Source organism: Arachis ipaensis, chromosome B5 (genome assembly GCF_059453495.1).
Source record: "Arachis ipaensis isolate K30076 ecotype BB chromosome B5, ASM5945349v1, whole genome shotgun sequence".
Lineage (NCBI taxonomy): Eukaryota > Viridiplantae > Streptophyta > Magnoliopsida > Fabales > Fabaceae > Arachis > Arachis ipaensis.
In genome coordinates, this window is record NC_142440.1 from 148,118,708 (window position 1) to 148,174,755 (window position 56,048).

Sequence of the window (56,048 nt, forward strand, 5' to 3'; positions counted from 1 at the left end):
CACATCTTTGCCATCATCATCCTTTTCAAGTTTTGTGTTTGGATGCATTGGTGTACCCATTGGTTTGAAACTTTCTAGGCCAAACTTTTTGATAAGTTCTTTTGCATGCTTTTCTTGGTGAATAAAGATACTACTAGGAGTTTGTTTAATTTGGAGGCCAAGAAAGAAAGTTAGCTCTCCCATTAAACTCATCTCAAACTCACTAGTCATGAGTTTTCCAAACTCTTCACACAAGGACTCATTAGCCGAACCAAATACAATGTCATCCACATAAACTTGAACTAGGAGAATATCATCATTAGATGCTTTAATGAATAAAGTTGTGTCAGTGGTTCTCCTTTGAAAGTGATTTTCCAATAGAAAGGCACTAAGCCTTTCATACCAAGCTCTTGGAGCTTGCCTAAGGCTATAAAGGGCCTTTGAGAGTTTAAAAACGTGATTTGAAAAATCTTTATGTTCAAAGTCGGGCGGTTGAGCAACATACACTTCTCTATCAATAAAGCCATTAAGAAAAGCACATTTAACATCCATTTGAAACATTTTGAAACCCTTATGGGCAGCATAGGCAAGAAGCAACCTAATTGCTTCCATTCTAGCTACCGGTGCAAAAGACTCATCAAAATATATACCCTCTTCTTGATCGTAACCTTGGGCCGCTAATCTAGCCTTGTTACGAACAACTTGTCCATCCTCACCAAGTTTATTTTTAAAGACCCACTTAATACCCGTAACTTTCTTACCATCCGGATGTGGTACTAGTGTCCAAACCTCATTCTTGTCGAATTGAGCAAGCTCTTCTTACATGGCTTTGACCCATGATGGATCTTCAAGAGCTTGTTTTACATTTTTGGGCTCCATTTGTGACAAGAGAGCAAAGTTGCTTGGTTCGGATTGTCTTTTGGTTGAGGATCTTGTTGTAACACCTTGAGAGGGATCACCAATGATGAAGTCATGAGGATAACCCCTCATGAACTTCCATTCTCTAGGCTTCCGGAGTGGTGTTGAGCTTTGATGAGCTTCTGGTGGTCTCACTGTTTCAGTTTCTCGTGCTGGCTCAGGAGACAAAATGGAAATGTCTCCTCCAATCTGACAAGACAAAACTGGACTGGCAGATTCTTCATTTTGAGCAGATTTGGAATTTTCTTCACTGGTTCCTTTATTCACAACTTCTTCACAATCTGTATCATCTTCTATCACAGTACTGGGAATTGAGTTAGAATCACAAAAAGTAACATGTATGGATTTCTCTATGGTCCTATGTTCTTTGAGATAAATCCTATAGGCCTTGCTAGTGGTGGAGTATCCAACAAACATCCCTTTATAGGATTTTGGATCAAATTTGCCAAGGTTTTCTTTATTGTTAAGTACAAAGCATTTGCATCCAAAAACATGAAAATACTTAAGATTTGGAGGGGTTCCTTTCCATAGCTCATAGGGGGTTTTCTTCAACCCTTTTCTAATAATTGTCCTATTTAAAATATAACAAGCTGTATTTACAGCTTCTGCCCATAAAAATTTTGGAATATCATTCTCACAAAGCATGGCCCTAGTCATTTCTTGAAGGCTTCTATTCCTTCTCTCAACCACCCCATTTTGTTGAGGTGTTCTAGGGCATGAAAAGTTATGAGCAATTCCAAAGTCATCACAGAATTTTTCAAAGTCTTGGTTTTCAAATTCTCTTCTGTGATCACTTCTCAAATGGGAAATTTTTAAATCTTTTTCATTTTGAATTTTCTTGCAAAGGGTTGAGAAAGCATGAAAAGCATCATTTTTATGAGCAAGAAAAAGTACCCAACCAAATCTAGAGTAATCATCTACCACAACAAGACCATAGTGTTTACCTTCTAAACTTTGGGTTCTTGTTGGACCAAAAAGATCAATGTGTAACATCTCTAATGGCCTTTTGGTTGAGATTCCATCTTTTGGTTTAAAAGAGGATTTTACTTGTTTGCCCAATTGGCAAGCATCACAAGTAAGATCCTTATCAAATTTGATATTTGAAATTCCTCTAACCAGATTTTTCTTAACTAGCTTAGAAATTTGGTACATGCTTGCATGACCCAACTTTCTATGCCATAGCCATTTTTCAGATTCAAGAGAAGTAAAACATGTTACATTTTGTTCTTTCAAGTCCTCAAGAGTCAATCCATATACATTATTGCACCTTTTAGCTTCAAATAAAATATCCCCAGATTTTTCACACACAACTAAACACACAAATTTTCTAAATATAACTTCAAAACCTAGATCACACAATTGGCTTACACTTAGTAAATTATGTTTCAAACCATTTACAAGAAGAACATCATTTATACAAGATGAAAAGCTTTTACCAACTTTCCCAACAGCCACTGTCTTTCCTTTAGCGTCATCACCAAAAGTGACAAATCCTCCATCATATTTATCAAGTTTTATGAAGAAGGTTGTCTTTCCGGTCATATGCCTAGAATATCCGCTGTCCATATACCACATATTTTCCTTCCATTTGGATGCTAGGCATACCTACAAAACAAGCTCAACTGACCTTAGGTATCCAAATTTTCTTGGATCCTTTTACGTTAAACCATCTCTTATGTCCTAAGCCATTATAATCAAAAACAACTTTGTAAACTTTATCACCTATCATCCTTTCACCAAAAAAGCATTGAATGAGAAAGTGTCCATTTCTGTTACATAGTCTACAAAACCTTGGAGTTGCTGTTTTGTTAAAGCCTTTTGGGTTTTGAAATCTTGTATCATTTGAAGATGAGGCAATGTTTTCAAAATGAGGTTTCTCAATAGATTTATAGAACCCTAAGCCAGCTTTATCATAAAGAGGTTTTTGACTAGCCAAGATTTGATTCAGATTTTCAGAACTTTGAATGAACTTGGCTAAGTCTTCTTTAAGTCTTTTGACCTCTTTAAGCAACTCTTCATTTTCTTTAAAACAATTTACATATGCAACAACTGAATGATCACTTTCACAGCTTCTAAGTTGGGCTTTTAACTGCTTATTTTCTTCAACAAGATCACAAGTAGTTTCGGCCTCCCTTAGTTTTTCTTTGAGAAATCCATTTTCTGCTTTAAGAATGATGATTTGTTGTTCAAGTTCTTGATTATCCAGCAAAAAGCATCTTATTTTTTCAGAAAGATGATCTATCATAAGATGAAGAGATTCAGTGTTAGGGTTAGGAATGATTACCTGTTCAACATGGTCAGCCATAAGACATGGTTGAGACAAGGTTTCGGATTCCTCATCATCTTCTGAATCATTTTCCAGATCTTCCCATGATGCCATCAGACCCTTTTTCTTTCCTTTCTTTGGCCTTTCTTCCTTCTTCAACTTAGGGCAGTCGGACTTGAAGTGCCCCATTTCCTTACAGTTGTAGCAAGTCACCTTGCTGAGATCTTTCTTCTGTTTTCTTGAGCTGCCTCCTTTGCCTCTCTCCTTGAACTTCACCATTTTCCTGAATTTTTTGGCAAACAACACAAATTCATTTTCAGAATCACTGGATTCATCATCCAGGGGGTTAGTCACAGATGTAAAAGCAATTCCTTTTTTTAATCCTTTTTCAAATAAGTGTTTTCAAAAGCAAGTAAATTTCCTCTCAAATCATCATATGTCATGGAGTCAAGACCACTACTCTCAGAAATAATTAATGCTTTTGTTTCCCACTCTTTTGTGAGACATCTCAACACTCTTCTCACTAGCACATATTCAGGATACTTGATTCCCATAGCATCCAAGCCGACAATGATGGTGTTGAAGCGTTCAAACAACTCATCAATGGATTCTCCTTCCTTCATTGCAAACTCATACTCTCTGTTTAACATATCTATCCTGGTCTTTTTTACAATGGTGGTTCCTTCATGAGTAACTAGGAGTTTGTCCCAGATTTTCTTTGCTGTTGTGCATCGTGATACCCGTCGGTACTCCTCGAAGCTGATAGCACAGTTGAGCAAGTTGATATCCTTGGCGTTGAGCTCCACCTTCTTTCTATCTTCTTCGGTCCAGCTTGCTTCTGGTTTAAGAGTGACAATTCCTTCAGCACTTGTGATTGTTGGATATTGGGGACCTTCCAGGATAATCTTCCAAAGTCTGTAATCCACTGCTTACACAAAGATCTTCATTCTCTCCTTCCAATAGGTGTAGTTTTTCCCATTGAAAAGAGGAGGTCTGTTGCTTGATTGTCCTTCAGTAAGGTTGTAGGACACCAGATTTGAGCCACTATTTTCTGCCATCTGGATCTTTTCTCCAAGCTGCAAAGCTTGATCTTTTTGAGACCAAGCTCTAATACCAATTGATGGTTTTCAGTGGCTAAGAGAAGGGAGGGTTGAATCTTAGCCCCTTTTTGAATCAATAATACTTGCTGGTCTTTGAAACAGCTCCTGGAGACTTTTTGTCTTTTTGTCTCGTACCTAGCCACGAGACTTTTTCTTTTGTCTCGTACCCAGCCACGAGACTTTTCTTTTTGTCTCGTCGATCAACACGAGATATTTTTAGTTTTATCTCCTGGGCAGTAGAAATGGAGTAGAAAAGAAAGAGAATTACACCAAGATATATCCTGATTCAGCTGCTAAGTGCAAGACAGCCTACATCCAGTCTCCATCACAAAGATGATGGAATTTCACTATAATCATTCTTGATTACAAATACCAATTCTCCCTAGGAACTACCTTTCCTATCTGGGATAAGTCCAGAAACTAAATCCAATCCTGAACTTGACTTGGTCACTGCCAAGCTTTCAACTGCTAAGTGCTAACCCAACTTGCAAGGGGATTCCCACAGAATCATGAAACACAACATAGATGTACAAAGGACCTCTAAGGACATCTATGGCTTTTTCTTTTAATTTTGCACTCTCTGCCTTTTTCCGCTCTATGGCTTTTTCATTACAAACCTCACTGTTTGCCTTTTTCCATGAGACTCAAGACATGACAAAATTAAACAGAAAAATAAAAAATGAAAACATTGAAGGAGAAGAACTTCTGTAAGCTTGGAAAGCTATAGGAACTCTATGCTCACTCTTTTCTTTGAATCAAACCCTGACTGTTCACCCTTACTTATAGGGAGAATCCTCCAAGGTTGAAACCAAACAAACCAAGCCAATCTTCTTCTTCTTCTTCAACCAGAACCGGTTCGGCCAGAGATAGAGAAGAGATAACTCATGCAAAACCCAACATGCAATTACCTCTAGTTCTTCCTTGGTCACCAATCTTCATCAATCCGAGCCCTCCATCCTTGCCTTGCTCTCTAAGATGAACTCCTGGCCCTTGATGCTTCATGATGATGATAGCTTCATCTGCTCCAATCTCTGCCTCTTCCATCACGTAGCCACTGTAGCTACCTCCTGTGGTGGTTGAGCAGAATCAGAGTCAAGCCATCCCTCCAAGGATCTTCTTCTTCTGACCGAGATCTTCTCTTCCATTTTTGGTATGGAGAAGCCAAGATCTCTTCACTAAATCTTACCACAAGTGATGAGAATCTTAGCCACAGCATACTTTTAGTTTGCTTTTTCTTGCCATCATGGTGATGGTCTTGTTACTAGCTTTTTCTTCTTCTTCTTGTTGGTAGCTTCTGATGGCTTCCATAATTTCTGTGAAATGACCGAAAGCTTGAAAAAGAGTAGAGAGAGAAGAGAGAAAATATTCAATGGATTTGAGCAATAATTAATGTAACAAAGAGAGAGAACAAAAGTAAACTCAAGTTTCCCACTTCCCTTTGCTGAGTAGCGTGTAGAGTCATTAAAGCTGTCAAATCAATTTCTCTCTCTCATTTATGTTTCCAATGCTAGCAAATTAAATTTTGAAATCCATCCCAAAGTAAGAAATGGGATCCGTTGGAAGCATTGAAATTTTGCTTTCTTTGCTTAAAAGTTTCGGACCAAGCATGCTTGCCTTCAAGCAATTTTAATTTTGGGCTTGTAACAACAAAATTCAATCTAGCCCAATTAATCACAAATTGCTTCAGCCACTTAATATAACACACTTTGAACCAAGCTAAATGCTTAAAAGCACATTGGGCTTGCAGTAATAGATCAAACTGACCCAATAAAATAATTCAGCCATCATAATCATATTTAACATCAAGGCTGAAGGAAGATGCATATATGGGCTTGTAACATTTTTTTTTCGGCCCAATAGCAGAATCTGCACCAACAAAATTATTAATTAAATAAGTGTGAATTAAAATCAAATTAATGATTTTGTAAATAATTATATTAATAATGTTTAGTAATCATAAAGATTAATTTAAAGTTTTCCAAACTCATCATTTAAAGGTGGAACTACGGGCCCTACCAATATCCTGAAACGGAACGAACTCTACCGATTCCAAATTTTTAACTTGCTCCACATTATTAGAACTAGATGAGCTTCCACCAATATCTTGAAGATTCACACAAAGTTCCAACGAATAGGTGCTTCTAATGCTACGATGATAAGAAAACATCATCGAAGCATGCTAGTAAGATTTAATCCGCATTTTCTGATACGCAAACGAGTTGGCTACTGCAACTGGCATCCTATAAGTCAAGTAGTCAACTTCGTGATTTTCTTTTTCCTAAACATATCGGTATTCATGAGAATCAAATTCTTCAGCTCTTGCAACGATGTTTGTGGCGGAATCATTATCCAAAGTGGATCATCACAAACGAATGTAATACCTTCTGCCGTATGATAAACGTTCCCATTCGGATATATGATCACATAAATATTTTTGGAAGCCATACACACAGCAAAATTAGCAACCACGGTATTTAAAAGAGAAAGAAAGTAAAGAGGTGGAAGAGAGATTTTGGAGTTGGAAGAGATTGCAGGAGAATAGTTCTTCCGTTAATGGTAACACACTGATAGGCACAAGCGTTTATATAGGAAAATTAGGAACCAATTTCACATGCAGTACACCTTAAGTGTACCATTTCGTTTGTAGTACAGATGATATGGACTCTATTTTGTGGATGTCCCACCAGATATACCCATTTCGTGGGCACCAGTCACAAAATGGCCTCCCTATACCCATTTCATTGGCGCCAAGAGCATGAGAAGTGGTTCTGCAACTATCAAATCCAATTCACGGGTACCTTCCTTAAAATGAAGGGTTAACCTATTTCACCGATGCTTCCTCTAAAGTGGCCTTATATATTTTTGTCAAGCTTTTTATGCATCCGTATTATGAGAAATAATGTATTTCTTTTATTTATTTATATAAAAAAAAATCCCATATATACTTTATATCTGCGAAAATTCAAAATAACTAACGAGAAAGGTGGTCAGAACAAAATTGTCTTTTCTTAATAAACGAAAACAAAGCTAAAGCCATTAAAAAACTTGTTAGCTTGAAATATGAAAACAAAATCCATTGATTACATTTTAAAAATGAAAAACTAATTAAGTGGTGGATCGGGGGACTAAATACTGGTTGATAAACTTACATATAAATCTATAAATAATGTTATACATTAAAATTTTAATAAAAATTAATTATGACTTATATTATTTTAAATTTGACTTGATTCATTAAAATTTATAATATATCTTGATTCGTCCGTTATAACTTAAACTAGTACTAAAAAATGGTCTTATAGCGTAATTTATTTTTCATAACATCGGTTACGAAATAAAACGTTATATGCCATTTAAACCGAATTATGATATAATAACCACATATCTAAACACAGAGTCAAAATCAGACGAATGTCACGGCACAAATTTATGAGAAATGTAGGAAGAAAAATAGTATAATAATTGTTAGTTTGATACCCCCATGTGATGAGATGAATATGCTTCGCTAAGCACAAGCTTAAAAAGGAAAAAAACAATGGCATATGAATCTGGCGCCCACACCCACCTTAGATTTGCTTTAGGGAGGGGTTCAAAACAGCAAAGCAGAAAGAGACACACAAATAACAACATTTGCCTAGCTAGTTATATATCTTACTGTATTTTTTATTTTATATATATACTTTATTTTTAGGGTTGGCTGCATATGTTTGGCTGCACTTTGTTTCATTTAACAAATTAAAACATGCAAATGACTAACGGGGAGGGTTCATTCCCAACCTATCGGAGACAAATGCAATGTAATTCTGATTATTATTATTAGGTTTAATTTAGTCTGTTAATTAGTTCTTATACTTCCAATAATTTTTTGATTAAGTCTTTATAGTTTATAAATTTATAATTAATTTTTTTATTATATAAAAATTTATAATTAAATTTTTATTAGTTGTTATTTTTCAAAAAATAATTAGAATATTTATTTTTAAAATATTTTATATTTTATTTAAAATCAAATAAAAAAGAATATTTCAAAAGAATAATTATATTTTTTCAAAAATAGTTAACTAGAAAGAATGTAAATGAAAGTTTCAATCTAATATAATTTATTATAAATGTTTAAACTAGGAGGATTTAACTAAAATTTTGATAAGATTATAAAGATTTAATAGAATAATAAAATCTTATTATTATTATTGAAGAGTAGTTTAATCTTGGAGTGTTCAACATCCAATCCTACTCAGATTCAAGACATATTTTTATGGGGTTTGAGTTTGTCATGTTTATACGATATTATTTTGGATTAAGTTCGTGTTATGTTTTGGGTCATTCAGTCAAAGTTGTCTTTTATAATAAAAATATATATTTTTTAATAAAATTAGTAATGTTATACTATATTTTTATATTTCAAGTAATATTTTTATATTATACAGTATTATTTTTTACGCTAACATAATTTATTTTGGTATAAATATGATATAATATTTATTAAATTTAATTTTTAAAAGTAAAATTTTATTGTTTTAATATATAAAATTAAAAAATTATATATACTACTTTATATATGAGATCGACCGAGTGTAATCCAATTTATTTTTTATTACTTTGTGGTCGGATCAAAGTAAATCTAGTGATCTTTTAGGACCGAATCCAAATCTAATTAAACCCAATCCATGCACACTCTCTTAGTTTAGCCTCATAATAATAATCAAATTGTCATATTTTGGATTTAAATCTTAACAATAAAAAATACTTTATGGTATTTTAATATATAATAAAAAGGATATTTAAAAAAAATATTAAAAATCAACCTTTTTTATTCCTTATATATTAATATATATAGTAAATTATTTATTTATTTTATTTAAAGAATAATGTTAGGGGATCAGTAACTTTTGTGATTAGTAGCCATCAATAATAATTTAATAGTGTGAAATTAGTGTGAGATTTTATCTAATGACTCACATTTTTCTGCTAGTTACATACTGGCCAAAATTCAATAAAATTGCTGGTCATAAACTTTTTCTTATTTAAAATCATTATATGCATGTAATAACTTTATTCTTTTAAAAATCTGCAAACTGCTGAAATTGGTGGGGTGTGCCACCTTCTCAACTTTATACTAGATTTTTTGTTTTTCCTTTTTAAATTATAGATAGATAATCATTGATATGAATAAAGTTACAAACTTACAACTAATATCATTTGAGCTAAAATAATAGCAGGAATGGAATTCCTAAACAAAACTAGATACAATTAACAAAAAACACCATAATTCTGAGAAAAAAAATTAAGAATTTCTAGAAAAGAAAATAATACTAACGAAAAATGTTAAAGTTTCCAATGACTCCAAATAAGTCTAAAGCTGCCTAAAGTATTCCAATAATAGAAAATATTTTATTTACAAAGAAAAAGGATAAACAACGTAACCAACCTTTATAGTTTATAACTTTATACTAAAAAATGTAACTAAATTATGAATTTATTCTGATAAATTTGACTTAGTAATAAGTTAAATGATACATGAATTAGAATTAATTTCTGCTGGGCTGTAGACCTGTAGTAACATGTACAAGTTAATTACACAGTAGTTTCTAATATTTTCTCTTCTCAATAAATATATCGTTATATTTTAAAAAAATATTATTTGTATATTAAAATAAATTAAACCATTAATATATTTATATATAACTATATATAGTTTAATTTATTTTTAACATATATTTTATACTAATAATTAATTTTAATAACTGATTTTTAGTATATACGTAACATAATTATTTAATATTTAATTACCTTTAATTTCTACTCAATCTGCAAAATTAATAAAAAAAATAAAACTTAAACTGTAATTTTTGTTGTATTTATATATTTTTATAACAAAATACATAAAATATATTAATTCAATATCTTTAAAGCTTTAGGGATCTCCGATCAACCAGTGGATTTGATGAATTGGTTCTTATATAATAGCAAACAGCGCCCTTTTAGATTCTTTTCTGGTCTCTGGTGGATTTGGTGTTCGAGAAATAACGAGATCTTTCATCCTCACGAGCATTGGACCACAGACAAGGTGATTGGTATGGCTTTGTCCTTAGAAAAGGAGCTCCGAAATATTTTTGAGTTGCAACGACTATCTATCCCCTCAACCATTAGTGGCTCTTGGATTCCCCCTCAGTGGGTACCTTTAAGATTAATTGTGATGCTAGCTATCCTGGCAGTGGTGCTCGAGTTAGTTTTGCTTGTGTTAGCAGAGATTGGAAGGGAAGGTGGCAACGAGGCTGTCTGGGAACAATTGAGAATCGTAGCATTTTGCAAGAAGAGTTGTTTGCTATTTGGAGAGGCTTTCTTTTAGCATGGGACTCGGGACAAAGAGACATTATATGTGAGACAGACTGTGTGGAGGCATTTACTATTGTCAATAATTTACAAGATTGCTCTGGGTTTATTAATCATTTGGTGTTAAAAATCCGAGATATCATGTCTTGGAAATGGCGTGCTGATTTTCGGTTGATCTTGAGAGATGCAAATACAGTAGCAGACATCATGGCAAAGACTGCAATGAGGACTATTTCTCCCCAAGTGGAGCTTCCATTGCTTTGGAAGGAGTTTGAGAGTAGTATTCAGCGGGACTGCCTTTCTTAAGCAGTTTCTTATTTTTTTTTTTTTCTTAGTTTTTGTTTATTTTCTTTTAAGTCACCAAAAAAAAATATAATAATTTTATTTATATCTTATTCATTAAATATAATTTTTTATTAAAAAAATATAGGTAGACAATAAAAATATTAAATAATATGAACAATAGATATATCGAATATTCAATTTATTAAATATATAGATTATTTATTCTAATATTAAGATTTAGGTAAATAATTTAGAATTAGTCTATTTTACTTAAATTGAACTAATTTTAAGACCCATTATTTATATTGTTCAAGAAAATAATTGGTTAATTAAAATAACCTTTATATTCTTATTCGAGTTTCTTAAACAATCGCAGGCTAATGGCTGAAACGACGACGGTCAGTTTTACGCGGTCCCCACTTCTAGAAATTAAAGTTAATACGTTTAATTATATTGGTGGTCAACATGGAAGCAGCACTAAAAAGAAAATTTCAAAGTCAATAATCCCAACAGTCCTTTGAAGCCAGCAACAGCTGCCACACAAAATTGAGTTGGTTTAGACGGCGAAGACGATGGAGCATTGGAGCATTCTTATTGCTTTCTTCCACAATTAAAGCCAGTCCTTATCAATTTCACTAGTTAAGGTCAATCTTAATTAAGGCTTTAACCCTCATTTTTCATTTTAATTTGTATAGAATTCTGTTTGAGGTGCATTTCAGAATTCGTTGGGACCAATTTCTCTTTGGTAAGAGGATTATTCAAGGGTTTTCAGATAACATTTTTAATTTAAAAAATAAAAGTAAATTCGCACCCTTATATAATTTTATTTTTAAAAAATGAAAAATAAATAAAAAAGACAATTCATTATTTTTTAAAAACAAAATTCAAATTCACCTCATCGAATTGTTAATTTTAAAAATGGCTCTAGCTATTTCTATTTGTCTTCTCATATTTTTTAAAATCACCAATAATTTCTATTCATGTGGATTTCACTTCTCAACAAATTATATTAAAATTTTTTAACCACTATTATTTGATTCACTTATTCTTTTATTTTAAATTTTAAAAAACTTAACTATTTAGCACCAATATTTTACTTTTTCTTATTTGAATTTTCATGTGAATGAAAATATTATGTTGAGAGTGTTTAGTTTAATTTCTATATACTCTAATATTGATGATAATTTTGAGGATAATATTAGAGAAACAAATTAAATAACTCATATTTAATCAATATGAGAAATGCTAGATGAATATATGTTTTAATTTGTATAGAATTTCAACAAAGTCACTGAAAAAATATTATTTTTTAATAATAAAAACACAAGAGATCAAAATAGAAAGTTTTTATATTGAACACATAAATTAAAAAAATAAAAAATTTTGAAGAAAAATATAGAAAGTTTTGGATAAAACACATATATTTTATATAAATAACACAACATGAAAAATAAGAGAAGAAAAACAAAAACGTGATTATAGAAAAAATATGATAAAAAATCTCATAATAAAAGAAAAGATGAAAAAAAAAAAAAAGAAAAGGAAAATAAACAAGAAAGAAAAAGAACAAGAATTTGGATTATATTAGAGAAAGAAAAATGAAAAAAAAAGCTATTTTTTTGGGTGTGTGACTAATTATCTCAATTTTACATAATCAATATAAAATGCATGTTGAGATTTAGTCACTAAGGTATGATTTCTTTTACTACAAGAAAATCGAAATTTAATTAGTAACAATTTTTTAAAAATTGTGACAGTTTTAAATGATTGCTAAATAGATCCTTGATGATTGGCAAACTATTATCTTTTTTTAAGGTCTTGATGACAAACGGATCCAGTCGTTTTCAGTATTAAAAATTTATGGAATATATTAAAAATTTTATTTGGTAGCTCTTAAAGAAAAAAAAAATCAACTGCATTATATATTAAACCAAAGGTTTTTTGGTTTTTGTTTTCGTTTCAAATCTTGAATTACCAATAGTTTCATTCACAGGCTGGATTAGCTGCTTAGCTTAATTAGACACGGTTGCAGCCTGTACATACCCTTTCTTTAAAGTAGTTTGAACCATCAACGACCAGTTAATACTTAAGAATATATGTCAATTTGTTTTTTAATTGTTTAATTTGTGTCGTTGGCATTTTGTTATAAAATATTTTAATTTAAATATGTAAGTGCAAATACACAGTGTCCATTTGTCATTACACTCCACAATCAGTATTCATGACTCTTGAGGTGTATGTTGTCTATGTATCTAAGAATTAAATAAATAATGTGAGCTTAGGAACTGAAAAAAAAGGTGCCTTTAAGAATTTATCTGAACTTAGGAATAAAAAAGGTGCCAAAAGGCACTTGGTAAAAGTTCACTTGCGAGTTGCGATAATAATGATATCCTTTTGAAAAGTTTTTAAATATATCTAAAATATCAGTAATTTTAACAGTTATTTTTAATTAATATATATTATATATATTTTATAATTTAAATGAACGCTTAAAATGATAGAAATACTGATGCACTAAAAATACATGAATTTTTCTTATCCTTTTAATACCAATTATATACATATATATCGATCAAAATTTGTGAAAAACCTAAATCCTAAAAAAAGATTATTAAATATTACGGAAGAGTATTTTGATTTAATTTTGACATAGCATATATACTTATATAGAGAAATGAGAAATCATTTATTTTATAACTATCTTACTTTAAATATCATATAGGAAAACAGATAATATTAATATTATATATATATAATATAAAAAAATATTTTCTGTTTTTTTCTAAAAAAAAATATTTTAGCATGAGATTATTGTTTTTTAATTCTAAAATGATAAACACAAATAAGAGAAATGATTTTTATATTCAGGGAATTATTAACAACCTGCCAATAGTAATTTATTAGGGCAATTTACATAAATAAATTGTTTGTCCCTCAAATTTACGCAATTGTATTGTTTCAAAAATGAAGATGCAAATACATTGTTTCATATATCTATAGAAATCGCTACTACCAGTAGCGGTTTATCAAAACACGTAATCCGCTATAGCCAGCAGCGGTTTACACGCGAATGGGGGAACACAGAAACCGCTAGAGGCTGTCGCAGTTTCTGTTTGTTGATGCTTGGCCATAAACCGCTACTGACAGTAGCGGTTTATGTGTATTGGGACATGTGCATAAACCGCTAGAGGCAGCAGCGGTTTACGTTGATTATAAAAAATGTTTGTTTATGCTAAATTAAGTTACAAAAAGATTGAGAGAAAGAAAACAGAGTATATATTTTTTTGCAATCATATGATTTATATGGATAAAAAATGAAGTAATTTTTAAAGAAAAAGTGTATGCTTTAGTGAATTTTTTACTAAAAATAAATTATTTTATCATTCATGAGTTTTAGAAGGGATGAAGATAAAAAAAAAATTTAGTCTTAGTTTATATATTTTAGTACTCTGTGAGTACTCACTATTTGATTTGCTATTTAATCTCATTTCAATAATAAATACAAATAAAAAATTATTACATGCATATTTATATTTTTTATTTTATTCATCAAAATTATGATGCTATCACTATTATTTATCCAATTAATCAACTGTAAAATACAAATAATTTTTATTTTTTGGTATAAGACAACAAAGTTGCACAAATAAAAAAAATTATTTAGCTATAACCTCAAATGCAAATCAGCAGCAAAGAACACAATCTATTTTCCAAACTCTCCAACCTCCTTTGTATGGTTGATATAAATAAAAGAGAATGAAGTGGTTTTTAAAGAGAAAAATATATGATTTAGTAAATTTTTGGCTAAAAATAAATTATTTTATTATTTATAAATTTTAAAAGAGGCGAGAATAAAAATAATTAGTCTTGGTTTATATAATTCAATACTTTGAAGACTGTATTTTTTTATTTGTAATTTGGTCTCCCTTCTAATAATAAATACAAATAAAAAATTTATTACATGCATATTTATATTTTTTAAATTATATTTTTTATTTATAATATTATTTAAATAGTATATACCATTAATTAAATTTTTTATTTATAATATTATTTAAATAGTATATACCATTAATTGTGAAATGATAATTATTTGTATTTAAATAGTATATACCATTATTTGTATTTTACAGTTGATTAATTGGATAAATAATAGTGATAGCATCATAATTTTGATGAATAAAATAAAAAATATAAATATGCATGTAATAATATTTTATTTGTATTTATTATTAAAATGAGATTAAATAGCAAATCAAAGAGTGAGTACTCACAGAGTACTAAAATATATAAACTAAGACTAAATTTTTTTTTTATCTTCATCCCTTCTAAAATTCATGAATGATAAAATAATTTATTTTTAGTAAAAAATTCACTAAAAGCATACACTTTTTCTTTAAAAATTACTTCATTTTTTATCCATATAAATCATATGATTGCAAAAAATATATACTCCATTTTCTTTCTCTCAATCTTTTTGTAACTTAATTTAGCATAAACAAATATTTTTTTCTAATCAACGGAAACCGCTCTAGCGGTTTACGCACATGTCCCAATACACATAAACCGCTACTGCCAGTAGCGGTTTATAGCCAAACATCAACAAACAGAAACCGCGACAGCCTCTAGCGGTTTCTGTGTTCTCCCATTCGCATATAAATCGCTGCTGGTTATAGCGGATTACGTGTTTTGATAAACCGCTACCGGCAGTAGCGATTTCTATAGATATATGAAACAATGTATTTGCGTCTTCATTTTTAAAACAATGCAATTGCGTAAATTTGAGGGAGAAACAATTTATTTATGTAAATTGCCCAATTTATTATGATTATGAATATCATTTTATTTAGTATTTAGTCTTCTATTCTCATAAAAAATCACAAGGAAAAATAAAACTATAAAGAATATATATTAATTTAATATAATGTTGGGTGTAAATGTTGTCAAGATTTATTTTATAAGATTTAGCTAATATGTACTTAAAAAAGCTTTTAAATTTTTTATTTTAATTAATAAATATATTAAAAGTTTGAATTGTATATTTTTATACAAATTTTCCTAATTCATAATAAGTAATATATATGTATTGTTAGAAGAAATATTAGCTAAACTCCTATTTTATACGGTAAATTTGACTAAATTCAAACAATGTTTTTTTCGCAAATTGGCATAGATCACATTTTATATAATATTCATGAATAATGACGTCCACGTTTTGTTTCGTAGTTAGCTATTGCATATTGGTGGTATCCAGCTGGGGTCTTTAACTCTTAACTTAGAGTAACAGCTACTGTTTTTAATTTTAAATGTCTTTTTTATTTAAATGACTTCAATTTTTGTTGGCAAAAATACATAAAAAGTTAAAAACCGGTTACCTACGATTGACTCACTCACAATTATCCAATTGTACATACTACATACTTAATTAGGGAATTACCTGTCATGTATATTATTATGAAAAAATCTAGATCGCTAGTATTTTTATTAAAATTTAGTTAGTATTTAATCAGTAAAAAAATAAGTAATTTTATATTATTAAATATAATTTTATACTATTAAAAATATTAATAATAATTAATTAATGACTATAAATCATAAAATCTACTGATCTTTAACATTTTTTTATTATTATTATGAAATGTGTGTATAGTATATATACAACTAGCTTTCACATTCAAAATGATTTCTTTCACACGCCACATGCTTCTGGATAAAACTAACTACAAAGGATTAACAGTTTTTTTTGTTGTTTTTTAAATTTTTATTTTGATTTGAAGGAAAGACTAGTTTTCTTTAGGATAATTAATCTTAGATAATAACAAACAATTTCTTTTTACTATTATATCTAAAAAAATTACCAATTTGAATGAAATGATATGCATTAATTTAATATAAATATATAGTACAGTTTAGATCTTTAGTTATAAAAATTTTGATATTATATTTTTAATTACTTATTTTTAAAATTTTAAATTGTTAGGTATAAATAGATAAATGATTATGTATAATATCTTGTCTAACTTTATTTGACTTTTATATACTTGTTTAGTAACTATGAAGTTCAAAAAATAAACTATTTATATCCATAAACTTCATAAATATAAACAAAAGTATTGTCAAAGAAGAAAATTGATGTTGTACCATCAATAAGAAGGGTTCCATACAACAAAAATACCCAAACACTAAATTTTTGTTGATTTTTTAATAAAATTTATAAATTACTCTCACCTTTTATTTTCTACCTCAACTCCACTCTTCCTCCTCTGATTCTCAATCTCCACATTCACCCCATCAAACACCCATTCCGACAAGACGCTATCTTTCTTCAACCCCATCTCCAACGAAGTTCCTGCCGCCATCGGAGACGCATTTGAATCCAAAACCCTCCCGCCGCAAAATTCTCCAACAACCTCCAAATCAAATCCAGCAGTAGTCTCAGTCACCATACTCTCCACCACCGAACCACAATCACACTCTTCATTACCATCGCCGCCACCACCACAACTACCACTATTAATTTCCTCCTTCACCACCACAATCCCAACCTTCTCCTTCACCCTACCAAGCCCAAAATTTCCAATTTTAACCCTAAACTCATAATCCAACAAAATATTACTCGATTTGATGTCACTGTAAATCACCGAAGGGTCACAACAATGGTGCAAGTTGTAACAGCCCAGACCACCTGCTAGTACGATATTGTCCGTTTTGGCACACAAGGCCTCACGATTATGCCTTTGACGATAGGGATGATAGCCTAAGCCCCCACACTCACTCGTCAAAACGCGTCATGCTAGGAGAGGTATCCACACCCTTATAAGGCATGCTTTGTTCCCCTCCCCAACTGATGTGGGACCTTACAATCCACCCCCTGAGGGAGCCCAGCGCCCTCGCTGGCACATCGATCCGGACTCTGGCTCTGATACCATCTGTAACAGCCCAGACCACCCGCTAGCACGATATTGTCCGCTTTGGCACACAAGGCCTCACGGTTTTGCCTTTGACGATAGGGATGATAGCCTAAGCCCCCCACACTCACTCGTCAAAACGCGTCATGCTAGGGAGAGGTATCCACACCCTTATAAGGCATGCTTCGTTCCCCTCCCCAACCGATGTGAGACCTTACACAAGTACTCCAACCCTTTGGCCATTGAAATGACGACGTCGAAGTGCATTTTTCAGTTCATAAGCTCAGGACACTTGCGATTCAAAAGAGCGTCTTGGAGGCTTTGAAGAGAGAGAGAGAGAGAGAGAGAGAGAGAGAGAGAGAGAGAGAGAGAGAGAGAGAGAGAGAGTTGTGGAACTCGCGTTTTTCTTGGAAGGAGCCCGACAAGTTCATGAGCTTGAGTGCCACGGTTTCGCCGGAAGTGAGGGTAGCTTTGTGGACAATGTAACACCCTACCACACAAAACTTTATGCTTAAGTTTGTAAATCAGAGATGGTGAGGTATTACGACTTCTAAAAATAAAATGCGTACATAGACATATATGAAAAGAAATTTAACTAGGAGTCTTGAAGAAAAGTTAAGCAAAAGAGAACTCGAAAGTTGCATCACACTTGAAATGGTTAAGCGTAGAAGGGATAGATAACAACGCACGGAAAAGATAATATACATACTAACATAGAGGTCCAAAGATACAGATAGCAAGCTCCAGACTCGACCTGTGAAGCAAAGGCCGACCAGAGTATATACACCAAAAGATAAAATATAAATCCTATTTCTCCAAGTCAACCTCTACGAGGGACAAAATACAAATATATACAAAGTGGAGAACATATATACATATATATAAACTAGATACATAATAAAAGTCCCCAAAATTCGTAGATCTTCTCCTGTATTTGAAAAATAACAAAATATATATGAAATGAGAATCGGGGGTTCTCAGTATGGTAAATGTGCTCATATTGATAATAAATAATGTCCTGGAAAGCAAGAGGCATTCCAAAACTCCAACAACCCATATTCATATTCTAAAATTTTCACTAAACCAGAAATATGGTGACTATGTCTAAGGATCTTAATCTAACTCTTCATTTTCATTCTTTGCAAACCTCCAATTCACCAAGTGATACAACCCTCAACGCCTCCTTCACCTGCCAGGGGGATCTCTCATAAGCAAACACAAGCAATATAGACAAGAAAAAACATAAATATGGAGACAGATACAACAATTAGGTCAAGTAGTAGTTAATTACAGTTAAGCAAATAGGCAAGCCAAAATAATTGCATACTCAAACAAAACATACAAGTGCATATGATGCATGTCTGTCCTATGCCCAATGAGTCTCATCTGTCGGTTATCCAGCCAAACCCGACATGCCTAGTAGCGAACTCTGAACAGTCCCTGTATGCGCACATCCGAAGAGTCTATGCATGTATATAATCAATAATTTATCATCTCATTGGGAAAATCTGAAAAGTTAAAGTACTCAGTCACATCTTGTGATGGAGGGTCAACAAAGTATTAAGTCTCAACTTGGAGCAAGTGATAGCAAGCCACTGCATCCACCCAGAGAAACTCGTGTCTCAGATAATTTTAAATGCATATGCCACATGGATCTTTCAGCCATAATTCATAAATATCATCATCACTCTTATTCATATCTCATACAATCACAAGTCATTATTATCATCATCATTTTTATTCATATCTCATATACTTTTACACACGCCTCAATAATTCAATTTTTCACTTCACCAATCTCCCTCAATGTCAACTTAACCCCCTCAATAGATTCGCTCTCTTTTCTAAGTATGACACTAGCTACCGGACCTCAAAAAGAGGTTACAAATATTTGGAAAGCTAGAAAAATGATTAAAAACTCAAAAATTACAATTTTCAGCAAAACAGAGGTCATGCGTATGCGAGCCACTACCACGTATGCAATAATTTGTAAAAAGACAGTGCCGCGTACGCATCCACTGCCCGCGTACGCGAGAATACTAGGCAGAGAAGGGGTTTTGCATATGCATGCTACATGTCGCGTACGCATGAGTGTAAAAGTGAAAATGTCGCTTATGCAGCCATCTTCCGCATACATGAGTGTGTGACAGAGCCTAAAACTCGCGTTGCGTGACACTATCGCGTACACAAACATATAAGTTTTGCCAAAAAGCTGTTAAGTTCAGAAAAATCAGTTTTTCACACCAATATTCCAACGCGCATAACTTTTTTGTTAAAAACTATTTTCAGTCTCTTCTTTGGATATTATAAACTTCACAGACCCAATTGTTATTCAAAATAAGTTTCACAATATTTGAAGTCTGGAAGCTAATTTATGTCCCGGCGAAATTAGTCAAAAATTCAGTTTTTACCAAAAGTTCAAATCCTCTAGTTTTTCCAAAATTTTTAATCCAAAACCAACCAAACCACAACCAAATTAATACCAATTACTCTTACACACTATCGCATACTCTTTATTCAATTCTCAATCATTCCAACACCTAAATATATCAATTTATTCAAACAATTTCTGCACATATTTCTACCAATTTCACCAATTATTATTAACATCACAGTTATACATATTTAATCTACTAAATCCAATAATTCAAAGTATTTAAGCCTATCTTATAACAACTGGCCTAAGTTTTCATATTACATTATATATTAACTATAGGAAACCAAAACCATACATTAGCCGATTTCCTCCCAAGCCCAAAGACCTCAAAAACCTTCCTCTTCACAAGCTTTCAAGCCAAACCCTACAAGTTTTCATCCTCCAGAGTTCCAATTCAAGTATTCCACTTCACCAATTTAACTTCAATTCACATGAATTCAATCTAATTCCAAATAATTTCATACATAACAATAATTTCAATACCTAAACTTCATAAAATTAGAGAATTCAAAGGGAATAAGAGTTTCTCACTTTATCCACGGATAATTAGGGTGAAACCCAACAATTTTTCACTGCTAAATCAAACATAAAGCATCAAAAACCTGAAAATTCTCAATACCTAAAAACCAAAATGGCAAAATTGAAGAGACGTAAGGGCTGGGTAAGAAATTTTGAGTTTCTTACACTTTATTTGGGCCCAAAATGGGCCATGTTCAACTGATTCTGTTCGTTGGCATAATTTCGGGTCAAAATCTTTAAAATTAGTGTTTTAATTCATATTTTAAATATTTTTACTTTTTTAAATTATAAATTTTAATTTTCTAATTTTTTTCATAATTAATTTATTAGTTATTATTTATTAATTTACAGGGTTTTACAGACGAAACCGAAGCCGCCGTGGCCGAGAATAGAGAAGATGGAGGTGGTTTGTGGAGTAACAAAGAATGGAAGTTTGGGTTATTGGTGTTGCAGCTGTGGTTAAGGAGAGGGAAATGGTGGTTGTGTTGGGGGAATGAGGGGTGAACGCGGCGGAAAAAAGTGGGTGGTGGAGGAGGTGGCGTTGATGAGCAACAAAGAAAGAAGAGAAGAGGAGTGATAAGAAGCAAAAGAGGAAGGTGGATATAGTGTGGGACATGATGCAAAAGAAAAATGGAGAAGAAGGTTTGGGAGTTAAGAGTAATGAGTAAATAATATAGAATAAACAAAACAGAATGCCATAATCCTATTTAGAGTTTTCACTAGTCATTCAATGAATTGTTGCATGGTTCTTTTAACTATAGAATAGAGAATTAGAGATTGTTAATGGTTGGCGTTGAAATGTTGAAAGGTTGTTAAGGTGGTTAAGGTGGTGGTGACAAAAGGATGTGAAAGTTTGAGATTTGGAGAAGAAGAGATAGTGAAGTTGAGGTTGAAAATAAATCGTGAGGATATTTTAGAAATTTTATTAAAAAGTCAACAAAAATTTTAGAGTTTAGATACTTTTATTGTACGAAACCCATATTTAATGAGTACAACGTTAGTTTCTTTCTTTGACGGATATTTTTGTCAATATTCATAAAATTTATAGGTAAAACTTATTGCTTTTTCTACAAAATTTTTCAAACATATTAAAAGAAGATATATTTTTTGTTGTTGTTTAAAAGAAGATATATATAATGCACGATTGAATTATTATATACACTTTCACAATAGAAAATTAATATGAAATTACTTATTTAAAAAGTTTAAGTGGATAATTAGAGGTATATGAATAATTATATTAAGGGTTAAGTACAATTTTGGTCCCTAAGGTAGGGGCTGAAAATTTTTTTTCATCCCCAACTTTTTTTTTTATAAAATCGTCCCTAAAGTTTAACTTAATTTTAAAATCGTCTTTTTTATCAAAATTTTAATTTTTATTATCAAATTATCCCTAACTAAAAAAATATAAAAAAAAAAGGATAAGGGAAAGGGAGAAGGGGGAAGGGAATCATGCTGGGGGAGGGGGGTTTCTAGAGAAGAAGAAGGGGAAGGGAAGGTGGGGAAGGGAATCCGCCGCCGCTGATCTTCGCCGCCATCGCTGCTGCTGCTCTTCGTTCGGTCCTCGCCGTCGCCGCTGCTCCTCATCGTTCGGTCCTCGCCACCAGATCTCGCCACTCCTCTTCCTCGCTGTCGCATCATCTGCCCAGTCCGCGTCAACCTCAACAAGCGTCATCCACGTCGCCACTGCCCAGTCCCTCAACAAGCGTCGCATTATCGCCGAAGTCACCATCGACCGCACTCTTGCCCTCCTTGTTGCTGCCACCGCAATGACGGCGTCCTCCGCCAGGTCTTCTCCATCACCACCACCAGCCATTTCTAATTTTGCTTCTGTTTTTGGTTTTGTTAATCAAAATTCTTTGTTATTTTAATTTTGATTCTTCTGTTACTTCTGTTTCTGCTTCTATTTCTATTTTTAATTTTGCTTCAACTTTTATTTCCAATTCTACTTATGTTTCTGCTTCATTGTTGTTGCTGAAGATGAAAAAAAAGAAGAGATTGCTTCACTGTTTTAGCTTTTGATTCATTGTTCTTGTGCTTCTGATTTGGATTTGGAGTGATTGTTCTTGTGCCTCATTGTTTTTTCTTTTGATTCATTGTTGCTGATTTTATTATTGTTGTTGCTGGTGATTTTATTGTTGTTGCTGTTGATGGAGAAGAACGAAAAAGAAGAATAAAAATTGGGTATTTTGATGAAGAAGGAGAAGGGTATTTTGGTTCGAATAACGATTTTAAAAATAAGTTAAACCTTAAAAACGATTTTGTAAAAAAAAAGTTTGGGACGAAAAAAATTTTCAGTTACTACCTTAAAGACCAAAATCGTACTAAACCCTTATATTAATTATGCTTTTTCAAACTTTAACTTTTTGTTATGTCTTATGTTGATTTTTGTTATAATAAAAATTAAATTTTAGATTTTTTTATAAAAATTCTAATATTATATTATAAAATTATTTATCCAAAAAACTTAAATTGAGAAATGGAAATTAAATATCAAATATATAATGATTATATCAATAAAAGTAATTAACCATCAAAGGTGATATTTCTTATTTTTCTCAAATAATTTCATGATTTCAAGGCCTCAAATAATCCCGGGATTTATATATCAACGGACATATTATCTATTTTAACATGTTACTCCTCTCATTTATTCGTTCTCTTGCTGTTTTAACCCTGCTTTTGAAGGAAATGAACAAGGATTTTGAACATGTTCCACCTCGTAAAGCACATGCATGCTGCAGTGAACACAACAATCCATGAAATAATGAAACCACTTATAATTTTTTGATTTTTACAGAAACTTATATGGTCTTTTCTCCATGTTATTGTTTCTTAAAATATATTATTCTATGTAGTGTGTGTGTGTTAGTTTAGCTTTTTCATAGTAAAGTGTGTGTGCCTAACGGTTGAATTCCAGTTCGTCTTATACCTTAATTAATCTCTTTTCTTTATTAAGCGTGATTATATTAGTTTTAAAATTATGTTTAGTCCTCAATTCTCATCTACAGTCTAGAGGCCGGTTTGTCTGATTTACTTACGCGTATAAGAAGGAACATCAATTTGGTAAGTTCTAAAATAATCCATTTTTCTTGACAAAACTTGACTCTGTTAACATAAACCACAAAGTCAAGAATCCATCATTTTAATGTACACTTCCTCAATTAACGCTTAGACAATCAAATCAAATAATTTCCATACATATTATGATATTCATCATTTATTCATTTCTTTATTTGCAAGGTCAAATCATAGTTTTTTTAAAATTTATTTTTAATGCTTTAATTATATTACTTCATATAATAATCATCAAGTTTTTTCTAATTATTTTATTGTAATAATCAAACTTAGAAATACAAACATTCAGTGGTAATTGATTTTAGTATTTATGAAAATTTTAATTATTCAACAATAAAAATATTGAGTATATTTTTTATTATTCATCTCCATAATGAAATTTTATTACATTGAAAGAAAAATATTTACATTTGCAATCTTGTAGGAGACTTTTTCCTTAAAATAAAATTTTGATATGGAAACATATATGCATTTTATTTTATTTTGAATAATAAATTAAGACTGAAATCTTTGCCAGCCTGCCAAGACATAAAAAAATAAAGAAGAAAAAACAAAATATTAAAGAGAATTTTTGTTAACAAATATCTAAAAGAAGTAGTATTATTTAGGATGCAAAATAAAGTAAAATATCTTTAAGAAGTGATTAAAAATGCAAAGAGATAAACAAGAATAAATAGAAATTTAAATTTTTAAAATTTTAAATTTTATTTAAAAAATAAAATACAATTTTTTATTATTTATTTTATAAGTGAGACTAAAAAAAATATTTAAAAATAAAAAATTATATTTTATTTTTTTAAATAAAAATTTAAAATTTAAAAGATTTAAATTTAATTTAATAAGAAGAGTAGAGCAATAATTGGAGTAAATAAAGAAAGAAAAGAAAAACAAAAACACAGTAATGATGGTCCAGTAATATCCATATTCAATTATTCATAGCATAACACAACAAAATTGAAGGGGAAAAGGAAGAGCAAAAAAGTGTGAGAAAAGAGCAACGGTTGCAATGGACCAATGACCAAAGAGAGAGAAGAGAAAACGGGCAATGACAATTGGCTAAATTTCAAAATATCCAAATATCTATCCAAAACGAGTAATAAGGGTTTTTAATGATCTAAATGTAATCTAATTATGAATTCAGGATTAAGTATGTAAGAAGGGGGCCGCGTAATAGTCGTGTGGGTCCCACGCTAGTGGCTGCCTCACTTAATCCTACTATAATACTATTTAACATTTTAACTCCAAAACCCAAAAGCAAACAAAAAAACTGAAGAAAAAGTAAAATTAATTTTATTTTAAAATTTGAAGAACATAGATATGGTTTCACATTCACATTTTACATTCTGAGAGAAGAGAGAGAAAGAGTGGAAGGAAAGAAGTACAGAGCGACATGTTCTGTTCTCTTCAGCTTCAAAGCTTACCCAACCAAACTCTCAAGAAACACATTCACACATCAAATATCCGTTTTCTCTGAGACTCCAGACTCTCTCTCTCTCTCTCTCTCTCTCCCTCTCAAACACCATCTTCTTCAATTAGGATTCTCTGTTCAATCTTCATTTCCGAGTTTCAGTTTTTCCTTTCTTTTGGATCTGTTATTATATTTTGTTAAGAGATTTTTTTCCGTTTTAATTGATGTCAACCGCACCCGCCCCTTCTTCGCCGCCGGCGGGTAACTCCACCGCACCGCCGCCCTCCACTCCTGCCACGCCCTCTGCTCCAGCGCCAGCTACTCCCTCATCTCCGCCGCCGGCTACTCCCTCCTCCCCGCCACCTGCCACTCCATCCTCCCCGCCGCCGGCAACACCTTCGTCGCCACCTCCGGCAACACCCTCAGCTCCACCTCCGGCCACTCCATCTGCCTCCCCGCCTCCGGCAACTCCTTCAACGCCGTCTACCTCTCCTCCGAAATCATCTCCCGCCACTCCATCGACCTCTCCGCCGTCGCCGCCGGCTCCATCCTCTGGCGGGAACACCACTCCCAGTCCGCCGTCTCGTAGCTCTCCTTCTCCCCCATCTTCCGGCGGCAAAACAACACCTTCGTCCAAGTCACCGTCGTCGTCGTCGTCCCCATCTCCACCGTCGTCGTCTTCTTCTTCAGGCATTTCCACGGGAGTTGTGGTCGGAATCGCCGTTGGTGCTGTGGCAGTTCTTGTGGTACTGAGCGTTCTTTGCATATGCTGTAGGAAGAAGAAGAGAAGACGCGACGAGGAGCAATATTACGGTTACCCACCACCCCAGCCGCCACCACGTGGACCCAAAGGTGAGAGCTTTAGCTCACAAACAACACGTTTTTGCTCATTTCTCTTGATGGATCTATGTTCATTCTAAACGATTGAAGTTTCACTTTTTGTGTTTGATGAATTTTCAGAACTGGTGTCAACATCTTGTGTGAATTCTATTGTTTAGTGTGTTTAGGGTTTTGACATTTTGACTCTAATGATTATGATGAATCCTTTGATGCTGATTTCCTCACAATTTTGCCAGATGACTATGGTGGTCCCCCACGCCAGTGGCAGCACAATGCTCCACCTCCTTCAGATCACGTGGTCTCAGTCCAGCCACCTAAGCCATCGCCTCCGCCTCCGCCTGCGTACCAAGCTCCACCACCACCTCCACCTTTCATGAGCAGCAGTGGCGGTTCTGGATCAAACTATTCAGGTGGTGAGCCACTTCCACCTCCTTCTCCAGGCATAGCATTAGGCTTCTCAAAGAGCACTTTCACATATGAGGAGCTGGCGCGAGCAACCGATGGCTTCTCGGACGCCAACCTCCTCGGATCAGGTGGATTCGGGTATGTGCACAGAGGAATTCTTCCCAACGGCAAGGAAGTGGCGGTGAAGCAGCTAAAGGCTGGAAGCGGGCAAGGAGAGCGTGAATTCCAAGCTGAAGTAGAGATAATTAGTCGTGTTCATCACAAACACCTTGTTTCTTTGGTTGGATACTGCATCACCGGGACCCAGAGGCTGCTTGTTTATGAATTTGTTCCCAACAACACGTTGGAATTCCATTTACACGGTACATACATGCCATCTAGTTTTAGCTTTTCTGGTTGAAAAGTCTTTTTCAAACATGCCGTCTAGGTGGCCTGTTCTTTATTGCTGAAAGTGGGCACCAACTAGTGCTGTGTGGTTTGGCATAAATGCTTTTGGTAGAAGGGAGGATCTTATGGTTGTTTGTACTGTGCAGGGAGAGGGCGACCTACGATGGATTGGCCCACAAGACTACGAATTGCCTTAGGATCTGCTAAAGGGCTGTCATATCTTCATGAAGATTGTATGTTTCGTACACCTGAATTTGGTTTATTGAATCATAACTAGTTTGTTTCATCAAATGCTCATGGTCATTGTCTTTTTCGGTGTGTCCATCCAGGTCATCCTAAGATCATTCATCGCGATATCAAATCTGCTAACATTCTTCTCGATTTTAAGTTTGAAGCTAAGGTATGTTATGTGTGCTATTAGCTGTTGGGATTCTAAGTTATTACTTTCACTTGTTAAAGATGATCTAGCAATTTCCTATTGTTTAGTATCACATGCAAAACTTGATTATTTTTGTCCCAATTGTTTTCTGTTGGCAGGTTGCTGATTTCGGGCTTGCAAAGTTCTCTTCTGATGTCAACACTCATGTTTCCACTCGAGTGATGGGGACTTTTGGGTAGGAACAAACTTGTTCTATCTTAAATTTATGGAATGGGCATTAACTGTGCTATATGCTAGTTGAGCCCTTTTTCTGTTCATTATGTTATTGTTTTTACCTTCCAATGATTTTATCTTGTGTACAACAGTTTATGAGCAATGCTGGAACATATCAATAGTTTGTTATTTTACATATAACTTCCTTTCCATCTCAAGGCTCATGTGTATCAATTACTGGTTATAGGTATCTGGCTCCGGAATATGCTTCCAGTGGAAAACTCACAGACAAATCAGATGTTTTCTCCTATGGAGTCATGCTTCTCGAGTTAATTACTGGAAGAAGGCCAGTTGATAAAACCCAAACTTTCATGGAGGATAGTTTGGTAGACTGGGTAAGTATTCTGGTGCTTTCTTTTTTGGACTTTCTTTAATTCGGCGTTTAATATATATTCATAAATAGAGAGGATTCAGTGTTTGCTTTGCTTTTATTGTGGCAGCTTCATAACGATATCCATGTTTATCTTCACAGGCTAGGCCTTTGCTCAACCGAGCATTGGATGAAGATGATTATGACTCTCTAGTTGACCCAAGGCTCCAGAATGAATATGATCCCAATGAGATGGCTCGCATGGTGGCATGTGCCGCTGCTTGCACGCGTCATTCAGCAAAGCGTCGACCAAGGATGAGCCAGGTAAAGTAAAGGAGATTGTTGTTTTCCTCAAGTATTACTTGGTTGAAGAATAATATTTGCATAACTTAGAATGCCGCAATTTTAAAAGCATAATTGGTTCTTGATTTCGACGTTTTTTTTTTCAGTTCATACTTTTGCCTACTATATGTGCATGAATCTTTCTGTTGACTCTCTTCATGGGATCTTGTAGGTTGTTCGTGCTCTTGAAGGAGACGTGTCTCTGGCGGATCTTAATGAAGGAATTAAACCTGGACACAGCACCATGTACAGTTCACATGAAAGCTCGGATTATGACACTGCACAGTACAAGGAAGACATGAGAAGGTTCAGGAAAATGGCATTGGGAACCCAGGAGTACGCCAGCAGCGAGTATAGCGCGCCTACAAGCGAGTACGGCCTGTATCCATCCGGCTCAAGCAGTGAAGCGCAGAGCCGCCAGACCACCCGCGAAATGGAAATGCGGAAGATGAAGAACAGTCAAGGTTTCAGCGGAACTTCTTGATCCTTGACAAGTTGTTTTGCTTATCTTTGTATAAATTTATATATCCTTGATTTTTGCACCTATGTCACCTTTGATTCATTAACTGACATGTTTGGAGTGACTTACAGATTATTTTTTCCCCATCATAATTGATCATATTTTAAACTGTATTTATAAGGGTATACAGCAAAGTAACACAATTCAATTCTTTCATTTTTTTTGTTCAGCCTTATGCCTTGGATGTCAAACTTTGTTTTCAATTGTTGCTCATGTGTCAATTGAAGGTTGTTGTAATTACTAATTAGGTTGGTTTTGTTATTGTGTTAATATCATAAAATCTTCTCTAAGGTCTTTGCTAGATTGTGTTTGAACAAAATTGTGATTTTTTACCCAACTGATTTGTTAGTGAAAGATGTGTTGTCATATTTTGGAGAGGTCCACTAGTGTTTGTAGCTTGCATGTGATGGGAATATTTTCTCACTGGCAAGTGTATGCAAAGCAATTAAAGTTGGTTCATACATGATACATTCCACCTCCATGCGACATGTGACATTTTATTAAAAAAATGTTTTGTTTGTTTTGTACATTGAGCTTGGAGCATTGAATTAGGTAAGAGTTTAATATGAGTACCATTAACTATTTCCTCTTGTTTAAGAAAGAAAGATGGACCCTTTTACATAGTCACACAAAGTGTTCTTGTCACATGCACTGAATCATGAAAAAGGGATATCACTGGTTGAACATTCCGTTTGGAAAAAGTAGAGGTTAGTCATCGTTAAAGGAGAGCTTCTTGGTGTGACCTTGCAGCCTTAGTAAAAAAACCCCACACGGCTTTTTGTGTAGTCAGGTTGCGCGTTCATAGCAAAAAATATTTTCTTAAAAATTTAAATTCAAAGAAAAAGTCAGAGTGCACATGGTCATCTATCATGAGCTCCACTTTGAAGAAAAATGAAAAAGATTCTTCAATTTTTTATGTGCATGATTACAGATGAGACTAAGACATTCCCTAATCACTCATATCAGATTGGGTTCAATTCAATTCAATATGATAGCGAATTTGAATCAAATGATTGCAAGTGTCAAATTCAATATATATATATATATATATAATGATTTTTTTTTGTTAAACTCATAATTTTTTGTATACACATAGTACTTTTTTAAAACTCTAATTTTTTCTTGTCTATTTTTGTTATATATATAATGATTTTTTTTTTTGTATATGCATAGTATTTTTAGAAAAGTTTGTGTTACGGACTGCCAAAGTTCAGCTCAAGAAGTCGTCGGATCAGGGCACTGCCCCACCCAGGCCCTAAATCACCAGCAAAGGATTTCCACGGGTCGGTCCCCGACACCCGACCCGGAGTCCAACCGACTCACCACCCCAAGCACGTTATCGCTCGGGTCAGTACCCTCAGGGTCGGTACCCGACATCCCGACCCAGAATACAGATGACCTACTCACGTGGAAGGCGACAGCTCACCCTTTACTAGTGGGCCTAACCATTGATAAGCCCACCCAACATAGTATATAAAGGGAGAGGACAGCTCTCCCCCCAAGGTACGTCACATCCTTACCTAATTCTGCCACTCTCCAGTACGGACTCTGATTTGATCGTCGGAGTGTCCTTGCAGGTGGCCACCCCCCGCGCGCGCGCTCCGTTCAGCCTCCGACGTCACCAGCACACGATTTTCCTCGCTCCATGCCAGCTCGGGGTCTTCCCTTCTCTTCTGCTCATTGCGTACTGACAACCCGAGAACACTAGGTAACGAACATTGGCGCTGTCTGTGGGGACCCCGGCACAGACATGGAGTGACCCATCACTTCGGAGGAGCTCCGCGAAGGGGGCGGGGCCCATTTGAGTAGGGCGAGTTCGACAGCCCAAGCTGCCGAACACCTCCGATCCTCCGTTCAACCCAACCAACAAATGTACACCAAGACACCTGAAGGCGCCCCTTTGGGGGGACGGGAGCCGATAGCGCCAAGATCATACAAGAACTCAGGCATAGGGTACAAAATCTCGAGTGGGAGTTGACGGCAAGGGGCGAATCCCACGAAAACGCCGGCCACTCGCACGGCGGCGCTAGCCGATCCCACGCCCGCACCTGCTCCCCCTCTCGAGCACACGACAGCCAAGGTAGAAGCCTAACAAGGCACGAAGATGCGCACACGCAAGCAACTTCCGGACCCACTCGAAGCAAGTCAAAAAGCTGCTGGGGGTCCCAGAAGGAGAAGGCCAGGCGACAACAAGATCCCATTATCATGGGATCAACCCCTTTCCACCCCTCGATCTTCAAGGTCCGGCTCCCGAAAAACTTCGACAAGCCGACGGACATGAGGTACGATGGGACCAAGGACCCCCAGGAGCATGTCACAGTCTTTGAAGCAAGGATGAACTTAGAAGGGGTAGGCGACACGGTTAGATGCCGATCATTCCCCGTGACACTGGCCGGACCAGCGATCAGATGGTTCAACGCCCTCCCGCAAGAGTCCATCACAACTTTTGCAGACATATCTCGAAGCTTTCTGGCTCGGTTCACGACGCGCATAGCCAAGGCAAAATACCCAATCAACTTACTTGGGATCACCCAAAAACCCGGGAAACCGACTAGAAAGTTCCTAGATAGGTTCAACGACGAGTGTTTGGAGATCGACGGCCTCACGGACTCGGTTGCTAGCCTATGCCTAACAAACAGCCTGCTAAATGAAGACTTTAGGAAGCACCTCACAACCAAGCCCGTATGGACCATGCAAGAAATTCAAAGTGTAGCCAAGGAATACATCAATGATGAAGAGGTCAGTCAGGTCGTAGCAGCCAACAAACGGCAGCCCCCTAGCTCGTTAGCCCGGCAGGCCCCCCAAGCCGACAAGTACAAAGAAGCTCCCAGGGACGGCACCCTAAACAAACCACCCAAGCACCCACGGGTAGGAAGGTTCACGAACTACACGCCACTTGCGGCGCCCATAGTAGAAGTTTACCAACAAATTACAGATAAGGGAATCCTGTCAAGACCATTGAAAGAAAGAACGGGAGGCAACAAAAGCCTTTACTGCGATTACCACAAAGGGTTTGGGCACAAGACCCAAGATTGCTTCGACCTCAAGGATGCCTTAGAGCAGGTCATCCAGGAAGGAAAGCTGAGCGAATTCTCCCGGCTCATCAGAGAACCGAGGAGGCAGGAAAGGGAACGCTCCGAAGAAGATCGGAGCCGGACTGTCAAACCAAGACAAGAACCCACAGGGGATGCCAGCAACCCCCCAACATTCGTGGTCAACATCGTGGTCGGGCGCGACAGCCCCCCTAAATCCAAGTCGGCAGCCAAAAAAGACACCCGAGTACTCTCCATCTCGAAAGATGGCCCCACCTCCAACAAAAGGCATCCCACAATATCCTTTGGCCCAGAAGATAAATGGTTCAATGACTTCCCCGAAAATCCTCCTATGGTAGTTACAGCAATGGTCGGGACAGGACTGGTTAGGCGCATCCTCGTCGACACGGGAGCTGACTCTAATATCTTATTTAGAAACGTGTTCAACGCCATGGGACTCAAGGAATCCGACCTCAAAAACCACCAACATGGAGTCATGGGGCTAGGTGACAACTACATCAAACCCGACGGGACGATCTCTCTCCCAATTAGCCTAGGAACCGGTGACGCCAGGAAATCGGTTATGGCAGACTTTGTAGTCCTCAGAGATTCCACTGCTTATAACATCATCCTAGGGAGGAAAACTATCAATGAATTCTCAGCTGTAATATGCACCAAGCTCCTAACGATGAAGTTCATAATGGATAAGGGAACAGTTGGCTCCATAAGGGGAGACCTAGAGACGGCAGTCGTTTGCGACAGTGCCAGTCTCTCCTTAAGGAAGGAGTCTAAGAAAGCAGCAGGCGTATTCCTAGCAGATCTGGACGTCAGGATGGAGGACAAAACAAGACCTAAACTAGAAGGGGACATGGAAAAGTTCCAGATAGGAAAGTCGGCAGACCAATTTACTTTCATAAATAGGAACCTACCCCATGAACTCAAGGGCCCCCTCATAGAGATCGTAAGGGCAAACAGCGACCTCTTCGCATGGACCCCATCAGACATGCCGGGGTTAGATTCCGAGGTCATGTCCCACCGGCTAGCCATAAAACCCGAGGCCAAACCGGTAGCCCAACGGCGAAGAAAGATGTCACAAGAAAGAGCTGAAGAAGTCGCCAAGCAAACAGCAGGACTGCTAGAAGCAGGGTTCATCAAGGAACTCGAATACTCAACATGGCTATCCAATGTTGTCGTAGTCAAAAAAGCCAGTGGAAAATGGAGGATGTGCGTCGATTACTCAGACATGAATAAGACTTGCCCAAAAGACTCATTTCCCCTCCCCAACATTGACACCTTAGTCGACTCGGCAGCGGGATATCGTTTCCTCAGTTTCATGGATGCCTATTCCGGCTACAACCAAATCCCGATGTACCGACCTGATGAAGACAAAACAGCTTTCATAACACCAGGGGGCACCTATTGCTACAAGGTAATGCCCTTCGGACTGAAGAATGCAGGGGCCACCTACCAAAGGCTGATGAGCAGAGTCTTCCACGGCCTCATCGGCAAAACAGTAGAGGTGTATGTCGACGACATCCTAGTAAAAATAGCAGAGCCGAGCAAATTAATAGACGACCTCTAGATCGTCTTCGAGGCACTAAGAAAATTCAAAATGAGTCTTAACCCGCTTAAATGCACATTCGCCATGGAAGCAGGGAAATTTCTAGGGTTCATGATCACACAGAGAGGGGTAGAAGCCAACCCGGACAAGTGCGAAACCATCCTCAAAATGACGAGCCCTGGGTGTATCAAAGATGTACAACGGCTTACCGGGAGGCTCACAGCTCTATCTCGGTTCCTCGGAGCATCAGCTGAAAGAGCCATCCCATTCTTCAACTTGATGAAGAAAGAATCACCTTTGAGTGGACCCCGGAGTGTGAGGAGGCGTTCAACCATTTCAAGAGGATACTCTCAGAACCCCCCGTGCTCAGCAAGCCCAGAGAAGGCGAGCCCCTATACTTGTACTTGGCTTTGACCATGCAAGCAATGGCGGCAGTCCTAGTCAGGGAGGAGGACAAGACCCAGCGTCCAATATACTTCATCAGCAAAATACTTCAAGGGGCAGAGGCGAAGTACACCAAGTTGGAAAAGCTAGCCTACGCCCTACTAATTTCATCTAGAAGGCTAAAACAATACTTCCAAGGGCACACGATCATCTTGAGAACCGACCAAGCCATCCGACAAGTCCTCCAAAAACCTGACCTGGTGGGAAGAATGATGGCATGGGCAGTGGAGCTATCCCAGTATGATTTGCAATATGAGCCAAGGCAAGCAATCAAAGCCCAAGCCATGGTAGACTTCCTCGTAGAAGTCACAGGAGAAACTGCCGACATACCGAGCACACGGTGGAAGCTCCACGTTGACGGAGCATCCAACCAAACATTCAGGGGGGGGGGGGCGGAATTATCCTGGAAAACTCGGCAGGAGTAGCCTTCGAGCAATCCATCAAATTTGAACTCCCGGTCTCCAACAATCAGGCCGAGTATGAAGCCTTGATAGGGGGATTGATGCTAGCTAAAGAAGTCGGAGCGTCAAGGGTGGAAGTCAGCAGCGATTCCCAAGTCGTCACCTCCCAAGTAAACGGAAGCTACCAAACCAGGGATGCGCTGTTATAAAAATACTTGGAAAAAGTAAGAGAGCTACGCAAAAGCTTCGAAGAAGTCACAATCCAGCACGTTCCCAGAGAAAGGAACGCCCGTGCCAACCTCCTTTCCAAACTTGCGAGCACCAAACCTGGCACGGGGAACAGATCCTTGATCCAAGGACTAGCAACGGAACCCGCAATTATCATGTGCACAGCTCAGGCACCAAACCCCCCTCATGGATGGACCCCATCTCCCGATATCTGGAGCATGCAAAGACACCCCCAGACGAAAAGGAAGCACAAACTATTAAAAGGGAAGCTCCTAAATACATAATCTTACAAGGGAAGCTGTATAAGAGAGGGCTCCACTAACCCCTACTCAAGTGCCTGTGCCCCGATCAGACGGATTACGTCCTAAGGGAAGTACACGAAGGATGTTGTGGTCACCACATCGGGGGAAGATCTTTAGCAAGAAAAATCATCCGGGCAGAATACTACTGGCCCACAATGATGTCGGACGCCAGGAGTTCGTGAAAAGGTGTAAAAAATACCAAGAAAATGCCAACTTCCACAAAGCACCTCCCGAGGAGCTCAATCTAATGATGGCTCCCCGATCCTTCGCCCAATGGGGAGTCGACCTCTTGGGGCCATTCCCGCCAGGGCCTGGGCAAGTGAAGTACCTGATAGTGGCCATAGATTATTACACAAAGTGGGTGGAAGCAGAACCACTAGCCAGCATATCCGCAACAAATTGCCAAAAGTTCATGTGGAGACAAGTGGTCACCAGGTTCAGGATCCCGGAAGCCGTCATATCGGACAACAGAACACAATTCACCAACAAGAAGTTCAAAGGATTCCTAGAAGGACTAAGGATCAAGCAGAAGTTCTCCTCAGTCGAACATCCCCAATCCAACGGTCAGGTCAAAGTAGCCAACAAAGTCATCCTGAAGGGGCTAAAGAAGCGACTTGAAGGGAAGAAGGGCTCATGGGCAAACGAACTAGCCTCAGTTTTGTGGTCGTACAGAACCACCCCCCAATCATCTACTGGTGAAACCCCCTTCCGACTCACATACGGGGTCGACGCAGTCATCCCAGTCGAAGTCGGGCAACCAAGCCCGAGGTTACTCATCGGAGGAGGAAGTGAGGCGGTCGAAAAAGACCTGGCCGACGAGACGAGGCAAATGGCACACCTAGCAGAAGCAGCAATAAAGCAAAGAATAGCCCTCAGGTACAATGGCAAAGTATTGAAAAGGGGCTTAGGAGAAAGCGACTTGGTCTTACGACGTAATGATATAGGACCACCAACCCCAGGAAAAGGCAAGCTAGCCGCAAACTGAGAAGGACCTTACAGAGTAAGAGAAGTCCTTGGCAAAGGGGGCTACAAGCTAGAAAAATTGGACGGAAGTGAGGTGCCGAGAACATGGAACATGGCAAACCTCAGAAGATACTACTCGTAAGAAGGGGCGACCACACGGCCTGGCGACCTCAACCCCCCTCCTATGTTCCACCTTGACATTTTCCTTTTATGTCTCATCATTTTCTTCTGTTATCTTTTCACTTAATTACGCATTACATTATTGTCTCAGAATCCTAACAATATGATAAGATTTACTTTTTGCAAGTCTCAAATCAGAATAAAAAGCGTGACAAAAAAGGCGAACGGTCGACCCAACAGAAACCCGGGACTGATCACCTCGGGAACCATAAGAGACCAAAAGAAAAATCTGCTCAAGCAATAAATACCACGATAAATGGTAAAACAAAAGGCTGCGACGACCCGAGCAAACAAAAAATAAAAGCGAGGCCACGACGGCCTGAATAAAATCAGCAATAACCAAAACGACATTTAAGCATAAGCAAAAGAGAGTGTTCGATACAGCCAAAGGGCACCTCATAATAGGCCTCAGAATAAAGAACAAGTTACAAAACAAAAGCAAAAGAAGTTGGGAAATATCCATCCAAAGCGCTCAAAGAATATCAACAATCTTCCCGTCCTCCACAGTCTTCATCGCGCCAACTTGGGAGAGGTCAAGGTCGGGAGCCAGCATAGCCACCTGCAGCTTTATCCCCTCCTCAGTCAGCTTAACGGCCTCGCGAGCTCCCTTTACAAGATCCTTGTTCCTTTTCTTCAAGGCAGCGATCTCCTGAGAAGCAGCCTCCGTCGAGCTCTCCGCCAACTTTAGCTTCTCTTCTAACTCCTCGACCCTCTTCTTCATGACAACAGTCTCACCACGGGAGGCATTTCGATCCTTCATCAAGGCCATATCCCGATCCACCAGCCTGTTACTCTCTTTGGCATCCTCCTCAACCTTCTTCTCCTACTCAGACAACCTCGTCTTCAGAGACTCATCCCGAGATCGTGAGTCCGTCAGATCCTTTTGGAAGTTTCGAAGTTTTACCTCCATAGCATGATAGTTGCCCAAGAGAGGCTCCACCTTCTTGGCGATAGTAGCGGCTTGGAGAAGACTACGATAGATCCACCTGGCCTGCCCAGAAAGGTCCGCCTCTTGAAAAAACTCCTCGGTGCCGAGGAGCAGTTGGGACTCGATAAAACCCCCAGCATCGAAGTTTTTCTCCATAACCGAGAGGGCCTTTCCGGTATCTCGCTTCCTTTTCTTGGGGTTACCCACAACCTTCACCTCATCATCACCAAAACCAAAATCTTCTTCGAAAATTTCCGCCTCTATACCAGCGGACCCAACAACTTTCCCGGAAGGAACAGCGCTCTCTGGAGGAGCCTGGTCGGCCCCGTCCACCTGGCCACTGGCCCCCCCGGTTTCCCCCGTTTCGCCTTGCTCCTGACTCGCTGTAGGAGTCACCGGGGAGTCATCCTCACCTTCTTCATTCCCCTTGATGAGATTCATCAAGTCAGCCAAGGTCTTCTTCCCGCCAGTCATGGAAACTGCGAGCAGAGAAAAAAGGAGAAGTGTCAACAATGGAAAATTAGGAAATAGAAAGTGCTCAAAGGAAAAAGAACCCACCAACATACGACCGACTGGCCTCCCGGTCCCCCATCAACATACGAGGATTAAGGTTCTTTTCACCAAAAATGTCTAACAGAATGTCAACAATGTTGCGATCTTCCGAGCTCAGCCAGTCATAGGATACCTTTATAAGATAGTCGGACCCCGCACCAAAACTCCAGTAGGTCAGGATCTGCCTAGCTCCCTCAGCCGTAAGCCAAAAAGGCTGATGACCTTCGACTGGCCTAACCTTAAAAAAGGTAGACTTAAAACCATGATATGAATCCTCAAAGAGGCCGAAGATTCTACGACCTTGTTGGGCCCTAAAAGACATATAACCCTTCTTAGCCTTCCCCTGCCTAGAAGGGTTCGTAAGCAGGAAGAGGTAGATGAAGACATTTACTGAGATCGGCAGCTCCAGGTACTCGCAGACCATCTCGAAGCAATGAATGGAAGCCCAACTATTCGGATGAAGCTGCGACGACGCAACATCGCAGCGATTCAACAAACTCATGACGAAAGGAGAAAAGGGTAAACGAAGCCCCAAGGTCGTAAACATGGGCTCGTAAACCCACAACCAATCAACAACCCGAGGGAAATTCAAGTTCTTTTGGCAGACACGCTCCCGACCAACAGGAACATAGACTTGATAGAGCGCCTCCTCGGGACCCCCTCCACACAAGAGTCCTGACTGTCGTAGTTTTTGGAGCCCCTCCTTGGTGATCCAAGAAAGGGTATCCCTCACATCGGAGAAAACTCAGGCATAGTGATCAATGAAGTCGGCTAGAGGGCGTTGAGCCTGACTCAAGGAAGCAAGACGCTCGACCATACCTACAGCGGGGGCACCACTTAGTCAACACGGGAAGTCGGAAACCCTCAAAACAGGAAAGCAAAAAGAAAACTATGAATCTCTCTCTAACCCCCCTATACTAACCCAGAAACATGAACAGAAACCCAGAAAAACCCATAAATACGAACGAAAACCCAGTGGCACCCCCCTCTAAGAAGAAAAAGCAAGCAAGAAACGCAAAAGACCCAAGCATACACAAGGCAAAATGCACAAAAGATAAGAAAGAGCAACCAAAAAGGAAAGAAAAGCCATGAAAACTTACCAGAAGAAACAAGATCTGCAATAAGCGGATAGGAAGCAAGAATGCTTGAAACAACAGCAGAAGTGGAAGCAGGAGTAGCAGCAGCGTAAGAAAGTAAGGGGATGAGGAGAAGGGAAAGTAAAGAGAAGAGGGGGTTACGAAATAAAAATAAGGGAAGGAAGCATAACTGCCAAGGAAGAGCGCCAAAAGGCAAGGGCATATTTGCCATTTTGCCCTAAATTTCAAATCAACGAAGTAATGGGCATTTAATGCCCAACGCCAAAATCAAGAAAGCAGCACGAAGGTCGAAGCGACCACGCGTGAGGAACACGAAACACCATCAACGAATTCCCAGAAAAGAGGAAAAGCTCGGCGCCTTGGCGAATAAGACAAAACGCGCCCAGCCACGAGCCTTAGACCTCAAGACTGGCGCGTTGGGGGCACTGTTACGGACTGCCAAAGTCCAGCCCAAGAAGTTGTCGGGTCGGGGCACTTTCCCACCCAGGCCTTAAATCACCAGCAAAGGATTTCCACGGGTCAGTCCCCGACACCCGACCCGGAGTCCAACCGACTCACCACCCCAAGCACGTTATCGCTCGGATCAGTATCCTCAGGGTCGGTACCCGACATCCCAACCCAGAATACGGACGACCCGCTCACGTGGAAGGCGACAGCTCACCCTCTACCAGTGGGCCTAACCATTAATAAGCCCACCCAACATAGTATATAAGAGGAGAGGACAGCTCTCCCCCCAAGATACGTCACATCCTTACCTAATTCTGCCACTCTCTAGTACGGACTTTGACTTGATCGTCGGAGTGTCCTTGCAGGTGGCCCAGTGTAAGAAACTACCTTTCTGAGTGACAAAAGAGAAGCACTCATCTAATCAATCCTTCTTATGTCCCTCTTTATTAGTAATGTTTCCTTACTACAAGCATGTCTCCCTCTTTTTTTTCTCTTTACACATTTTTAGACGTTGGAATTTCAAGAAAAATTTTAAAAAGAGTTATGTTATATCACTAATAAGATTTTTTTTTTTAATTTGGTCCATCCTAAATTATAAATCTTAAACACTAAATTTTAAGTATAAAACATATAAAATATTAACTAAAAGTATTGGCTAATAATATCTATAAAAAAATATTAACTCATAATATTTCTTTTTTAAAACTAGAGTATAGTCTATTCTGTTAGTCTATTTTATTATTCAAATCTTTCTTTTCTTGCTTTTTAAAATACCAACTCACTAAAATTACGGTTTAAATCTATATAATATCTACTTCAATACTTTCTTATAATATGCATGCACCTCTCTTATGCAAAAGGGTAATGACAACTCGAGAACACTAGGTAACGAATAGTTTGTTAGGTTGCATTTGTTTATAGGGACAGGACATAGAGACAAAATTTTGTTTAGCAGATGAGATATAAATAGAGATACTGTGTCTAGAGACATTGATTTAGTATATTTTGTGTTTATCCTAACATGAAGAACACAGAGACACTAATAAGGGACACAACTTATTTTTCATTTTTTTCATTATTCTTGTTAATTTTTTATAATTATACTTTTTATTATTATATTTTCTTCTCAAATTTTTGAATAAAAAAATGAGAATAAATTATATTTTCATAATTTATTCTACTTTATTATCAAACAGAATATAAGAATACTAAATTCTATATCTCTGTCTTTTATGTTTTGTTCTTAGTGTTTTGTCTTGTCCTATCCTGAGAAACAAACGCAATCTTAGAGACTATATAATGAATCAAACTTTGGCGGGAATGGATTTTTTTAATATTTTTTAAAAATGATATTGTTAACTATGATTTTTTATTATATATTTTTAAATAAAAAATATTAAAAAATTATCAGAATTTATTATTTTGACTATCACTTTTAGCTATAAATTTAATTTTTTTAATTTAGTAATCCAACAACATATTTTATCTTATACTTTTAAATATTAATGTCTAATTAATGACAAAAAATAATAAATTTTGAGTACTCTCTAACATTTTTCTTTTTAAATAAGACCAAGTAAAAATGTATGATAAAATATGTTGTATAATAAAACAATTATACTTGATAATATTACTTGAGAGAAAAATTGAAAGAATCTGTATATAACTTTGACTATTAAGTATTAACTGTGGTTTGATCTACCACTATGAGGAATACTTTGCCAGAGAATCACATATTATGACTTGAATCTTAGATGACCAAAAAGCTGCTCAAATCTATGTATTACATTCCAAAACTTCTTAATTAGAATATAAAGCCATTGTCATGTTGACAAAAATTACATTTGTTATAATAAAAAATTAAAAACTATCTATTAATTTACTAGTTTATAGTAAATAAAAATATTTCCTTTTGGGATCAAAAATAAGTTTATATGAAGATAAAAAAATAATAAATTAATATATTATATTAAATAATTTAATCAAAGATATTAAATTATTTATTAGAGGTGTTTAAAATCGATCAGGACCGAACTAAACCGATCAACCGAATTGAAAAAATTAAAAATTGAATAAACCAAAAACCAAAAAAATAGAAAAAAAATATATTTTGCTGTTTTTATTGCGGTTTGGTTTGGTTCTGAGAATCAAAACCTCAACCGAACCGAATCGGTAAGTAAAAAACCAAGGCCCCACCCCCCCCCCCCAAATGAACGTCACCTAAACTGCTTCTAACCCAGTAAACCCCACGCCCCACCCTCAAACGGAACCTAGCCCCTCTCTTCTCAGTTCTCACAGTCTCGCTCTCTACACCCTCAGCGCCGGCGAGACCGTTCCTCCCACCACCTCGCAGCGCCGCGAAGCTTCCTCCCAGCGCCCCCGGATTTTTCCTCCCACTGCTCCCAAGACCTCCTCGCGGACAGAGAGAGCACCACGAAGCCCCAGCCATAGCCAGCGCCCAGCAGCCCAGCACTACCCTCGCACAGTCGCACCCAGCAGGCAGCAGTAGCACAGCACCACCCACTCACCCAGGACCACCCAGCGGACAGAGCCCCACGCCACCACCTAGCACAGCACCACGCCACCACCCAGCAGCGTTTCTGGCCACCCACAACACAACACCTCCCACCCAGTCACCGATTCAAGTCAGAGATGGAGCCCGAGCCACTGAGTCAGGCATGTAATTTGACTGAAATTGCTGTTCTGTTTGTTGTTCATTTTCAATTGCTGTTCTGTTGAATTACTGAAAATGCTTTGGTTTGTACTTTGTATTGTTAGTATTGTTGAATATCTGTTATAATATCTGAAAACTTTATCGGATACTGCTTCTGGTTTATTATTATTATTATTATTATTATTATTATTATTATTATTATTATTATTATTATTAGTTTTTCTTTAAAAAAAATGTAAAATAAAAAATTACTTTTGAAGTGATTTAGTATGATAAGTCTTGGAGGTTCTGAATCCTGATAGAAAGAGATTGAAATCAGTATGGTAAGATAAATTTGAATAATGAGAAAATGGAAGCAGATTTGAAGTATTAGATTACCTCCGTCATTGTATCTGCTATCTTTTAATAGGTTTAGTATTGACATCATGAAGGTAACACATAAATGGAGAAGTCTTGGAACTTGGGCGGTTAAGGTTATATTTCAGTTGTGTCATCTGATAGTCACTACCGTTTGATTTCATGATTTGTAGAATATGTAACAGATTTCTATTTACCATGGTATAGGTATAAAGGTGGACCAGCATTACCGAGGAAGTTGATCTCGCAGGGTGCTGCACAGAAGGACTGATGCCAGAGATAACAGTATGTTAACTGTAAAATTAAGCAAAAAGGTACCAATTGATTTTATATGGGGTTGTCTTGTTGGTTTTGCGGTTATGTTGCATCAAGTATAGATGAGTATCGAATCCGTTAAAGTACGACACCTATTCAATTTTAAAAGCATATGTAACACACATTGGCATTACTATGTCAATGATATTCATCTTTTATCCAAAAAGAAAAAATACTGTTGAGTATTTTTATGTGAGGAAGACATTGGAACACTGACATTACTTGAAAGCCTATTGCAAGTAAAGAACATGATTTGCTATTATATGTAAAGTTCTTCTATTCTTTCTTATTAGCATATTTTCCAAGGCCATCTACTTTAGTTCTAACTTGGCATAATGTGATAATTGAAATGTTAGACCAACGTAGTTCTGATTATTGCTTTTCTGTTTCTCTAATATATTTTAGGCGAACATAAGGGAACTATATGAATTGGTGTGCAAAATCAAAGGAGTAGAACAATAAAAGGTGCTTATTTATTTATTTTTATATTTTTTCTTATGTAGTTATGTCAGAAATTATTTTAATATGGAAAGAGAGATGGTGTTTTAGTTGAATATTGACATTTGAAGTGTTTTACAGTATTGTGGATATTGTGCAACACGTCCCCACGTGTTGGCTAAGATACTGCCACGTGTCGAACACGCCCTCACGTGTTGGCCAGAATGCTGCCATGTGTCCAACACGCCCTTACGTGTTGCAACACACCCCCACGTGTTGACAACCCACCTAAAAAATCCACTCATCTGTAATTACACCAAATACTTCCATTTTCAATAAAAACACCAGTATTTTTTTCATATAAAAAAAAAATGAGCCTAGTTATGTTTTGCTTTCTTTTTTCCTGTTCTGTAATCAATAATGCTTTCCCCTTTTGTCTTTCTTTTCTTTTCCTTGTTAAAAATTATGTTAGGCTTGGATTTGGGATTACTTCAATTTTAACAAACATTCAGTGCTAGATGTGTCAGTAGTATTTTTTTTAAATTGATTAAAAAAACCGAACCAAATTGTAGTTTAATTAAACAATTGAATCGGATGATTTTTTTTTCAAAAACCGAACCAAACCGCACCTATTATTTACCAATTCTCAAATCAAATCAAATATTATTTTTATAGGAGACATTCACACGTGTATTCACTTTTTTTTAACAACAGGAAGCCCACCACAAACAACATAACGTCTCTACCAGCCTCTCTTAGTCTACGTTTGATACTGAAAGATTGGACTGAATTTAATGTCTGATCACCAAATAAAACTTAAAACGAATCTAAACCCTTTAAAATCATTTCAGCCCACATCCCCTAAAATTACAGAAACATATTTTATAAGATCCTTGTCCTAATTAAGCCCCCCCAAAAAAAAATTGAAACGGCACTGGCCCTACAAGCCCTGAAAATTAATTGGAGACCTGCGTTCTACACTTCTACTTGTGCGTTCTGCTCCTCCTCTCTAACGAAATCGGTGGCTGTAACCGGTGGAAGACGCGGTGGTTGCTCCTCCTCCCTGATGCGGTGGACGAAATCGGTGGCCGCTCCTCCTCCCTGACGCGGTGGACGAAATCGGTGGATTTTTTTAGCATGTACGCAACATATCATTATTCTTAACTGTTAATGAAGGGAAAGTTGTCAAATGAAGTATTCAATTCATTTTCACAGACATTCTAAACACTCTTATTGAATTCAATTTATGTAGATAATTTTGTTCAATTTATGTAATGCTGTGAAGTGTGAAGTGTGAACTCCGTTCTTTGATTTGGAGATGCGAGATGAAAACAAGGGTTGTTTGCAGGAAAATCTATGATTACATACGCTATGATCTCAAAGAGATTGCTTTCCCATCATCTTTACCTAGGACGAGGGTATTTGGGTAATTTTAGTCACTGTTATTGATGTTTTGAGTAGACAAAGATGCAATTTCGGAGGACCTTAGAGTTAATTGAACTGGTGACACTTGGCTGTTGGTAACATTCAATCTTCAGGTTTTAAAGAGAGCTGCTAGGCTTTATGCTGCAAGCTGGCTTCGTGAAAAACCTAACGGTGAAAAGAAACCTGCTAAAGGGAAAGAGCCTTCAACACTGGACGATCTTGGTACCATTTCTTTTCCAAGTTTATTATCCTGTTTGGAATCTCATGGCTTGCCAATATTAATATTATAATTACATGCTAGTTTCTAGTTGTAATTGAGTGAATTATTTACACTATATATATAATCTGTCCTTGTAAACTAATGAGTTATTCCTAAAAGCAAAAATGCATAGTGCTTAGATTAGTTATAGTATTCTATGATGCTGTTGAGTATCAGCTGAAGGGAGCTGTAGGTTTAAAAATTAAAAAAAAAAAAAGAAAAGATCTTCAATAAACATTCATGGATTTAGATGATTTGTTTTTGTGTAAATTTCATTTTGAGTGGTGAATTTGCTATTTTAGTTCATAATTTAAACTCCTGGTGTTTTGGTGTTTTGATTTTCTACTAGAGACATTATTAAAGAACAAAATAATGATAAATGTATTTTTTAGTTTGTATATAGGTTGATATTTATTTTTTAATTTCGTTATTTTTTATATATAGAAAATTATAAAGAGATAGAAGCCAATGACTTTTAATAGGTTTATTCAAAGAGTAAAAAAAAAAAGGATTTGGTAGCCCATGGGCTGGCCTTAGAGCATTGGGCTTGTGAGGGCTTTAGGCCCTGTGATTTTTTTCAAAATTTGGCTCTATTGGTTATAAGATTTTTTGTTCTTTTGACCTTATAAAATAGGCCAAGCATATTGACACCACTAATTGGAATTAAAATTTTAATTTTAACTACAAAATTTTAATCCCTTCAATACTTTTAAAAAATGGAGAATTTCTTGAAATGGAGATTGAAATTTTAATAATAATTTAAAAAAAATCCACATTTAACTTTTTAAATTCAAAATTTACCATTCAATTTACATATTTATCTTAAATCAAATATAATATTAAAATATAATTTAGTCCAATACATTTTATATTAAATTTAATACAAATACTCAATTTAATTTCTGACTTGTAATCTCTATTTCTGTCTTTCCGTCCCAATCACCCTCCCTCCCAAACATAGCAGTAGAGTCTGACGGTTACACAAAGCAAACGCTAACATTACAGGAAGAATGCAAGGGCGAGGACTGAGCAGGCCATTATTGGGCCTTACTAGCAACAAATTGGGCTCAGTTGGCCCAATTTTTGGATAAATGAACCACGGTCCCTGGTTAGTTGTTAGTGGTTACCACTTCAACACTGGCTATGGCGCGAGGGGTGATCCTCTCTACGCCATGTCTCACTGCTTCTACTTCTTCACTCTTAGCTTCCTTCTCCAAAACCCCACCAAAAAGTTTCAAACTTTCACTCTCCTCGCACCTTCTGCATCATCACCAACCATGCACTCTCCCTCTTACTTGCTGCTTCTCCGTCTCATCTTCTGAAGCACAATGCTCAATCGACTTGTCAAAGTACAGAGAAGCTTTTTCCAGGCGCATGGCTATGGCGGGACTCAAACCTCATCACCGTATTGGTCAGTTTCTACTTTGCTTCTTACATGCTCTTTTGTGATGCATTCCTCTTAGTTCATTGAAACTTGCTGGGAAAAAAATTTACCCTTTTAGTCTAGTGAAATTAATTACATTTTTGTTACTTGGAGGGTGCCCTTTTTGTTATCTTTATAGCCAGTGTCAGAATTAAAACTCAGAAATAACATTCTGGTTAACAATGTCTTTGGATTTTAGTTTGTGCACCTAAATTCTGAAACTTTAATTTGAACTTTGAAGGGTTTTGGCATGTATTTGAGCAACATTTCTTCATAATTTTAGTTTCAATTCCTTCATAGAAAAAAAAAAGCTGCCTTAGATCAAACCATAGTTTGCAAGTTATAAACTGAATGTACCCTCCTTGTTTTGCAAAGTAACTTTGCCAGTGGAAAAGGTTAACTTGTTGCCAGTGATGCAATGAATGAGCCTAGTGGTTACCTGCATAGTATATTGATTAGTTCATATTATCTCGTTTCTTTTCCTATCAGCTTTGGGAGTCTCTGGTGGTCCTGATAGTATGGCACTCTGTGTCTTAACCGCTGGCTGGAAAACTGCTGGTGCTAATGCTGTCAACACTGACAGTGGTGGTTTCATTGATGGTCTATTGGCAATTATTGTTGATCATGGACTGCGTGCAGAGAGCAAAGAGGAGGCCAACATTGTTTGTTGCCGTGTTTCCAAAATGGGTACCTCCGAATTTGGCTGCTTTTTATGTGATTGTGATGTTTGGTTATTAGTAGAGTGCTAATTGCTTAAACGTGTCCAACTATAAACTTTGCTTACACAGGAACTTCATGCAGGAATCAGATGCGAGATTGCCAACTGTGATTGGTCAAGTGGCAAGCCGAAACAGGGTCAGTTGCAAGAAGCTGCTCGTGATATGAGGTTATTATACCAAAGTATTAGTGCATTAAGCAGTGAAGATAACTAGATGTCTATACTAGCAGCTTTGATGAAGTATACTAATTGCATGTTTTCATATTCTTTCTTTTTAGATATCAAAGCTTTCAAAAAGTTTGTGCTGAAAACCAGATTGGCATACTACTTGTTGCACATCATGCAGATGATCAGGTTTGCCTTGCCATACTTTGTTTATACCTATATCTCCATTCTCTCAGTATGTGAGGGTGAATTACATTGCATTTACATGGGAGGCTAGTAGCTCTTGACACAAGCTTTTGAAATAGGTCTCACCCTTATGGTTGTAAGCAGTTATATAACATGTTCAATAATGTGATGCATATATTAAGTCAATATTTTGGAGAAGTATTTGGACTTTTTCATTAGAAATAAGCAAATTGAGTTGTTTTATGAATTAAAGGCTTGTTCAAATTTAGACTTGTAGTGATTACTGAGCCCTGATGCAGGCTGAATTATTTATTTTAAGGCTTTCTCGAAATAGTGGTGTGCTTGGACTTGCAGGCATGCCTTTCACCTCCCAGATTTTCCCTACACATGCACATTCCTATGATAAAGTTCAAGCAAACCATGGAATCCTACTTGTGCGGCCTCTTTTGGAATTTTCAAAGGAAGATATGTACAAGGTTGGTGTGACATGTTCCGTGTATAAGTTAGTCATTTCATTTTATCCCCTATTTTTAATACGGGCTTAATAATTTTAATTATTTATTGCTTTGATATTTAAGATCTGCCATGGGGTAAGTGAGGATTGGGTGGAAGACCCTACAAATCAAAGCCCACTATTCACACGAAATAGGATTAGAATGGCACTTAGTGATTTGTCATCAAGTAAGTTGCTATATATCTTTAGTTTTTATTTTGGAATTTATTTTGTTAGTTCTATATTCATGACTTCCTATATGGGAAATCAAAAACTTTTATTCTTTTAAAAGACTGATTTCTTACATTTCTAGCTACATTCAAATCTGAGCTCCGAAGAATGATTTCTGTATGTCGGATAACACGGACATATATTGATCAAGTTTGCTATAGCTTGATGAGTCGTGCTCTGCTTGTAAAAAATGTGAGTGGTTTGACATCCCCCCCCCCCCCCCCCCCCAAAAAAAAAATTCCTCGCCTTTTTTATGAACTTTTGAAGTCTAGTATGAAATATCTATTCTGATGTTATGTTAAAAACGCCCTTTTTGCATATATATATTGTTCTTTTTCCTGTAATTTATTCTTATCTGGATGTTGAAATTGTGGTTATTTTATATTTGCAGCATGGATATGCTGTTATTGATCTAATGAACCTTTGTCCTTCAAAAATTGAGGATTTATGCTTGGCTAAGTTTCTTTTGGTAGTCATCCAGGTACTTCTGATCTTACATGTGATTCTTTTTTCCTTTCAAACTTCTACCTTTTTAAATAAGCTTGTAATTGTGGTATAACTTCTTGTTTCAGTTTATCTCTCAAAGGCAGAAGCAAATCAGAGGTAGTGCTTTGAAATTGCTGATGGAGTACATTCGAACATTTCCTTCCAAGGTACCTATACTTCTAATATATTACTCTGTTCCTTATAATTGGAACAAGTTTATTGGTTATTGCCTTAAGCCCTTAACTGCACACAAGTCTGAGAGATTTGTCTCCGAGTATTACTAGTTTTTCTTTTATTAAATTTTTATTTTTAACTTTTTAAAAGAAGAAACTTTATTGCTTTCAAACACATTAGCATTTTAGCTTAAAATAGTTCTTGAACTTCAAAATTATTTACTTCTTATTTTATCCCCATTTATCTTGTAGAACTCTCTTACAGCGGCAGGTTGTTACCTTTGCCCCGATCCGGGTTCCAGAGGGTCCAGAATCCTGGTTTGCTGTTCTGTTGATTGTAATGCACCCATAAAGTTGGAATTTTTCGAGTCATGCTCTCATGGAGGAAAGGAGCATGGTGCTACCATTGAGTTGGGAAAAATTATAGAGGCCAAAAAATCATATGCAAATAATGTGGTTCCAGATGCATCAGATGTCCACTTTTTGGATGTGAATCCCGAGTTTGTTTTAATAGAAGCCAAAAGACTGAACATAATCAGTGAGTCAACTTATAAGAGCATTCTTGCATTGCAAAAGGAAGAAACTGATCGCTTCAGGTCCAAATCTGAGGTCATTGCTAATTCTGGATCGACGAATGAAGCCGAAAGTTTTAGTACTTCTGTAAAATCTCTTCGGCAAAGGCAGTTCTGTTACTTCATGGATCGATTCATCCTCACATGGAAGTTAGACGATAAATTTGACGGAGATTCACTTTCTGACATAGTTGATTATGGTGTTGATTTGGGTGGGGAAAACTGGAACTTTTGTTTCACTTCATGCGTAATTGGACCTAATAAGGTTCTTGAAGTGCGGCACATGGTTGAATCTGATTGGCTGTATTTAGCGGAGCTTTCAAAATATCCACATTGCAAGAACTTGCCACCCACTCAGATTACAGAGAAAGCATCCGGATGTTTACAGTATGCCAGTGCATCAGCTAAAAGGGCTCTTCCGATGTTAAAATCTATCCCGGTTGCTGCGAGGAGGAGCCTGCCTGTTCTCGTTAATCAACAAGGACAGTTAGCAAGCATTCCAGTAAGTTGATCTGTCTTTAATATCACCTTAATGGCACAAAACACTTGACTTGTTTCCAAATTCATTTTCCGGTGTTTATTTTACACATGAAAATTAATGATTCTTATTTCTTAGCAGTTATTGTTCCTAGATAATCAGAAGACATTTAGTTCATATCTATAATGTTTAGCTTCGTAATCAGCACCTGTCTTTGGTTTCTAACTATGCATTCTTCGTTATTTCAGTGTGTCAATTTCAAGCATTGCCCTTGCTTGATGGTGGATGTGGAATTTAAACCAAAAATTCCACTTGGGGGAGGTCATAGCTCATTCATATAACAAAATAGTGACCACGACTTTTTGAAATTAATGTTGGTTAATCCATCTTTGGTCCCTGGAAATTTCAAGTAGACAAAAGGGGAATGTCAGATTGCAATTTTGAAGATGTGGTCATGGAATCACTTCAATCTGACTCTTACCAAAAGTTAAGGGGATGCATGATCTTTGGCTAATAGATATGGTACTATCCAAACTCCAAAGGATGCACGCCAATTATCTGGTACAGAATATGGAGATGATCAGAATATTCCAAGTACCTTATAGTCTTAGAGTTGACTCAGTTTTCACATTTTCAAGCATCACACAACCACACAAACTTGGTAAAGTGGGGAGTGAATATTGTTGCAGAATATGGGGTTTTGTTGTATCCAAGCTCTATTAAATGGGGAAAGTACATGCTTAGATTGTGGCTGTTTTGTTCCTTATGAAAATGATGAGGAGATAAACCAGCTCCCACTTCTGTCCTTTTGTGAAGGGCTAAGCTTTTGCATCTTTGATGGGACCTACTGGAAATTGTGGAGCATCTCTTCTATAAAACCTTATTGTATATTTACCTAAAATTTGACCATTTGACATTTAGATTAAGTTTGTAATTATATATTACTGTATGAGTTTAAATTATCAAAAAGCTTCTCGCAATTAGAAAGAAACTCTAAAGCCCATATTCTTGTATTTAGCCATGGAAAGATATACGCATGGCCAGAGGTCCAGAGCCTTGTGTAAGCTTAGGGAGTTAGTTAGGTTTGGAGTTACAAATTTTCCCTCAATTTTATTTTTCTTTGCTGAATTTTGTTTCTAGTTATCCACGGTATTTCACAACCCGACAGATTAAGTACTAATTCGTTGTGGATCTGATATTTATTTAAGGGGTTTGCTGATCAATGAGTTGTTCCATACACAAAGTGAGATTCTAAGCTGCCAATGAGTTATTCTATCACAAAGTGAGATTCGAATTTTCGACACTTATTTATTTTTCTATGCTGATTTTTGGGATATTAAATAAGCTAAACTCCAACCACCAACCAGGAAATAATTAGGCTTTCGATTTTCCTTTTCTTTGGTTGATACAGGAAATAGTTAGGCTTTCGATTTTCCTTTTCTTTGGTTGATTATCAGACAAAATTACATATCCAAAAAAAAAATACCATGCAATGTCTTAGTTAAGCGGTAATAATCTGTCTTGCAATAGATGCATTGGGGTTCAAGATAGATGCATTGGGGTTCAAGATTTGGCTATGATCAGCCGTGGCTGAAACTCTTATGGGGTGTGTGGTTCAATTATTATTTTATTATTCAAATTCCATTCCCATGAGAATCAAATATACCCAAGAGGAAGGTGGGAATTGAAATGATGGTATTTTGATTCTAAATCAAACTTGTTTGAAAATAGCTTTTCAAACTTTGAATCAAACATGAGAATATGATATTCCCATCTTAAAATTCCTAGAAATTATTTATAATTTCTCCAACCACACACACTCTTAGTGTTAAGTATGTGAGTGTATAATATGCATGAGTGTTGTAATGTTTAAGGTTGAAAATGTCCCACCCATCTTCCTAACCAAAAAAAAAAAAAAAAAATAGGCTTTCCCAAATCTTTTTCATATTTATCATAGCAATATGAAGAAAATATTTGTTATAATAAAATGGAAAATTGTCACATTTCTACTACAAGGTACTTGAACTCAATAAGCCTAACCAAGTAGGCACAATTTATTGTATCTTTCACACCTATAGTTATCTGATGGGAAAACTCAAGCCATCTGAAATTCTGAATGAACTGAAATAGATTATGATGAAAACACAAGAAACTAGTTGTTGTTGCTGCAGTTGGATCAAAACCTCTCATGAGTATGAACTTGCATTCTCTTTAAGTATGAAAGGTTTGTTGCTTTCAGAATCAAGAACAACTGAGCAAGATATGTGATGTGTATGTTTAGACGAACCTTGTCTCCTTTCATATTCATATACACCCTTCGCAGCTCCTGATAGTATCGATGGAAAATAGTTTTGAGAAACTTAGTTTCTTTATTTTTAGTCCATAAAGAAACAAATAGTGTTATTTTAAAAGAAAAAAAAGCTAAAAAATTGTTTAGGTTTGATATTCGGATATTAATTAACTGGTGGAATGTATGAAAAGCATAACTTTTGTAAATAAAAAATGCTATTTACTCATTCAAATCAACTATTAAAATTAGTCATTCTGTATTTGTATATAAATATATATAGTAATTTAACTCATTTTTAATATATATTTTTATATTTTTATGTGTATTTTATATTAATGATTAATTTTAATAGTTGATTTTAGTATATAACTAACATAATTGTTAGTTTGTAAATAGAACATATTAAAAAAAGTTCAAGAGTAAGGAGACTAGATGCACGGTAATAAATCGATAATTCGAATGTGGTGTTAAATTAAGTGAACAAATATGATTTTGAAATATTTATATATCAATTAAAAAATCATAAGTAAATTAATGTTTTATATAACAGCTTGCCAATAGTAATTGTGACATACTAATTAATAGGATTTTTTTTTTGGTCATAAATTAGTATGATTAAAGTTGTTGTCACGAGTCGTAACTTATTTTATTTTATGAAAGAACATACCATTAATTTATTTAATGAAAGAATCTACCATTACTAAGCCAAAACCAGGATCAATCAAAATAAAAAAAAAATGGAAATCAAGCTGGGTGTAGAAGAATCACACAAAAATATAGTATTGACAACTTTTCGATCTTTAATTTTTTTTTACCGCAACTTAGCAAATCAAAGACTAATTCGTCACATATTAGAATTTCATTTTAAGATTTGTCATTAACCAATGAGTTGTTTTATGTGCAAGTGGGATTCGAACTCCAACAATTATTTAAACGGATTAGTGAGCTATTAGATGAATCAAGTGTTAGAATTTTTATTTTAATTATGGTCTAATTTGTTAATATAAAAATTAGTTTGGGTGGTGTTGTAATTATTAATTAATTATATTGGCAGTTAGTCTGTTCTTTGATGGAAAGAACACGACTGTTCATAAATTTTATAAAGTTTGGGTCCCCAATTCAGATTACACAATAACAAACAAACACACTTTGATTCCATCTGAGTTTGTGATTCAAGAATTGGAAGTTTCCAAATTAAATCAAAGAATTTATTGGCAATGGCTGGAGATACGTTACTAATTTTATAGAATATCTAACATGTGGTATCAGAGCCTGGTTGTCTCTGTCTTACCATTTCAAAATTTAATTACTGTACATCATTTTGATAAATTATTTTCAAAGAAGAATGTATAGTATGAATTTTGAAATAAGTAAGTAAAACCATTGAAATTAAAGTTGACGTACCATAAGAAGAGGGAATAATAAATAATATTCCCAGAATGAATCTTCTAAATTTGTGTCAGAGTTGTTCTTCATAATAGTATAATTTTCCATGATTCCCATAAATTTTCTTATTCTTGAATATAAATAAAAAAGGAGAGAAGAAGAAAGGGAAGACGGTGGAAGAGAGAAGACAGAAAGAACTTGTTTCAATTGATGAATTTTGTTTATTATATAACATTGAATGGTAAAATAATTGTCCACTAGATCATCTTCACTTTTGTTATTAATCATGTTATTGAATTTATTTATTTAATGATTATATTTGCATGCAATATAAATTCTTCCGCTGCATATCATATTGTGATTAATATATGATTTATTGAGGAGTAGCCACAACATTCTTGATAATAATTATATTTAAAGAAATCACATAAATATTAATATGATATATTTATAATTGTTGTGAACTATATAATAAACTTATCCACAGGAATTTATTATGTTATTCACATATAATTAGATTGAAATAGAAAATATTTCTTACTTCTTAATTAGCCTACAGGTATTAAGAAGTAGTATTTTATTTTCTAGTTTTAATACTTCAGTTAATATAGTGAATATTATGTGTGTTAAAATCTTTGTCCACAGGTAGATTTTAATGACACTATGATTCATATTTATTTTGATATGACTTGCATTGGCATGTATTATCATATATTATAGATTTTGATGTGTCTATTTAAAGTTGAGTAATGTTAGCATGATTTATTATTTGCAGCAGTAATGATATCTGAAACTGTATCTGAAGTTCATTTGTTAAGTAGTGACAACTATAAAGAATGGAAAGATAAGATTCTCTTTCACTTAGAGTGTGCAGACCTTGACTATACTCTTCGTAGGGAAGAGCCTCCGATACCTATTGATGCTAATTCTCAAGTCGAAGTAGCATTATACGAACGGTGGAAGAAATCCAACCGTTTAAGTATGATGTTCATTAAGTCTCGTATTTCAGCTAGTAGTCGAGGTTTAATTCCTAATTGTAGGAATGTCAAGGATTATATGAAGGCTATTGATGAACAGTTTGAGTCTTCTAGTAAGGCACTTGCAAGCACCCTAATGGCACAATTGTCATCTATGAGACTTACCGGCATAAGAGGTGTGCGTGAACACATCATGAAGTTGAGAAACATTACAGCACAACTGAAAGTTTTAGAGGTTGAGATCTCTGACTCATTTCTAGTGCATCTTATTCTGAATTCTTTTCCCGCCCAGTACGGACCATTTAAGATTTCTTATAACACACATAAGAAAAAATGGTTCATTAACGAATTACTGGTGATGTGTGTGCAAGAGGAATGAAGGTTAATTCAGGAATTTGGTGAAAGTACACTATTAGTGACAAATGAGAATGGTAAAAAGGAAGCTCATAAGAAGAAAGGAAAGGGTATTGTATCCCATCCTATGAAGAAAGAAGGTGCACGATGTTTCTTTTGTAAAAAGAAATGACACATGAAGAAGGAGTGCTCAAAATTTAAAGTTTGACTTTAAAAGAAAGATACTAACCTTTGTGATCTTATTCCTTCAGTGTGTTTTGAATCTAATTTTGTTGAAATATGTCATGACACTTGGTGGATTGATTTTGGTGCTGAAATTCATATTTCAAATACCATGCAGGGTTTCATAAGGAAAAGGAAACCGATAGGAAGTGAATTGAGCATCTATATGGGCAATTAGATGTGTTCACGTGCGGAAGCTATTGGAACATTTAGGCTTGTATTAAGTACTGGTTGTATTTTAGATTTAGAAAAAACTTTTTATATTCCAGATTTTTCTAAAAATTTGATTTCTTTATCTAAGCTTGTAAAACAAGGATTATGTATAAATTTTTACGATGATTCTGTTGATATTATTAAAAATTTTAATATTATTGGACGTGGTACTTTAATTGGTGATTTATTTAAAGGCCATTTAGCTAATAATGTTCCATCCAGTCTTATGGTTATGCATGGTAATGGTATGAATGAAAAATTCTCCATGTTGTGGCACCGAAGGTTGGGACACATCTCCATTAAGAGAATGAAAAAAATTAGTAAGTGATGAAATTCTTGAACCTCTAGATTTTACTAATTTTGATACTTGTGTGGATTGCATTAAGGGAAAGCAAACCAAAAAATCTCAAAAAGGTGCTAAGAGGAGTTCTGACATATTAGAAATAATTCACACTGACATATGTTGTCCTGATATGTCGTTAAGTGGTCAGAAATACTTCATCTCCCTTATTGATGATTATTCACGATATATGTATCTTTATATGATTCATAATAAATATGAGGTATTAGACACTTTTAAAGTTTATAAAGCTGAAGTAGAGAAACAATGTGAAAATCAAATTAAGATCGTGAGATCAAATAGAGGTGGAGAATTCTACGGAGATATACCGGAAGTGGACAAGCACCTGGTCCATTTGCAAAGTATCTTCAAGAGCATGGTATTGTGGCACAATACACCATGTCTGACACACTAGATCAAAATGGTGTAGCTGAAAGAAGAAATAGGACTTTGTTGGATATGGTGAGGAGTATGTTTAGCAACTCCAATCTTCCTTTATCCTTGTGGAGTGAAGCCCTTAAGACAGCCACGTATATATTAAATAGAATTCCAACAAAGGCAGTTTCTAAAACGCCATTTGAGTTGTGAAAAGGTTGGAAACTTAGTTTGAATCATATTCACATATGGGGTTGTCCTGCTGAAGTTCGGGTTTATAATCCACAAGAAAGGAAGTTGGACCCAAGGACGATAAGTGCCTATTTTATCAGCTATGCAGAAAAATCTAAGGGTTACAGATTTTATTGTCCCTCCCATTCAAGTAAAATAGTTGAATATAGAAATGCAAGATTTTTAGCTCTTAAATTTGTTGAGAATGATAATGTTTGTCAAACCTCTCCATGTACAAGAGTGATTGTTCAATACAATTTCCATATAGATAGGGTCAATGTAGAACAATCTATTACTAATGTTCCACATCATGAAGATAATATTCAAGTAGATCATATGGTGGAGGATCAAACTCTTCATAATGAAAATATTGTTCAAGAACATATTGCTCAAGAGCAACTTCAAGAAAAGGGAGAACCTATTATGCCACCACCTTTACAAGAGG

General features: G+C 35.9%; 2 protein-coding genes and 1 pseudogene across 3 annotated transcripts; all 3 read left to right on the plus strand.

The window, feature by feature from the left end:
- Positions 1 to 25,060: 25,060 nt before the first annotated feature.
- PERK1 (proline extensin-like receptor kinase 1) lies at positions 25,061 to 28,843 on the plus strand. Its single transcript, XM_088488978.1, has 8 exons — positions 25,061 to 26,083; positions 26,308 to 26,838; positions 27,010 to 27,096; positions 27,193 to 27,263; positions 27,401 to 27,477; positions 27,703 to 27,850; positions 27,988 to 28,149; positions 28,340 to 28,843. Exons 1-8 carry the CDS (start codon positions 25,456 to 25,458, stop codon positions 28,649 to 28,651), a joined length of 2,016 nt encoding a protein of 671 aa, XP_088345104.1. The 5' UTR covers positions 25,061 to 25,455; the 3' UTR covers positions 28,652 to 28,843.
- Positions 28,844 to 30,964: 2,121 nt separating this feature from the next.
- Positions 30,965 to 33,694, plus strand: LOC148566174 (uncharacterized; annotated as a pseudogene).
- Positions 33,695 to 45,282: 11,588 nt separating this feature from the next.
- RSY3 (Adenine nucleotide alpha hydrolases-like superfamily protein) lies at positions 45,283 to 50,340 on the plus strand. 2 transcript variants are annotated; one of them, XM_088488993.1, is made up of 11 exons: positions 45,283 to 45,701; positions 46,203 to 46,400; positions 46,502 to 46,599; positions 46,710 to 46,785; positions 47,082 to 47,258; positions 47,361 to 47,463; positions 47,589 to 47,698; positions 47,898 to 47,987; positions 48,079 to 48,159; positions 48,418 to 49,239; positions 49,464 to 50,340. In XM_088488993.1, exons 2-11 carry the CDS (start codon positions 46,278 to 46,280, stop codon positions 49,554 to 49,556), a joined length of 1,773 nt encoding a protein of 590 aa, XP_088345119.1. In that variant the 5' UTR covers positions 45,283 to 45,701; positions 46,203 to 46,277; the 3' UTR covers positions 49,557 to 50,340. The 2 variants fall into 2 exon arrangements, with proteins under 2 accessions (XP_088345119.1, XP_088345118.1); XM_088488992.1 differs by having other exon boundaries at positions 45,288 to 45,701; positions 46,515 to 46,599.
- The last annotated feature ends 5,708 nt before the right edge of the window (positions 50,341 to 56,048 follow it).

Bases quoted from the DNA above. Each gene is read 5' to 3' on its own strand.
- RSY3 (XM_088488992.1), top strand. From the start codon at position 45,434: ATGGCGCGAGGGGTGATCCTCTCTACGCCATGTCTCACTGCTTCTACT. The intron at 46,401-46,514 runs GTACCTCCGAAT...AACTTCATGCAG, and splicing joins TTGCCGTGTTTCCAAAATGG to GAATCAGATGCGAGATTGCC. The intron at 47,464-47,588 runs GTAAGTTGCTAT...TTACATTTCTAG, and splicing joins ACTTAGTGATTTGTCATCAA to CTACATTCAAATCTGAGCTC.
- PERK1 (XM_088488978.1), top strand. From the start codon at position 25,456: ATGTCAACCGCACCCGCCCCTTCTTCGCCGCCGGCGGGTAACTCCACC. The intron at 27,478-27,702 runs GTAGGAACAAAC...TACTGGTTATAG, and splicing joins CGAGTGATGGGGACTTTTGG to GTATCTGGCTCCGGAATATG. The intron at 28,150-28,339 runs GTAAAGTAAAGG...GGGATCTTGTAG, and splicing joins GTCGACCAAGGATGAGCCAG to GTTGTTCGTGCTCTTGAAGG.